We start from the raw sequence: 72089 nt of genomic DNA on the forward strand, positions 1-72089 counted from the left end.
CGTGCACCTTCCGCCGACCACTGGCGACAACATCGATGTACTGTGGAGACCTCACGCCCCACGTGTTGAGCAATTCGGCGGTACGTCCACCCGGCCTCCCGCATGCCCACTATACGCCCTCGCTCAAAGTCCGTCAACTGCACATACGGTTCACGTCCACGCTGTCGCGGCATGCTACCAGTGTTAAAGACTGCGATGGAGCTCCGTATGCCACGGCAAACTGGCTGACACTGACGGCGGCGGTGCACAAATGCTGCGCAGCTAGCGCCATTCGACGGCCAACACCGCGGTTCCTGGTGTGTCCGCTGTGCCGTGCGTGTGATCATTGCTTGTACAGCCCTCTCGCAGTGTCCGGAGCAAGTATGGTGGGTCTGACACACCGGTGTCAATGTGTTCTTTTTTCCATTTCCAGGAGTGTAGATCAGAATATGAAGGCATTGTAATAGGAATGTTCAATTTTAGTATTCCTCATGCAGGATGTAGTGACATCTACGAATAAAGGAAGGATGTCATTCAAAATAAAATCATTCGTTTTAGCACGCTTAAGGACGTAGCTTCTAGTGAGTAGCGGACATAAGGTACTACCGTATTTCATTTTGAATTCTAAAATCACTTGTTTGTCTCAAATCGTGGCGAAGTTTAGGACGCGATATTTAGAAGCATGGAGGGCTCAGACTACGGCACCGTATAGGGAAGAGGGGGGGGGGGGGTGAGTGGGGAAGGAAGGCCAAATATTTCGGTTCCTCGTTTACACAGGCCTTGAGCGACGTATCTTTACAGTGGGTTACCCTCGAATGCAAGATTCTGTTTCCTGGCTCCTGTAGCCACTAAGCCAAAACTATGCTGTTGTGAGGGTCTGGTATTCCGGCAGAATAGAGTTGTGGCCATTTCACGTTTGACCGGCAGCCATCTAAACTGTGCCGTCTGGTATGGATGTACCCACACGTACGCCTGTTTTTGACATTTGCCTGTGTTACCTGACGCGCAATGACTGCACATACAGGACACAATTCATCTGCCATAATCGGAAACGTGCTATTCGTGAAATCAGCATCGGCAGGCAATGTCTGTAGCACTGGCTTTGCTTAGCTTTCGCAGTTGTGTGGTACATACCGTGCGATCAAAACGTCAGTTGTTGTTGTTGTGGTCTTCAGTCCTGAGACTGGTTTGATGCAGCTCTCCATGCTACTCTATCCTGTGCAAGCTGCTTCATCTCCCAGTACCTACTGCAACCTACATCCTTCTGAATCTGCTTAGTGTATTCATCTCTTGGTCTCCCCCTACGATTTTTACCCTCCACGCTGCCCTCCAATACTAAATTGGTGATCCCTTGATGCCTCAGAACATGTCCTACCAACCGATCCCTTCTTCTGGTCAAGTTGTGCCACAAACTCCTCTTCTCCCCAATCCTATTCAGTACCTCCTCATTAGTTATGTGATCTACCCATCTAATCTTCAGCATTCTTCTGTAGCACCACATTTCGAAAGCTTCTATTCTCTTCTTGTCCAAACTATTTATCGTCCATGTTTCACTTCCATACATGGCTACACTCCATACAAATACTTTCAGAAAAGACTTCCTGACACTTAAATCTATACTCGATGTTAACAAATTTCTCTTCTTCAGAAACGCTTTCTTTGCCATTGCCAGTCTACATTTTATATCCTCTCTACTTCGACCATCATCAGTTATTTTGCTCCCCAAATAGCAAAACTCCTTTACTACTTTAAGTGTCTCATTTCCTAATCTAATACCTTCAACATCACCCGACTTAATTCGACTACATTCCATTATCCTCGTTTTGCTTTTGTTGATGTTCATCTTATACCCTCCTTTCAAGACACTGTCCATTCCGTTCAACTGCTCTTCCAAGTCCTTTGCTGTCTCTGACAGAATTACAATGTCATCGGCGAACCTCAAAGTTTTTATTTCTTCCCCATGGATTTTAATACCTACTCCGAATTTTTCTTTTGTTTCCTTTACTGCTTGCTCAATATACAGATTGAATAACATCGGGGAGAGGCTACAACCCTGTCTTACTCCCTTCCCAACCACTGCTTCCCTTTCATGCCCCTCGACTCTTATAACTGCCATCTGGTTTCTGTACAAATTGTAAATAGCCTTTCGCTCCCTGTATTTTACCCCTGCCACCTTTATAATTTGAAAGAGAGTATTCCAGTCAACATTGTCAAAAGCTTTCTCTAAGTCTACAAATGCTAGAAACGTAGGTTTGCCTTTCCTTAATCTTTCTTCTAAGATAAGTCGTAAGGTCAGTATTGCCTCACGTGTTCCAGTATTTCTACGGAATCCAAACTGATCTTCCCCGAGGTCGGCTTCTACTAGTTTTTCCATTCGTCTGTAAAGAATTCGTGTTAGTATTTTGCAGCTGTGGCTTATTAAACTGATTGTCCGGTAATTCTCACATCTGTCAACACTTGCTTTCTTTGGAATTGGAATTATTATATTCTTCTTGAAGTCTGAGGGTATTTCGCCTGTTTCATACATCTTGCTTACCAGATGGTAGAGTTTCGTCAGGGCTGGCTCTCCCAAAGCCGTCAGTAGTTCCAATGGAATGTTGTCTACTCCGGGGGCCTTGTTTCGACTCAGGTCTTTCAGTGCTCTGTCAAATTCTTCACGCAGTATCGTATCTCCCATTTCCTCTTCATCTACATCCTCTTCCATTTCCATAATATTGTCCTCAAGTACATCGCCCTTGTATAGACCCTCTATATACTCCTTCCACCTTTCTGCTTTCCCTTCTTTGCTTAGAACTGGGTTTCCATCTGAGCTCTTGATGTTCATACAAGTGGTTCTCTTATCTCCAAAGGTCTCTTTAATTTTCCTGTAGGCAGTATCTATCTTACCCCTAGTGAGATAAGCCTCTACATCCTTACATTTGTCCTCTAGCCATCCCTGCTTAGCCATTTTGCACTTCCTGTCGATCTCATTTTTGAGACGTCTGTATTCCTTTTTGCCTGCTTCATTTACTGCATTTTTATATTTTCTCCTTTCATCAATTAAATTCAATATTTCTTCTGTTACCCAAGGATTTCTACTAGCCCTCGTCTTTTTACCTACTTGATCCTCTGCTGCCTTCACTACTTCATCCCTCAAAGCTACCCATTCTTCTTCTACTGTATTTCTTTCCCCCATTCCCGTCAATTGTTCCCTTATGCTCTCCCTGAAACTCTGTACAACCTCTGGTTCTTTCAGTTTATCCAGGTCCCATCTCCTTAAATTCCCACCTTTTTGCAGTTTCTTCAGTTTTAATCTACAGGTCATAACCAATAGATTGTGGTCAGAGTCCACATCTGCCCCTGGAAATGTCTTACAATTTAAAACCTGGTTCCTAAATCTCTGTCTTACCATTATATAATCTATCTGATACCTTTTAGTATCTCCAGGGTTCTTCCATGTATACAACCTTCTATCATGATTCTTAAACCAAGTATTAGCTATGATTAAGTTGTGCTCTGTGCAAAATTCTACCAGGCGGCTTCCTCTTTCATTTCTTAGCCCCAATCCATATTCACCTACTACGTTTCCTTCTCTCCCTTTCCCTACACTCAAATTCCAGTCACCCATGACTATTAAATTTTCGTCTCCCTTCACTATCTGAATAATTTCTTTTATTTCATCATACATTTCTTCAATTTCTTCGTCATCTGCAGAGCTAGTTGGCATATAAACTTGTACTACTGTAGTAGGTGTGGGCTTCGTATCTATCTTGGCCACAATAATGCGTTCACTATGCTGTTTGTAGTAGCTTACCCGCGTTCCTATTTTCCTATTCATTATTAAACCTACTCCTGCATTATCCCTATTTGACTTTGTGTTTATAACCCTGTAGTCACCTGACCAGAAGTCTTGTTCCTCCTTCCACCGAACTTCACTAATTCCCACTATATCTAACTTTAACCTATCCATTTCCCTTTTCAAATTTTCTAACCTACCTGCCCGATTAAGGGACCTGACATTCCACGCTCCGATCCGTAGAACGCCAGTTTTCTTTCTCCTGATAACGACATCCTCTTGAGTAGTCCCCGCCCGGAGATCCGAATGGGGGACTATTTTACCTCCGGAATATTTTACCCAAGAGGACGCCATCATCATTTAATCATACAGTAAAGTCAGTATAAATTTGAAAACTTAATAAACCGCGGAATAATGTAGAGAGAGGTACAAATTGACTCACGGGCTTAGAATGACACGGGGTTTTATTAGAAGCAAAAAAAAAAAAAAAAAAAAAAAAAAATTACAAAAGTTCAAAAAATGTCCGACACATGGCGCTTCATCTGATCAGAATACCAATAATTAGCGTAACAAAGGAAGACAAAGCAAAGATGATGATCTTTACAGGAAATGCTCAATATGGCGACCATCATTCCTCAACAATAGCTGTGGTCGAGGAATAATGTTGTGAACAGCACTGTAAAGCATGTCCGGAGTTATGGCGAGGTATTGGCGTCGGATGTTGTCTTTCAGCATCCCTAGAGATGTCGGTCGATCACGATACACTTGCGGGTTCAGGTAACCCCAAAGCCAATAATCGCACGGACTGAGGTCTGGGGACCTGGGAGGCCGAGCATTACACAAGTGGCGGCTGAGCACACGATCAGCACCAAACGACGCGCGCAAGAGATATTCCACGCGTCTAGCAATATGGGGTGGTTCTAATAAAACCCCATGTCATTCCAAGCATGTGTGTGAATTTTCACCTCCCGATCTACATTATTCCGTGGTTTATTAAGTTTTCAAATTTATACTGACTTTTTGATCAGCCGGTATTTAGGTGCTCCTGCAGTCGTGTATATACGTAAATACTGCAGAATTGACGGTAAGTGCTTGTCAGACGGTATAAAGCACCACTTTGCCCATTTCATTAGCGTTACAGTTTCGAATAGCAGGTGGGAAAAATTTAAATGTTTCGAAGAAAGCTTTCATTTCTATTATAATACGACGATAGGTGGGTGTCAACATAATGTTTTCACATTCTGAAGGCCGGGCGGGGTAGCCGTGCGGTCTAAGGCGCCCTGTCACGGTTCGCGCTGCTGCCACCGTCGGAGGTTCGAGTGCTCCCTCGTGTGTGTGTGTGTGTGTGTGTGTGTGTGTGTGTGTGTGTGTGTGTGTGTGTGTGTGTGTGTGTGTGTCTCTGTGTTTTGTCTTTAGTGTAAGTTGCGTTAAGTAGTGTGTAACCTTAGGGACCGATGACCTCAGCAGTTTGGTCCCATAGGACTTACCACAAATTTCCAATTTCCATTCTGAAGAAAACTTCCGCGACTGAAATTCCGTGAAAAGATCTTGCTGCAACGAAAAAAAGCTTTTTGTTTGAATCGTAGCCACGCCAACATGTGTATCAGATCCGTGACACTTTCTCCCTTATTTCGCGACCCTTCGTCAGTCCTATCTCATAAGGACCTCACACGGGGCTCCACAATACTTGCAGGACCGTAAGGACGAGTGTACTGTAGTCTGTCTCTCTAGTGCATTTCTTGCATATGCTGTGAGTGCTGTGAGTGCTGTGAGTCCTGTGTATAAAATGCAGTCACTTGTTTGCCTTCCCTGAAACACTTCCTGCGCGCTGCTCCCAATTTACGTTATTTCTAACTGTAATCCTTAGGTGTATCATTAAACCTATAGCCTTTAAATATGTTTGATTCATCGTATAACTCAAATGTCACAACTTCTTAAGTACTCTCGTAGATGAAGTCACATTTTACTGTCGTTCAAGGTCGGGTCAATTGCCACTTTTCGCACCATGCAAATCACTTATCTGAATTTTGTTAATTCGTTTTTACTTCCAGGCAACTGTACTTGACTAAAAGACAGCATAATCTACAAACAATGGGACCAAGGTGCTCAAATTGTCAGTATGTAGCCATAGTGCCATAGAAGTTAGTCCTGCGATTTTACCTCTTCGACACACTGTTTGTCATTGATTTTCAACACTGTAGAAGTCAAAAACCGATGCATGCCAAGCCAATGCTGAACAACTACAAAACGCTCTGTCTGGTGTAAGTGCTGAAGTTGAAAGTGCACATACTTTGGAAGTTGGCTGAAACACCATCACCCAGCAGAACATAATGGAGCACCTGCTGATACAAACCAAACACAGCAGAACACACCCAGAATACACCCTGAATTGAAACTGGATATACCAGAATGAAAACCTAAACACCAATCATGACAGTAACTTACCAGAGCACAAAACAGATGCGAGCGAAACACACCAGGCGGCATCCCGGACATGGACTGAACATATCAGAATGCAACACTAAGTCATCTGTTTTATTTTCCTGTTCCCCTGCAGCCTACACTGGACAGAATGCTTGTTTTTGGTGTTCACTGCAGTACAAAATTTAGTTTTAGGCTGGTAACTGCTGGACATATATGAAACGGGGCACAACCTCTCAACGCTAAAACGGGGCACAACCTCTCAACACTAAAATGGGGCACAACCTCTCAACACTAAAATGGGGCACAACCTCTCAACACTAAAATGGTTCCACATGCAGGACCACCTAGGGGGGCGAACTGTGGGAGCTAGCTGGATGACTCAGGGTGGGGGGAAACAGTTCTCACCCAGACCACGAGAACGCGCTCGCCTCTCCTCGGACAGTCCGGCTCGTGCCCGCCGTGGAGGTCCAGCTGCAGCTGGCGGCGCCGCTCCTGGTGCTGTTGGTGGTGGTGTTGGTGGTGCTGGTGGTTCTGGGCGCCGTGGCGGCGGCCCGGCGCGCCGGACAGCAGCTGGGACAGCCCCGGCGGCGCCGTGCGGCTTGTCCGCGGCGACTGCCCCGGCCGCTCCCGCGTCGCGGACGGAGTCCTTGCCTGCGCCACTGTGTCCCGAAGATGACGCCCGCGCGCCGCGGCAGAAACGTCACCGCCGCTCACCAATCGTCTCTCTCAGCGAGACACCAGTCAAGCTTAAGCGTCTCTGTTGTAGGCAACGGTGGCACACGGACACACACGATTTCTCTCTTCTCCCACCGCCATAGTTTCTAAGGAAACGTATTACGCTCCTGACACTAAGATGGCCAGTGAATGCTTAGTGAAAGTCAAAACCACTCTTCTTTGGTTCCTAGAATTTTCGGACTGCATCTAGTTCAGCAACAGCTCCCTCAGATATAGCAGACGTGAGATGTGCTGGACATCTGAAGGTGTTAAGAATGAAGGCAGCGAGAATCCAACACGACCTGCACACGGGAACGTTCAGTGGTAGCAACTGTGATAAGCATTTGCAGAACTGAAAGGACATGCACTACTGAAAGGCAAAGGAACTGAAGTAAAACTTGACCCCTGTTCTCATGCGTGTAGCTGTGTTATCAACGCCACACATTGGTCACGCCTCGAAGCTAACTTCATTTTCAGCACTCATCGTGATTTAAAAAGACTAAAAATCTACATTAGCTCGAGGAAATCTTGCAAATACCTGCATACAAAAAAGTCATAGTAATGGAATAACTGCAACGAGTTTTGCAGGGTCAACAAAATAGAAGAGGCGCAGAAAATATTGCACGCAGCACTTCCATCTTCCACTCCCAGGCCAGATGATGTAGGTTCGTTTCCCTAAGCAAACATGCATGAAGTATTTCCTGGGCCAGTTGTATTTGGGCCGCCCTGTATCTCAGTGGTACTCAACCTGGTCCATACCGCCCACTACTGTCCGTTTCACTTTCCATTGTAGACGGCAGGGATTTCAAGAGACAGAGAGAGAGAGAAAGAGAGAGAGAGAGAAAGAGAGAGAGAGAGAGAGAAAGAGAGAGAGAGAGAGAGAGAGAGAGAGAGACAGACAGAGAGAGAGACAGACAGAGAGAGAGAGAGACAGAGAGAGAGAGAGACAGAGAGAGACAGAGAGAGAGAGAGAGACAGAGAGAGAGAGACAGAGAGAGAGAGAGAGAGAGAGAGAGAGAGAGAGAGAGAGACCACACACACACCAAAACACACACACACACACCAAAACACACACACACACACACCAAAACACACACACACACACACACCAAAACACACCAAAACACACACACACCAAAACACACACACACCAAAACACACACACACCAAAACACACACACACCAAAACACACACACACCAAAACACACACACACCAAAACACACACACACCAAAACACACACACACCAAAACACACACACACCAAAACACACACACACCAAAACACACACACACACACACACACACACACACACACACACACACCAAAACACACACCAAAACACACACCAAAACACACAACGGCGTGCGTCCTATCTATACGGCGTCAGCTCTTGCACCGACATGGCCGACTGACTGCTTTGAGCGCCCGCGCCCTTGAAGGACCACGTGTGAATCGGGTCGGAACTAACGGCCTATCTGTCGACGCACTCACCACCACAGCCAGTCTACCGGCAGTGTGTCGCCCTACTCCACATTGTACAGAGTCGTAGGAAACAATACAGACATCGCCAGGGGGGGAGAAGTTGGCGGTGGGGCGTAAGCTAGTTTCACTCTAGGCTTACTGCGAAGCTAGGGCAAAATACATACGCCTGCACACCCCATCTCCTGATTTCTATGAACTATCATGCCTACATCGAGTATTACAGAAAAAATGTGAGTGGACCTTCAAAATTCACGTTATATATATAGACACTCTGTCTCCCGTAACATTCGAAATACTCCACTAATGGTTCGTGCATTCGGAATCCTCCGAGTTGGACAACGTACGCGATATTCGTCAACGGATGCCGTAGCATTACGATCACATTTCCCCATAAATGAACACCACATCGGCGTATTCCTGTATCGTAAATTTGAAAGGCATCCCTATTTCATAATTAATCTACAACCTACAACAATTACGATGTGGTTTCACTTAAATACATTGTTAAGTTCTTTTACTCAAAAAAGCGGAGAACTAACTCGATTCAAGGTTAGGAAACGACTCAAACAACCCGCTAGCGGTTGCCGACAATGACAAACGTTTCTACATTCTTAATGGAAAGTAAACAAATTTACATGTATAATAATCTTTGCTTCTCTGGGTGTTCTGGAAAACTACTGCAGATACACGTCTGGCAAATGTTTTATTGGATTCATCAGACTAGTAACAACAAAATACACGGAAATCGTGCTTTACTTACAGTTTTGCGAAAGCATTCATATTAGCGAAGTTACAAAATTTCAGGCAAAAATCTTATTAGCAGAAGACCGTACCTAATCATTTGCGGGCGTAAGTTTATATGAAATTTTCGTGTAGTTATATTAGTAGAATAACACGTTAAAATATTTTCGTATCTTCGTGAATGTCCTTGTATAAAAGAAAATATTTCAGCAGACCAAGGCGCGAAGCTACTACACACATCCATACTGTTTTGCATCAGCGCATTTCTCAGAACTGAAGATAGACGTTGACTGTGCATATTGTATCACAGACAGAGTCCCTTTGACTGTTCAGAGAGGTCACTAAACCCGTCCAAAGATGTAAACAACCATCCATGAGCAGCGCCTATTACACGGAGGGGGTCCGACAGCCGATCAGTTCCAGTCATTCCACCAGGAAGGAGGTACACGGCCCGTGTTGTGTGGAGTTCAACCACGCCTTTGGGGTGAATATCACGGTTCGATCGCGTCCGCCAGGAAGGGCTCCCAACAAGGGAAGTGTCCAGGCGTCTCGGAGTGAACCAGAGCGATGTTGTTCGGACATTGAGGAGATACAGAGAGACAGGAACTGTCGATGACATGCCTCGCTCAGGCCGCCCGAGGGCTACTACTGCAGTGGATGACCGCTACCTACGGATTGTGGCTCGGAGGAACCCTGACACCAACGCCACCATGTTGAACAATGCTTTTCGTGCAGCCACAGGAAGTCGTGTTACGACTCAAACTGTGCGCAATAGGCTGCACGATGCGCAACTTCACTCCCGACGTCCACGGCGAGGTCCATCTTTGCAAACTCGACACCGTGCAGCGCGGTACAGATGCGCCCAACAACATGCCGAATGGACCGCTCAGGATTGGCATCACGTTCTCTGCACCGACGAGTGTCGCAAATGCCTTCAATCAGACAATCGTCGGAGACGTGTTTGGAGGCAACCCGGTCAGGCTGAACGCCTCAGACATACTGTGCAGCGAGTGCAGCAAGGTGGAGGTTCCCTGCTGTTTTGGAGTGGCATTATGTGGGGCCGACGTAAGCCACTGGTGGTCACGGAAGGCGCCGTAACGGCTGTGCGATACGTGAAGGCCATCCTCCGACCGATAGTGCAACCGTATCGGCAACACATTGAGGAGGCATTCCTCTTCATGGACGGCAATTCGCGCCCCCATCGTGCACATCTTGTGAATGCCTTCCTTCGGGATAACTACACCGCTCGACTAGAGTGGCCAGCATGTTCTCCAGGCATGAACCCTATGGAACATGCCTGGGATGGACTGAAAAGGGCCGTTTACGGACGACGTGACCCACCAACCACTCTGAGGGATCTACACCGTTGAGGAGTGGAACAATCTGGAGCAACAGCGCCTTGATCAACTTGTGGATAGTATGCCACGACGAATGCAGGTATACAATAATGCAAGAGGACGTGCTGCTGGGTGTTAGAGGTACCGGTGTGTAGAGCAATCTGGACCACCACCTCTGAAGGTCTCGCTGTCTGCTGGTGCAACGCGCAATGTATTGTTTTCGTGAGCAACAAAACGGGCGGAAATGTTTATGCTGATATCTATTCCAATTTTCTGTACAGGTTCCAGAACTCTCGGAAGCGACGTGATGCAGAACGTTTTTTGATGTGTCTACACCGACAAACGTCGTTGTTGGTCGTTGTTGCTCCGCATTTGAGGAATGTCCTGTGCGCCGGTGAAGTTTCGAAGCGTTCCGGCAGATCGCAGAGCTGTAGTACAGTGTCAAAATGCCGTCTACATAAGACTCACGTTACAAGCAGCGTGCTGTTATTGAATTCTTTTGTGCAGAGAATGAGACCATGGTGAACATCCGTGTGTGTGTGTGTGTGTGTGTGTGTGTGTGTGTGTGTGTGTGTGTGTGTGTGTGTGTGTGTGTGCAGTGTATGGCGATGCTGCAGTTGATAGTACAGCTGGGCGATGGATGAAGAAAGTTACGCTCAGGAGGTGCAGAAATCGGCCACGTTCGGGACGTCCTGTCACAGCCACTGCTCCAGACGTCTTGAGTCGTGCGGAGGCCATTATTCGCGCCGACCGGCGCATCACATCTCGACAATTGGCTCGATGGTTGTCAGTCAGCATTGGAACTGCGTCTGCAATGTCACTGAATGCAGGTCCGTCTCGACCAGTTTCAGGCAGGAGACTGTGTGAACGGAGGTGGAGGCGGTGGTATCGTGAGTCTGGTAGGTCCCGGAATGCCGTTGCTCAGAGCGGCACACGAAGCTGGAGGCCCTCGGTGGGTCCGACTGCACAGTGACTGACTGTGGGGCGCGCGTGTAGAGTGTGGACGGAGCGGTCGCCATGTTGCCTCTTTTGGGGCCGTCCATGAAGTACGTCATTCGTTAAGGGGGAGGGAGGGGTCAACGAAGTGTCACAGTGTGGCAAGGGGGTGGCAGGGGGGGGGGACGAGACATTAACTTCGTCACGTTACATCAATAAGCTTTTTTTTTTGTCTTACAATTCTGAACTTGAAGTCTAGCGAAAAACTTTACCAATTGTGTAATTACTATTTACTAAGGTGAAAATTTGTTTATATCACTTTTCCGTACTCTGCGGCCACGAGATGTGATTTGTTGACGCCCGCTACGCCCAAGTCGTGTCGCGTCGGCAGCCTTTGACATAGGCCGAAAGATCAATAACGCGATTTTGAGGCTTTGACAGAAACCGCCACCTGTCTTCGTTGAACTGTTTACACCATTCAGTCGAAACTGGACTTTCAAAAATGGTTCAAATGGTTCTGAGTACTATGGGACTCAACTGCTGAGGTCATTAGTCCCCTAGAACTTAGAACTAGTTAAACCTAACTAACCTAAGGACATCACAAACATCCATGCCCGAGGCAGGATTCGAACCTGCAAGTTCCAGACTGCAGCGGCTTTAACCGCACGGCCACATCGGCCGGCTACTGGACTTTCGCTGAGTGGTGAGAGCCGTTATTCTCTGTTGTACTACTTCGCGATTTGCAAATGAATCCAACAAATTTAAAATGAGCAGAGAAGTGATTGAGGTATTCTTTACCGCAAAGTTGTGCTGGTAAAAATAAAACACACTCGACGAAGGAGTCGGAAGTCCTTCGAAATTTAATGATTAAATCTTCTACCGTTCATTTTATTTCTGACGTTTTGTAAATTTTCTAGCACGTCTGATTTAGTCTCTTTTATGAAAACAGATTTTATACTGAAATATAGAAATAAATCAAACACAGCCAACGCCAATATGGAGCCGTCACCAAGTTGCACAGTGCCTTCTTGACAACAATGGCTTCGTGGTGTCTCCGCCACACTGGAGCCTGTAACGGTTCTTTATTTACGTGACCATTACGGCAAATCCAACCCCAGTTCTCGATACCAGTAATATACTAGTTTTCTGCGAAGTAACAGACATTTTTGTGACAATATTCACATTTGGTTTTATTAATGCATAGGTACTCCGATATATCGATATATTACAGTGATATAGTTCTTGTGTGTATTCATTTCTGTGAGACTCTCATGATCTTTGACTTACTTGTAACCGTTTTGGCACGAATGCGCACAGAGCAGTCTTTGTTTCAATTTGCAGAAGTCATGTTATTTCGCTTTGTAAAAGAACTGTCAAGTCTTGTGTTTGGTTAAAGTGGAAATTAATATATGAAGATTGATGCAAAACTTTTCTTGATGATGTGACAATTAAGAAGAAGTATATGTGAATTTACAAGTTTAATAAAAATGTCTATCGTGAACAAGTCAAAAATTATTTCTACCATACCATTGTTGTGATCTGGGATTGCTTGGTCATTAAGAATTTCCTGAAAACATAATTGTTAGGTCTTCAAATATTGCTAAAATACAGATCTGGACCTTCTAGCAGTCAAAGTGGAGCCACCCTAGAATCAACAAGATGAGTCATAACAACTTCGACGAAAGCTACGTGGGAATCCATTCAAGTTAAGTGTCACAATTAATGACTTTTTCTTACAGTGACTTCATTATTTCCATTCTGACGGTACCATCCACAGTCAATAACTTTGTTGTTGCTGTGGTGTCACCGCCAGACACCACACTTGCTAGGTGGTAGCCTTTAAATCGGCCGCGGTCCGTTAGTATACGTCGGACCCGCGTGTCGCCACTGTCAGTGATTGCAGACCGAGCGCCGCCACACGGCAGGTCTAGTCTAGAGACTCCCTAGCACTCGCCCCAGTTGTACAGCCGACTTTGCTAGCGATGCTACACTGACAAATACGCTCTCATTTGCCGAGACGATATTTAGCATAGCCTTCAGCTACGTCATTTGCTAGGACCTAGCAAGGCGCCATTACCAGTTTATATTGAGATTGTAATTAATGTATCATCAAGAGCGATGTTCTCCAATTATGGATTAAAGTTAAGTATTCAAGCAACTACGTTCTTTTCTTATTAGACTCAACTCCTTTAATTGTTCCAGACCTCACGCCAGCCTGCGTGAGCTTAAACGCGTGCATTTCGACCTCCTCTAGCAACACGGTGTTGGCTCTTCTGCCAACACATCAGTTGCCCGATAAAGCGAACATATGCTGCGTGAGCAGCATTATTTATCTGATCCCTAACCTACTTTGCAAGTGGTGGTACTGTTAGAAGCCCCACCATCAGCTCTTAAACCATTGAAATCGGGACTCGTCTGACCAGACCGCGGTTTTCAAGTACTTCATGGTCCAACCTATATGGTCAGGAGCCCAGGCGATCTCGTGCTGTCAGCAAAGACACTCGCATCGGTCCTCTGCTCCCATAGCACCATTAACGCCAAGAATCGCCGCACTGCGCTAACGCACACATTCGTCGTACATCCTGCATTGATCCCTGCTGTTATGGAACGCAGTGTTGCTTGTCTGTCAGCACTGACGACTCCACGCAAACGCCGCTGCTCTCGGTCGTTAACTGAAGGCCGTCGGCCACTTCATTGCCCCAGATTTGGCATTCGCTGCACCCTGTTGACACTGTGGATTTCTGGAATGTTGAATTGGCCGACGATTTTAGAAATGTACTGTACTGTGGGGCCAACGCCCGGTTCCCGTCAGATAAGATCACCGAAGTTAAGCGCTGTCCGGCTTGGCTAGCACTCGGATGGGTGACCGCCCGGTCTGCCGGGCGCTGTCGGCAAGCGGGCTGCACTCAGCCCTTGTGAGGCAAAACTGAGGAGCTACTCGGCTGAGGAGTAGCGGCGGCTCCGGCCTCGTAAAACGGCCAGGAAAGCGGGGTGCTGACCACATGCTCTCCATATCCGTATGCAGTGACGCCTGTAGTTGAGGGTGACACGGCGGCCGGTCGGTCCCGTTGGCGTCTTCTCAGACTTCTTTGGACGGAGTACAGTTGTAGTTAATTAATGGGTGGTTCCTTTTTCTTTAAATAGCCCAGTGTGGCGTTTGACCTGCACCGAATGGAGAGGTCAGTTGGGCAGCTGGCTGTGAACAGCGCGTAGCGTTGCGCAGTTGGAGGTGAGCCGCCAGCAGTGGTGGATGTGGGGGGAGAGATGGCGTTTTGAGAGCGGACGATCTGGATGTGTGTCCATCAGAAAGAGTGAATTTGTAAGACTGGATGTCATGAACTTTATTAAGGTAAATACACTGTTCTCTATCAATCTTTCACTTGGTGACTATGCCTATCAGTAGCTAGCGCCTTCAGTAGTTAGAATCTTGTATTTAGCTGGCAGTATTGGCGCTCGCTGTATTGCAGTAGTTCGACTAACTTTTCAAAATAACAATAATTTAAGGTTGAAATATGAATGAAATTTTGTTCTTTTTTAAGAAGAATATAAAAAGAAAATAAGATAGAGGAGAGATTTTTGTGAGAAGCGATTTATGAAAGGTATAGGTTATTGTTAGTCAGGGCCATTTTTTTGTAGGGATTATTGGAAGTCAGATTGCGTTGCGTTAAAAATATCGTGTGTCAGTTTAGTGGTGATCAGAATAAGTTGCGTTGGGTTGTTTCGGGGAGAAGACCAGACAGCCAGGTAATCGGTCTCATCGGATTAGGAAAAGACGGGGAAGGAAGTCGGCCGTGCCCTTTCCAAGGAACCATTCCAGCATTTGCCTGGAGCGATTTAGGGAAATCACGGGAAACCTAAATCAGGATGGCCGCACGCGGGATTGAACCGCCGTCCTCCCGAATACGAATCCAGTTTTCAGAGTAAGTAAAGAGAGAGAAATGTGTGACTATGTTCAGTTTTGCTCATCTGTTTGAAAAACAAATAACGTGAGAGGTTTATGAGCACAGTAAATCATAAATTTTTCCAAAGGGGACGTTTCATATGTCGACCCTGCCAGCATACCTCACTGGAATCTTCTCATTTTTTTCTTGTAGTTCGTGTAATCAGTGTGGCTTTTGTTTATTGCTAGCGCGTAATTGTGCAGATAATCTTCTTTGTAGTTTTAGTTTCACATTGTTGTACAGTTAAACAGTTGTGGCATGCATGTAGATTTGCACCCGGTATTTCGCAGCTGCGCTTGCAATTAACTAGATATTATTTTCAGTGCTATATTAATGTGTTTTCTTATTTTTGCTCTTCAAATTCTACTGTTCTTGTTATCGTGTGAAACACCGTCAGTCACATTCGGTAATGATAGTAACAAATCTCTGCTCTGTCTTTTTTCTTTTTATATTCTTCTTAAAAAAGATCAAATTTCATTTATATTTCAACTTTAAATTATTGTTATTTTGAGAAGTATCATTCTTTGTAAATGTTGCAGATAAAACAAAACTGTAAAAAGATGAAAAACGAAAATTGTACGTTGTACGACCTGTTTTAACCATCAGGTAACAGGTCTATAATTTGGCAATACATAATTAAAAAAATAAATATCTTGTGAAATACGTGATAATTATGGTGTGTGAAAAACTTAACACTAGGCTCCAAAGTAAACAGAGAAATAATAGTGATGACGAGCGTAGCTTACCAGCACCACTGTGTAATGAATTAACAGACATTCAAAGTAGTAATTTGATAATTGTGCATAGGGAACTTGAGCGGGCAGCAAATAATGGCGTAGACAGTGAAACAATTAGTGAACGGGGAAGCGATCGGTCGGCAACAGCTCGCCTCAGGATTCCGAAATGACAGGACACAACCTTGCAAATACTGTACATTCAGGTGTTAGGTCCTCACCGCTTTCTCAAATAAGTCAAGACACATTTTCTGCTTTTCAGAATGCGAATTTGCCGGTTCAAATGCACTGCCGAATAGCACTGAGGAACATGTTTCAGACACCAGTGCATTGTTATTACAATTGATTCAACAAATGGGACAAATGCTTCAAAAGTGGCAATGGAAGAAAACCACAGACTGCACACAGCACAGTCAGTGATTTTCATACAGCGCGCTACGTGACGTTACCAATATAAAAACCTAAACAGCCTACTTACAAACAGCCGTGGCCACACAGTTGCACGCCCAAGTTGCTGTTTCGACGAAGTGTCTCGCACCGTATCACACGCCTGACACTAAATATTGTTGTTGTGGTCTCCAGTCCTGAGACTGGTTTGATGCAGCTCTCCATGCTACTGTATCCTGTGCAAGCTTCTTCATCTCCCAGTACCTACTGCAACCTACATCCTTCTGAATCTGCTTAGTGTATTCATCTCTTGGTCTCCCCCTACGATTTTTACCCTCCACGCTGCCCTCCAATACTAAATTGGTGATCCCTTGATGCCTCAGAACGTGTCCTACCAACCGATCCCTTCTTCTGGTCAAGTTGTGCCAAAACTTCCTCTCCTCGCCAATTCTAATCAATACCTCCTCATTAGTTATGTGATCTACCCATCTAATCTTCAGCATTCTTCTGTAGCACCACATTTCGAAAGCTTCTATTCTTCTCCACACTGTTTATCGTCCATGTTTCACTTCCATACATGGCTGCACTCCATACAAATACTTTCAGAGAAGACTTCCTGACACTAAAATCCATACTCCATGTTAACAAATGTCTCTTCTTCAGGAACACTTTCCTTGCCATTGCCAGTCTACATTTTATATCCTCTCTACTTCGACCATCAGCAGTTATTTTGCTCCCCGAATAGTAAAACTCCTTTACTACTTTAAGTGTCTCATTTCCTAATCTAATTCCCTCAGCATCACCCGACGTAATTCGACTACATTCCATTATCCTCGTTTTGCTTTTGTTGATGTTCATCTTATGCCCTCCTTTCAAGACACTCTCCGTTCAACTGCTCTTCCAGGTCCTTTGCTGTCTCTGACAGAATTACAATGTCATCGGCGAACCTCAAAGTTTTTATTTCTTCTCCATGGATTTTAATACCTACTCCTACCCGCTAAATAACCCCCGTCTTAATCCCACAGAAGAAGTCGGGGACTGTTGGGAAAATCGAGTCAAACGTACGAGTACAAATGCTCGCAATTTAGCGCCTCCACTGAATCTAGTCGTGAGTGAATGGGCAAGAAGTCGGTATAAGCGCACACACACACACACACACACACACACACACACACACACACACACACTTGTTAGCGTGATGTCGTATGGCAGGGACGAAATTTTCTGTGTGTGGTGCACACTGTTTCAATCAACGTCAACAGATCAAACACATTAACTTTTCATACGTAGGATTCACAGCCATGTAGAACTTTATAAAATACATCCTTACGCCACTGACCGTAACACTTTATTTCACGATTGCAATTTCGGCCTTAGGCAATTATCAAGTGAAGATGTTGTGTCAGGTTGACAAGGCCTAATAGCCGTAACATCTTCACTTGATAATTGCCTAAGGCCGAAATTGCAATCGTGAAATAAAGTGTTACGGTCAGTGGCGTAAGTATGATGTCTTTTATAGAGATCGAACACAGCTGCAACGAAACTGATGGAGAACACTTCTACCTGCTGTCGCAAGTGCCCACATGTACGTGGGAGCCTAATGGCGCTTTGATGACGCTTCTCTTCCGCCTTCCCGCTGCCGCTACCAATTTCTCAGAATACCTGCACACTCACATCACAATCAGACACCAATAACAAGGGCAATCGCTTGAGGACGAAAGTGTCTCCATAGACACACGCTGACAGGAACAATGACGAAAGCGCGCCTGACGTTAACGGACCAACTTTCGACTGGGGCACATTTGGCGCGCATACTCCACCATTATTGGGCATGTTGCTTTAACATTCGAAGATCTCGGGTACAGTAAATATGGGAAAATAATAAGAAAAACATCTTCAGTTGTCAAGATACAGTACGAGTACCTACGGCGTGAGCGTGATGTACCGAACATTCCGGCACAATCGACGTGTTCTTGCCACGTGACCTCAAAACTAGGCCGTTTGTTTACGTTTGTCTGTTACCAAACTCCAACGATGGGTAACTGTAGCTATTGATGATGCAAATGCGAATATGTCAAACCAGTGTGTGCTGCCAATCAATCCGCACGTTTCGAGCGACGTTCACCGACACATGTAATTTACACATGGCAGGACGAGTCGTTACCTCCGCATTTTCTCACAGAACGACAACTGCGATGCATTTTGCAGCTCTTTCGGACATATACTGTACTGGTGATCTGAACTCATTCATACGATTCTTCATTGGAGCACATCCGTGTCACATACAAAGACAGCACGCTCACGTGAAGTGCGCACCGAAACCCTGACGGGGAACCTCCCCATCGCACCCCCCCCCCCCCCCCTCAGATTTAGTTATAAGTTAGCACAGTGGATAGACCTTGAAAAACAGAACACAGATCAATCGAGAAAACAGGAAGAAGTTGTGTGTAACTATGAAAAAAATAAGCAAAATATACAAATTGAGTAGTCCATCCGGAAGATAGGCAACATATAGGGCAATGTGAGCTCAGGAGCGCCGTGGTCCCGTGGTTAGCGTGAGCAGCTGCGGAACGAGAGGTCCTTGGTTCAAGTCTTCCCTCGAGTGAAAAGTTTACTTTCTTTATTTTCGCATAGTTACGATCTGTCCGTTCATTGACGTCTCTGTTCACTGTAATAAGTTTAGTGTCTGTGCTTTGCGACCGCACCGCAAAACCGTGCGATTAGTAGACCAAATGGCGTGCCTCTCCAATGGCAACCGAAAACATTTGATCGCAAGGTCATAGGTCAACCGATTCCTCCACAGGAAAACACGTCTGATATATTCTATACGACATGTGCGTCACAAGACAGGAATATGTCATCGACCCACGTAACTTGTACACTTGGCGAATGGGTAAAAAGATTCTTCTACCTTGCCCGATTTAGGTTTTCTTGTGGATGTGATAATCACTCCCATAAAAGTGATGAAAACATGAGAGTTTGTCACATAAACTGCAACAAATGAATGCAACAGTTTCACAGTCACACAGTTTTCCCTGTGCTCTGTCAAAACATGTGTTTTTAACGTTTTCAAATTTTTCCGTTTAGGTGTAGCGTCCCCATACTACGGCGCAGTTGCCTCGCATCGGACGGACGGACGGACAGATAATTCTCTGAAAATAAAAAAATTAAACTTTTCACTCGAGGGAAGATTTGAACCAAGGACCTCTCGTTCCGCAGCTGCTCACGCTAACCACGGGACCACGGCGCTCCTGAACTTCTACTGTCCTTGATGTTGCCTATCTTGCCCATGGACTACTCAGTTTGTATATTTTGCTGATTTTTTTCATAGTTCCACACAACTTCTTCCTGTTTTCTCGATTCATCTGTGTTCAGTTTTTCAAGGCCTATCCACTGTGGCAACTTACAACTAAATCTGAAGGGGGTGCGATGGGGAGATTCCCTTTTGAGTACAGGCGTAAGCTAGCATCGCTTTGGTTCTACTCTCGAGTGTTTTTTTCTGGGTCTGGGATCGATGATCACTTTCCCGTGGAAGGACCGCTTTTTTAATCCCTCTGTTCTTGCAATTTTTAGAATTGACCTGCCCTTTATGCCTCCCCCACTGTAACCGTATTTGGCTTCCTCGCTTTAAAGTTTGACCCCTCTGACTGGATCCGCCAACTTTTCGCGGACGTCTCTATTTTACGCACGTAACTTTTGAATTGCAGGGCTGATGACGTCGTTGCTTCCCCCCCCCCAACCCCCTCCCCCCCCCCCCCCGCCCACCTCAGTCAGTCAGTCGCGAGTGAGAGCTGGTGAACGCCATGCGACTACCGGCGCCCGCGATTTTCCAACAGCTGTGTGTCGGGATACAGTTGAAAAAGGGCATAGCTTCAAATGAAGCCTTGTGTTCAGAATGACCAATACTAGCACCACTGAAAACACGTACCTATCCTCGTTACTAACCCTGTATTTAGCACATTAACTCTTGTGTGCAGTAAAGTAATCGGACAGTTGATACTGTTTTATACATGCTAGATGGATTCTCTAACGAACTGGGTGCTGGAGGGGAAAAGGGGCGAAGGGACGGTTTATTGGCACATATCTAAAACTGAACATTTTCGCTCATTTCAGAGTACCCGCAGTAAGAAACTTTAGTACCACTATTGCGTTTCAGACGAGTATATGCGATTACCATTTTACGCGAAAAAATCCACTTATTTGCCACTTTGTATCACTGATGGTTTGTCTGCCAGACCATCGGAAAAATAAACCATCACTGAAACGAGTGGGACATAAGTGTGGTGTTTCCATGTGAAAAAAAGTAAGTAACAAGTAAGAACAATCTCGTCCCTAGAAATGTCTGAAGGCGTCATAAATCACTAATTTGCTATACGTAATTACGCCAAGTTTAATGTGTTTTGGAATAATTTCAGGCTTGCTCCCTAAGAAGTCACTTCGCAGTGACACCGCAGCACAATCGATCAAACCATACACTGGAGAACGTGATCAAATGCACAGTAAAGCTTAAAATTGGCGCTGACTATCTCGCTATCTCTGAGAAAAGAGCGACGTATTTGCACCGACGCGTCGCAAACGAGAGAAATAGCCCTGCATTAACTTCTTCGTAACTTAAAGCTCACTTCTGTAAGTTTATTTCGGATATCGGATGGAAATTTTTAAGGTATCTCTGAATGGCGTGTACAAAATCCGCGACTACGGGTCTTAACGGGCAAACCTTGCGTCGTATCATAGCCACATGCCTGTCGCAGCAGGTATGATAGTGAAGAAGATTATGTCACAGAACATCTGAAATCCTTTCCACATTTTGCCTACCCTATGCACTGTGGCGACGCCCGATATACGACAATTCACAGCAGCAATGACACGCACATCGGCTGTTGATTACTAACAACAACCTGTCCCAAAAGACGGCCTTGAAACGAATGAAGTCCAGTCGCAGGTACAGGAAGACACACACGCGTGAGCGCACACACCTCTCCTGTCGCCGGTTGTACACAAGCCGCGTGCAGCACGTGGTCCGCAACTGTCAAAACTCGGCGCCCCGCGCGACACGGGCCCCGACTGCTAACTGCCGCTTCCCTGCCGTCACGACCGGTCCAACACTGCAGTCAGTGCGGATGTAGCCCCCCCACCACCTGCCTGCCGGCGAGTGGCGGAAGGTCGCGGCGTGACGTCACAGCGGGTGGAGGGGGAGGGGGGGGCGGGCTCGGCAGGTGCACGGCAGCGGGTGACGTCACACTGCGGCCGGCGCCACATCTGCCGTGGGGAGACGCACGACCAAGACCATAACAACACACCTTTCGCATACCACCTTGGTCCTGTACTGGAGTGTGGGGTATAAATACAACCCAACCATCTCGTCTTTTACATATGCTGAATATTTTGACAGTGAAAATAGTGGTTTACTGAACTGACAAAACTTTACCATCTGGTGAGCAAGATGTATGAGACAGGTGAAATTCCCTCAGACTTCAAGAAGAATATAATAATTCCAATCCCAAAGAAAGCAGGTGTTGACAGATGTGAAAATTACCGAACTATCAGTTTAATAAGACACAGCTGCAAAATACTAACGCGAATTCTTTACAGACGAATGGAAAAACTGGTAGAAGCGGACCTCGGGGAAGATCAGTTTGGATTCCGTAGAAATATCGGAACACGTGAGGCAATACTGACCCTACGACTTATCTTATAAGCTTGACTAAGAAAAGGCAAACTTACGTTTCTAGCATTTGTGGACTTAGGGAAAGCTTTTGTCAATGTTGACTGGAATACTCTCTTTCAAATTCTGAAGGTGGCAGGGGTAAAATACAGCGAGCGAAAGGCTATTTACAGTTTGTACACAAACCAGATGGCAGTTATACGAGTCGAGGGGTATGAAAGCGAAGCAGTGGTTGGGAAGGGAGTGAGACAAGGTTGTAGTCTCTCTCCGACGTTATTCAATCTGTATATTGAGCAAGCAGTGAAGGAAACAAAAGAAAAATTCTGAGTAGGTATTAAAATCCATGGAGAAGAAATAAAAACTTTGAGGTTCGCCGATGACATTGTAATTCTGTCAGAGAGAGCAAAGGACTTGGAAGAGCAGTTTAACGGTATGGACAATGTCTTGAAAGGACGGCATAAGATGAACACCAACAAAAGCAAAATGAGGATAATGGAATGTAGTCGAATTAAGTCGGGTGATGCTGAGGGAATTAGATTAGGAAATGAGAAAGTAGTAAAGTAGTTTTGCTATTTGGGGAGCAAAATAACTGATGATGGTCGAAGTAGAGAGGATATAAAACGTAGACTGGCAATAGCAAGGAAAGCGTTTCTGAAGAAGAGATATTTGTTAACATCGAGTATAGATTTAAGTGTCAGGAAGTCATTTCTGAAAGTATTTGTATGGAGTGTAGCAATGTATGGAAGTGAAACATGGACGATAAATAGTTTAGACAAGAAGAGAATAGAAGCTTTTGAAATGTGGTGCTACAGAAGAATGCTGAAGATTAGATGGGTAGATCACATAACTAATGATGAAGTACTGAATAGTATTGGGGAGAAGGGAAGTTTGTGGCACAACGTGACTAGAAGAAGGGATCGGTTGGTAGGACATGTTCTGAGGCATCAAGGGATCACCAATTTTGTATTGGAGGTCAGCGTATAGGGTAAAAATCGTAGAGGGAGACCACGAGATGAATACACTAAGCAGATTCAGAAGGATGTAGGCTGCAGTAGGTACTGGGAGATGATGAAGCTTGCACAGGACAGGGTAGCATGGAGAGCTGCATCAAACCAGTCTCAGGACTGAAGACCACAACAGCAACAACAACAACAACAACAACAGAACTATTTTAGTGCTATGGATTAATATTACTTTTAGTCGCAAATATCCCAGAACGGAAGACGCAAACTAAAGGTGGTTCATCTTCCATTCTTCTCGTTATTCTCGTTTTTCTGGTTTTTATTTGCCCATAAGTTTTTCATTTCTTAAAAGACATCATAGTCGCCGTTGATTGTATAAAATGTTTATTATTACGACTGCAATTTCGGCCTTATGGCCATTTTCATGCGGCCTTTTGAGTGTGGGAGTCCCAAGAGATCCGTTGAGTACGACGCTTATTACAACGTAGTATGTAGTTAAATATGTGCTGAACTGTCAATGTTACCATCGTCCTAATAATCTATCACAAATACGAGCTCGGGTGCTGCATTTTGACGACGAGATGTACTCATGTCAGATAGTCTTACACTGACAGAATGTACGTTTTGCAGTGTTACTTGAAAATGGCCACAAGGCCGAAATTGCAGTCGTAATAATACATATTTTATACAATCGACGGCAACTATGACGTCTCAAGAAATATTATGTGACTGTGGATCCCAACCATGGGAAGTTTATCAGTTTTCCATTGTTTGCGAGAATTTAGCTCTTCTTTCTTCGCTCCATTTTGTTCCGGTTCTTCGGGCTCTGGTTTAGCCTCCCATTTTTGTACTTTTATTCAAAAATTGTATCTCACATGTATTTCTCCTTTGGCAATTTTGGCTAATTCCTACTCTTTTCTAACATTTTGGATCCATTCTCATCCATTAGAGAGGGTTTTACTATTCTGTTTGTTAGTCTGTGTTCGGGAAGCCTCATCAAGTGGTCATAGAATTTGAGACGTCTTTTCCTCGTGTCTGTCTCTAAGTTAGAATACTCTTTTTTGGACGTTTTCTCTAGTCTATATCCATTCTCGGTCCATCCTGATGCCAAAATTCAAAGTTTTCCTAATAATTTTTTTCTTCCGATTTTCTACATTAGTTTTCCTGTTTAGTGCCAAGGTTTCGCTGGCATGTAACATTGATGGTTTAATTACTGTTTTGTAATGTCTAATTTTGGCATTTGAAGATAAGCATTTGTTATTATGGAGCTTTCGCACGAATCGTAAACCTTAAAAAGCTTTTAGTATTCTTTCTCGTTGTGCATATTTTTCAGAGGGATTTTCTCCTAGATATTTAAAGTTTAATGCTCTGTTAATTTCTGTATATTTTGTTGTTGTGAACACTTTTCAAATGATATCTTCAGGCCGGTTTCTCTGCGAATTCTTTTAGTCTGTTTTATTAATCTATTTATTAATTATTAATCACCTGACAGTCACAAACATTAAGTCACGCGCTTCCAATTTCTCATGCAACGTGACATATTCACTGGCAGATAAATCTCTTACAGTTACTCATTGAGTGGTGAAGAACATCTCCGATTGCAGTCCATGTTTCTACTTCCTTCCTGGCTTTTAGACTATCTTGGTCATCAACACCTGGGGAGTTCAAAAGTAATCCCAGTCTTTGGAGGGACACAATAGCCGAAAAAATCTTGATCCCAGTTCAGTCAAATGCCGGAAAGTCTTCAAAATACGATTCACCTGCCTTGTAGGTTCCTGCTAAATACAGGACCCCACTGCAATCATTTCTTGGTTCGTTGAACATTTTACTGTGTTTCTCTCTCTCTCTCTCTCTCTCTCTCTCTCTCTCTCTCTCTCTGTCTGTCTGTCTGTCTGTCTGTCTGTAAATGGAACTATTTGTTCAAAATATCAGAAAATTTAAGAGATTGAAACACTCTAAAGGTGTAGCACATTTTTGGCATCACCAACGGTGGCTGGAAGACTGGTACCTTTCGCCCCTGGAATAACATTAGGTCGTGGAAATTCTTTTCTGCATTTGGTTCGTTCCATCTTCTCCGAGATAACTATTATTTACCTCATCTTCACCGCTTTCATGTCCTTCCTGTTCAGATGATGTTTCGTGGTCGTTGATAATACTAACATCCTCATCTCCATCATCGGAATCAACTAGACCCCTTATCAAGTACGTAATCATTCCTCGCATTTTGTCTTCTTCTAGCCCGTAATAATCCATGTATAACAATACTGGATACTAATTATACGATCAAATACCATATCTTACGCAAAATACTCACATACACGCACCCAAAATAGCTACCATGACTGTTTCTGATGGGACGAAAGGAGTCGTTGACGTTTCACAAACCGCAGCATGCTCGAAACTTGTTTAAAGGGCATCTGGCGGTGTCCTATTCTCAGCTGAAGTTCCAAAAATAGCCACTGTACTGACACCTAGTTGAAGGGGCTACATCGAACCACAAACCAGTGCGAGTTGCTATCTAGCAACTAATTATAGAAATTCCTGATAAGTGGTGTACCATACTAAAATGTAAACTTTCACGGCCGGAAATATTATGTCCATTGTAATTATCCGGGCTGTTATGCCGTGGTCGGTTGATGAATTCTGAGGTGATTCCCAACGTTTCGTCTCCGACTGCGGGAGACATCCTCAAGGTGGTCCGTAGTCCCGCAGTCGGAGACGAAACGTTGGGAATCACCTCAGAATTCATCAACCGACCACGGCATAACAGCCCGGATAATTACAATGGACACAAGTGGTGTACCACACCGATACGGATCACTACCGGGTTAAGCCACCCTAACATGCAGAATATTTATTGCGCAATAATATTGTGACATCATATAGCGCGAAAATGCGAGGCCTAGAACGGTACATACTACTGCGCTCTACTTACGCTCAGGACAAACCTTCCATTCGTAGGGAACATGTCGGAGTTCAAGAATGCAAACACTGCATACACAGCGTAGCTATTCAAATCGCTACGTTCTGCGAAAAAAGAAAAGCAAAATGAAACGGCGGTAGACGAAAACGTGGCTCGGAAGGCGTTCTACCCACGGACGTACGAACATGCTAAACGGGGCTGCTCACGTTCAATATATGTTGACAGACCAGTATTGTCTGACCCTCAATATATTGACCTCAAGCCATCAATAATATTGCCAAAAATTGTCGGCTGACAATGCGGTTTTCCAGGTTTAATATGTCGAACAAACAAAAGAAATGGAGTGTTTGGATTATCTGTTGCTCGCAATTAACAGGAAACAACGAAGAGGACGTGGGGCCGAGAATGTTGTGTATGTAATGGGAGGTAATGACAGTGGCACGTAAAGTGCCCTCCGCCACACACCGTCGGGTGGCTTGCGGCGTATAAATGTAGATGTACTCAAAGACGGTAATCAGAGCGACGAACGCGAAAGATTTTTTTTTTTCCGTTCCGAAGAGTTCTGCATCGTACGACAAGTTATTAAGTTTATACGAGATAAGATAGAGAAACTAGACCAGTTACGTTAATGTGAGACGTAGTAGCAGTAGAAACTGAGATTTCTGCCAACAGGCACGTCATTCGTATGATCGAAGATTAGTTCTGCAATATGAGCAAACAGAATTGGTAAAATTCTATGTAGACCTGTGAAGTAGACACGATCAGGAAGTTAACGTGGAACATTGTTTTTACGTCTTGTTATAATGCTTTGAAACTGTCACGCTTTCCCCAAACCTCTCACTAGACGCTGCAGGTGTATGAACGTGTTTCTCAGAGTGGAAGCGCTTTTTAAACTGCTGTGTAATTCAGCTACCTATACGCAGAGTGAGACAATCCTCCGCTGAAAATCCTAAAATGCTTCGTAATACGATTGTCCTCGCGTAGATCTATTAGAATTGGTGTGTGTTAAAATGCTGCTTGAAAAAATAGAATCTGTGGTATGATAGACACCCGAACGTGAACTGAATACATAAACAGTGTACACACCAACGCCCCGTGACTGGTTTGTGAACCGCTATCCGCAACTCAATGGAGAGTATCGTCAAACCGTCAATACTTGACCTCGCGCGTTCATGATGTATCGACAATACTGAGAATATGCTTTGAGGGTCGCCAACACTGCCCGTTAATACTGTCAGTATTTGTGGCATTGACAACAGAACAATAAGGGCCCGTCAGACTGTCAATACATTGACGGTTTGACAATATTACTGAACATGTGAGAGCCGCTTAAGAGAAATTGCAGCACAGTCACGTGACTGTATGAATACTTTAACGATGACCGAGGGCTGTTTCAACGAACCGGCAAACCTCGATATGTCTTACATACACAGAAAAGATAGCGTACATAAACTCGTGTCCCGTATCAAACGTTTCGTCTCAACTTACTACCTCAATATTCTACCTCAAATTTGCTTACAAAAACTACGTAAGCGAGTTTTTCGACATTCTCGCGCTCTCTTCGCACAAACCATTAGTTCTAGAGAAAAAAAATGAATAGGACTGTTTTTGTATGAAATTGAATATAGGTTAATTTTGTACTGCGACACATTTTCGCTTAAGGGTGCGGTTTTCGAGTTAGTCAAGAAAAACGTACAAAGGTGATATTAAATGTGTTCCATCTCGGAAACCATTCGGGCATACGTCCATATGAAGTTTCTTGTTCAGAATCACTACTACCATCACCCCTCAAAGCACGTACCTTTCTTAATGACTCACCCTGTCTATTTGCCCTTAAGATAGTGCTTTAACTTTAATGTTACATGATTATTTAATATTCCCAGTTTTCATGCTTTCTTCTTTGTCTGTTCCCAAAACCTCTTCATTCTTTGTTCGTGTTTCCTTTGTTCTGCCGCATTTTCCCTGTTATCCTCGTTTCTTTTACTTCAAATTTCATGTTCATAATTTTATTTCTGAATTTGTCTCTTTCATCTATCATTTCTTCATTGATTCGTGCTTGTTTTAGATCTTCTTCTACTTCATGACAACAGTTTGCTTTTTTTTTAACATTGATCTGTTGACTACATCAAAAATCCTATTTGTGAGTCTGGTGCTGTTCATTCTGTGTATGTGCCCAAAAACTTTAATCGACGTTTTCCGATTAATTCTGTAAGTATGTCTGTATACTTCTTGGTTGGCCTCTTCATTCATATACCATCCCTATGTACTGCTCCAAAAATTTTTCGAAGGATTTTACGTTCTATCTTTTCTGTGATGCCTGCTGCCCCGTTTGTGGTCGTTTCTGATGCACAGAGGGCTTCTGGTAGCACAATTGTAGTGTAGTGCCCGAGTTTCGCCTGTCTTGAGATTCTCCGTTTACTGTAGTGCGTCCATGTCAGTTTGTACGCTTTCTGAAGTTTTTCCTGTTCGTTCTATATTGAATGCCTTGTTTGATTCTCCTCTTCGTATGTATTGTCCACGGTACTTGAATTTTTCCAGTCTGTTAACCAATCGTATTTTGTGTGCATGACTTGGGTATTGTTGCTTTTTCTTCCCATATACAGTTTTCTCGTATGATATCTGTAATACCGTTTTAGCAGAGACTCCATGTAAATATTCCAGGGTTCTTGTTGTTGTTGTTCAGTATTACCACGTGATCTGCAAATGCTAGGCATTCTATGATTGTCTTGTTTGTACTTGTTCTTCCTAACTGAATTCCTTTTACTTTTTCTTCCCACTGCTTGGTAATTTTGTCTAGTCCTATGTTGAATAGAAGTGGTGAGAGACCATCTCCCTGTCTGAACTCTGTGTGCCTCTCAAATGGCTCCGAGATTTCTCCCATAAATTTTATTTCGGATGTGGTGTCTGGGAGCGTGTGTTCTATCAATACTCTGGTTTTTGTGTCTATTCCTTATTCTACTAGTGTGTCAAAGAGGGAGTGACTGTGAATGAAGTCTTAGGCCTCCTGTTAAGTCCACAAATGTAACTACAGTTTTGTTCGCCTGTATGACGTTCAATAGTCTGTAGTTCTAATGGAATGCTGTCTACAATTCGAATTTTTAAATTCTGCCAGAAACGGTATGACACAGCCAAAATTAACTTTATCGTGCACAATGAAAGCTACGAGTGTAGCTTGTACTTGGATGTGGGTTCATGACTGCTTACTGATACGAATTATCGACATGTGTCATCGCCTAGAAAACTGAGATCAACAACGCATTCCCGGTGGCGATCCTTACCGGTATGCTTTCATTTCCTCTCCATGAACAGCACGAACTGTAAAGGGAACCATCAAAGAAGGTAACCTCATATGCTCATTTTCCGCTTTAAGTGAATTGAAAATTACCGACGCTTAGCTCACGGGGGAAAGGCCCGGGCACACTTAGCGTCAGGAAATGGGGCGTACACGCTACAATGGCGGAGTCTCCGCGCATACTAGAAAGCGGAATGGCGAAAGAGTGTAGAAATTACTTCCGGGATGTCAGAAGGTGGAATTAGGACCTGCACCGTTTTCTGGCGGTAACAAGAGCGACAAACCAATGAAAATATTCCATATGATCGATACATATATCTTACATCTCAAAGTGTTCGTAGCTGAAGTGAACAACTCCTCCGTAACCACTCACCGCCAGTTACTGGTTTCTGTATCTGGTGCAACCCTTGGCTGCCCAGTTGTGCAGTATACGATCCAGTGATGGTTACTGTTGTGGTTGTGGAGATGTGAGCGAGCGGACCGGTCGCCACCCCATCGAGGTTGTGACCAGGACATCTCTGTATTTCGTATTAACTGAATCGTACTTAACACACAGAATGCATCCATTTGTGCCCAGTAATTCAAACAATGTTGGAAGGTTAGAAAATGGGGGGGAGGGGGATCAGACGGAGTCCCACAGGATCCAATTTTGGGTCCACTCCTATTGATTATACAGGGTCATTCACGAAGATACGGAAATGTTTTTATATTTTTTTCTTAAGAAAAGAGTGCATATAAACATAAGCCCGCAAATTTTTAGTTACGGAGTTACAGCTAATAACAGATTTTGCCTGAAATATAGCAACTTCGCTGATACGCAGCTACCGCAAAACTGTACGCGGTTAAAGTAAAGCACGACTTCCATTTATTTTGTTGTTACTGGTCTGGCGAATCTAATAAAACATGTCCCAGATTTGTATCTGCAGTAGTTATCCAGAACATCCAGAGAAGTAAACATTATTATACAAGTAAATTTGTTTACTTTCCATTAAGAATTTAGAAATGTTTATATCATTGCTCGCAATCGTTAGTGAGTTGTTTCAGTCGTTTACTAACCTTGAAACGAGTTAGTTTTCTGTATTGTTCAGTGAAACATGAATGAACGTCAACAAACCCGAGACGAGGATAATGGAATGTCGTCGAATTAAATCTGGCGATGCTCCGGGAATTAGATCAGGAAATGACATGCTTAAAGTAGTAAATGAGTTTTGCTATTTGGGGAGCAATATAGCCGATGATGGTCGAAGTAGAGAGGATATAAAATGTAGACTGGCAATGGCAAGGAAAGCGTTTCTGAAGAAAAGAAATTTGTTGATATCGAGTATAGATTTAAGTGTCAGGAAATCGTTTCTGAAAGTATTTGTATGGAGTGTAGCCATGTACGGAAGTAAAACGTGGACGATAAATAGTTTAGACAAGAAGAGAATAGAAGATTTCGAAATGTGGTGCTACAGAAGAATGCTGAAGATTAGATGGGTATATAACTAATGAGGAAGTATTGAATAGGATTGGGGAGAAGAGGATTTTGTGGCACAACGTGACTAGAAGAAGGGATCGGTTGGTAGGACATGTTATGAGGCATGAAGGGATCACCAATTTACTATTGGAGGGCAGGGTGTTGGGTAAAAATCGTAGAGGGAGACCAAGAGATGAATACACTAAGCAGATTCAGAAGGATGTAGGCTGCAGTAGGTACTGGGAGATGAAGAAGCTTGCACAGGATAGGGTAGCAGGGAGAGCTGCATCAAACCAGTCTCAGGACTGAAGACCACAACAGCAACAACTGCGTGACTAAACATCTGCGGACCTGTATTTATATGTAGTTCCCTCTTTAGTTTTAGAATAATATGAAAAAATATTTGCATATCTTAGTGAATCACCATGTATATGTGAAGCACCTTTCACGTAACATTCAGAAAGCCGAATAGGTACTTCTTGCTGGGGATACTAGAGTTATAATGGATTCCATCAGGGAGAAATCACCAGAAGATACTGTTAATGCTGTTTTTCACAGGATTATTAAGTGATTGTCTGAAAATGGACAATCCCTCCAATTTGAGAGAACACACTATACTGAGTTCCGTACAACAAATGGAGTCACACCGGCAGCCTATGAGCAGGAGTCGGTAAACGAGAGAGAATGCTCCTCACTTCTGGGTGTACCTATCGACGAAAACTTGAAGTGGAAGAAGAAAAAGAACGCTACTGACATTCTCGAACAGCTAAGTTCAGCTAATTTTGTTCTTTGTGGAACTCCTAAACTTAGACGAATCAGTCTCCTGACATATTTCGCATCTTTCCACGCAATAATGTCTTATGGAATAGTTTTCTCGGGTAAATCATCACATTGAAGTATTCACTGCATGAAAGCCGACACCAACACCAATACTAATAACAACATGTTGTGCAGCTACCTGTTTAAGGGGTATTTACAGGGCGACAGTCGAAAATCCAGATTCTTTCATTACGGAATACGAATGCACACACATTGAAGAACTATTCCCCAAAATATTATGCGCTAACTCCGAAAAGTAACGATTCTGTGAGCCTTTGAAGCCGACCGTGCACGGCACGCCTCCGCCTTGGAGAACCGGCTGCCACAAATCGTTATCTATTATTTATAGCTACCGAGTAAACCTGATTAGCTGGAGCGTGGTCTGGGCGGTTTTACTCAAAATGTGAACGAAACTTTCGGAAGTCTCATTTTGAGATACGCGTCAAAAGTAGCACCCATCCCAAGTGAAACTGTCGACATTGCTTCAAACGTGGCCGTACCTCTATTCAATGTAGGGCGTACTGCATTAACGCACGTGGCAAATGCCCTCAAAATCAAAATCGGCGACGGAATTCGCAGATTCTGTTACGGCAGAGACGGCAGCGGCGATGCACTGAGCGACGAAAAGGGCTTTTTGAGAGCGAAAATAAGGGCCGATCAGGTCGAAGTAGCAGAAAGCGGCCACCCACTAGCCGGGGCGATGGTTATTGTGGACCAGGCATCCCTGATGATCCGTTAGTTTCAGGCTTCGTCCCTTTTCTTTGTGACAAATACACACCGATGACGTCAGCAATTTGGTCCCTTAGAATTCACACACATTTGAACATTTTTCCATCTGTCTAACTTCAAACGGGTTTTCCTCCCGTTAGCTTTTTTAATGTGGTAAATACTTCTCAAACTTTAAACGCCTCTTTTTCATAACCATGTTTCTCGTCATCGTTGTCGTCGCTCACGTACAATTTTCATCAAATTTTAACAATTTCTGGTCTTCTTGAAGGAAATTGAATTTCTTCAGTTCATCGTAGCCGATATTTATGCTGAATTTAGTATTTGTATTCGGCTAAAAAAGGAAGGGTCCCAAAAGTGGCAATTTTTTCAAATATCTATAATTTCACCTTTTTTTTTTTTGCAAATCCCCAATATGAACTAAAATTACATCTGTAAGGATCGGATTGATGTGTTAATTTCATGTTTCAAGTAACCACAACCGGAATTACACCGACAACCATCGATCTACTTCCTTTCGGAGCTTCCTCGGGAAAATCCCAGTTACACAGTGAAGACAATATTGTTGAATAAGGACACCATAAAGATAATTTTTCCATAGCGCCATCCCAACAAATTTATAACACTTAAGACGCTTGATAATGGTACTTTGAAGCCGAAATCATGATTGTCTAAATTAACTGTAACACTGTAAATAAACAACATTCTAATGGCGGTACTGACTTTAGGGAAACAGCAATCAGAACTTTAATGTACGCTTTATGCATTGCAACGAACCCCCATTTGTCTACTACATTCCAGTATGGACGAAAAAAAATCGTGAATTTCTGTCCTCTGTGTTCCTCCTGAAGGAGCTAGCCATTTTAACTGCTCCGTTACGAAACGTATATTGGGGAATGCAATTTGTCATAAGTAATCCATCACAGTTTGTGAAGAGCAGTTTTGTCCAAACCCCCAACACTAGAGGGGGGACAATGACCTTTATTATCCATTACTAATGCTGTCAGTAGGTCAGAAAGGAGTTCAATACGCCCAATAACAAAGTTTGACACATAGAAAAGCAAGTTCTAAATCTAGTTTAAAATCATTTCCCCTCGAGAACTATTTTTCATTCCATTCAGGTATTTCTATTTACAATCTGATAACCTGTAAAATAAGACTAGGTTTTGAGTGTAGCTGCACGCGTGGGACTAAAAATAATGATTTTACTGTAGTTAGCACTAAACGTCCATCCATGTCCTGTGAACTTATTCGATGCACACATTATTTCGGTAAAAGGGTCGTTGAAATTACGTGTTACGGAACATGTAACTAACGTATTTTTTGCAGGAACAAAATTCTGTATCGCTCCAAAACGTTCTCTAGCTTTTAAGGGTGTTATCGAATGCTGACGAATGGGCCCAAATCTCGTGGAATACTGTCCCCAATAGACTGGAATACCATGCAAACACAGCACGTATCACACAGCTCCGAACCGACCAGTTCCGAAAGGTGAGAGAGAGAGAGAGAGAGAGAGAGAGAGAGAGAGAGAGAGAGAGAGAGAGATGGAAAACTCACGAAAAAAAGTGTATCCGCTTGTGCCGACAAACTGCGTAACCAAGTAATGGCTGTGTGAGAGAAGAATTGTACAAACAAAAAGTAAATTCAATGAAGAGATGAACAAATGTAGAATATATCAGGGGGGAAAAAAACCTAAACAGAAGCGTGAACAGTTCCTGAAGTCGTTCACAGCCCCGGGTACGTGTTGGAAGAGAAAAAGGAAAAAAATTTTAAACATCACAGAGGCGCAATTATTCAGGAAAGACAAAAGGCACGTCAGAATTCGTATCACGCATTCCGTTTATTTCCACTAACTTACCATTAAACTTTCAAAGACTCGAATTATCCATAAGATTAGTGTAAAGTAAGACTATAAATGAAACAACTGCAAATGCAGTGTAAAAGAACATATTTTGAGTATTTTGGATGTTATGCAACAGATAATTTGCAAGAACGTCGCAACAGTACTTCAAGGCATGACAGGACGAAACCAGACGCTTCTTGACAGGTGACAGATTTGCTTCGAGAGACCCTCAGTAAAGACAGCATCATCTCTGGACAGTGTAGTCATCCAGATCCGCCACCTACAAAACCATGTGACTTCTGGTTGTGGGGATACCTGAAATACCGTGTCTATCGGCGATGTATTTAGACTCCTCATGACCTGAAGGACAGCATACGGCGACATATCGCTCCGATTACACCGGATATGCAGCGAGCAACGGTCCACCATACTGAACGCATATTCTGACATGTGAACATATCGAAATAAACGTGCCAGGACGAGCCTTATCGCGCGTTTTAACGTCCCCCCCCCCCCTCTGTTCCTGCAACCACACTGCATTCTGACTGCTTGCAGCGCCATATTTTCACCTGGTGGCAGAAAGCGGGACTGCTATTTTTTTCAGCATACTCTGCGAGCGCACAGATTAATGAACGAACGTGCGATGTTTCTGCGACCTGCTATGTATACAACCCGCACTGCAGAACTCTAACACCGCCAGTTTAATTATCGGTACATTGAACGATGCTGACAGGTTTATATTACGGAATGAGGCAGGAAATGCAGTAGATGAATATTTCTACTTGTAGATGAAACTAAGCGACGACGGCTGAAGTGGACAGGATGTACAATCTATACTGTCTACAGCAAGAATCGCTTTTTTTGAATAACACCAGTTTACTAGCAGTGAATATAAATCTTCTTCTGTTCTTGTTGTTGTGGTTTTCAGTCCTGAGACTGGTTTGATGCAGCTCTCCATGCTACTCTATCCTGTGCAAGCTTCTTCATCTCCCAGTACCTACTGCAAACTACATCCTTCTGAATCTGCTTAGTGTATTCATCTCTCGGTCTCCCTCTACGATTTTTACCCCCCACGCTGCCCTCCAATACTAAATTTGTGATCCCTTGATGCCTTAGAACATGTCCTACCAACCGATCCCTTCTTCTAGTCAAGCTGTGCCACAAATTTCTCTTCTCCCCAATCCTATTCAATACCTCCTCATTATTTATGTGATCTACCCATCTAATCTTCAGCATTATTCTGTAGCACCACATTTCGAAAGCTTCTATTCTCTTCTTGGCCAAACTATTTATTGCCCACGTTTCACTTCCATACATGGCTACACTCCATACAAATACTTTCAGAAACGACTTCCTGACACTTAAATCTATACTAGATGTTAACAAATTTCTCTTCTTCAGAAACGCTTTCCTTGCCATTGCCAGGCTACATTTTATATCCTCCCTACTTCGACCATCATCAGTTCTTTGCTCCCCAAATAGCAAAACTCCTTTACTACTATAAATCTAACTGTTGGGAAGTCTTTCCTGAACGTATTTCTAGATAAGAGGAGAATAGACGCTTTTGAAAGTGTTGCTACAGAAGAGTGCTTAAGATCGGTACATCACGTAACTAACCAGGAGGAAGTAAGAAGTGTTATCCATAAACATCACGGATGCTACCCCTTAGAAGTTAAGCGTTAGACGCGCTGCTAGCACCTCATATGAGCACTGATTTCTTACTAGCCGTACAAGGTCTATAGAAGTTTCACTATCCTCTGCTGTCATAGGTTTTAGCAGTTTCGGCTATTTGGAGCAGTGCTCTCACGGTCTGTAAGTATCATGAGGTATGGTAGAAATATCACACAGAAGTGAAGGGAACATCGCACGTTTAACATTGTCAGTATCTCAATATAGCAATCATCTCATGGTTAGTATTGTATTGGATCGTGGACACGAGCAATATCGACGAATTGTGGTAATGTGGACCAAAATATCCTCTCAGTATTACCAATATTCATTTAACTTTAGCGCATATTCGCCTGGTGCGTAAATACGTAACGTTTCTCCCTAAGTTTAAAAAACGGAACAGATACACGTAAGAGACTTTAATTATCAATAGTACACTCTCCTTCAATATTTACAACAGTCTGACAACGTTGGCGTAACTTCTCGATACCGCGACTGTAAATACCAGTATAACGTGCTTTTGAGGCGACGAATTCGTCGATCGATGCTCTGAGGGCATTTTCATCCGGAAACGAAGTTCTTTGAAGGTTCTCCGGCGGAGAAGAGAAAACACGAAAAATCTGAGAACGCAAGGTCAAGTAAGTAACTTATTTTCTCAAGTCCGTCTTGATCACACACATTTCTTTACACTTTATGACCGGTTTCGACTTATCGCCATCTTCAGATCGTTAGAATATTCTGATATAAATCATCGCCAAGTTGAACACGTGCGTCAAGTGAGTAAGACGGATGTGGAATGACTTTGCGACAGTGTTTTTTTTTTTTTGTCAGCCTAGCAGAATCCGGGCGGGCGCCATCGTGGAGTACCACCAGCTCAGGAGGTCTTCCTGCGGGCTGTTGTTCGACTGCGTATGCAAGACTTTGCAGTTGTTGGCAGTAAATAGCAGCAGTCATAGTTACACGTGAGGGGAAGACAATTCGAAGTACACCACATCGTCCCTGTTCCACCTGATGGAGAACATTATCTTTTGTGCCCAGAATGAGATTTTCACTCTGCAGCGGAGTGTGCGCTGATATGAAACTTCCTGGCAGATTAAAACCGTGTGTCCGACCGAGACTCGAACTCGGGACCCCTGCCTTTCGCGGGCAAGTGCTCTACCAACTGAGCTACCCAAGCACGACTCACGCCACCACTCATTCTGGAAACATCCCCCAGGCTGTGGCAAAGCCATGTCTCCGCAATATCCTTTCTTTCAGGACTGCTAGTTCTGCAAGGTTCGCAGGAGAGGTTCTGTAAGTTTGGAACGTAGGAGTCGAGGTACTGGCGGAATTAAAGGTGTGAGGACGGGGCGTGAGTCGTGCTTGGGTAGCTCAGTTGTTAAGGCACTTGCCCGCGAAAGGCAAAGGTCCCGAGTTCGAGTCTCGCTCCGGCACACAGTTTTAATCTGCCAAGAAGTTTCATTATCTTTTGTGGATGGAGGATTGTCTTTGTACAGGGATTTTCTGCTTTGTTTTGGCTCACCCGTTCCTTTCTTTTCCTTATGTTAGCACAAAGACAGCATTTCTCGCCACCAGTAACGGTACATGGATAGTAATGTTTGCTGTTGTTCACGAACTAATTGATCACGATCTAGCGGAGATGAACATATATGGCCACACGGCGACATCCGCGATTTTGGCTTCTAGCAGACCAGATTTTTGAAGCTCCCCATTACATTCAAACGTTGGAATGACCACAGCTTCTCCCATTTGAAACTTGTCCGGCACACTGACGTGGATATTTGTCGATTAATACACTACTGACCATTAAAATTGCTACACCACGAAGATGACGTGCTACAGACGCTAAATGTAACCGACAGTAAGAAGATGCTGTGATATGCAAATGATTAGCTTCCAAGTTTGCAAACGATTTCTCAGACACAAACAGCAGTTGACCGGCGTTGCCTGGTGAAACGTTGTTGTGATGCCTCGTGTAAGGAGGAGAAATGCGTACCATCACGTTACCGACTTTGATGAAGGTCGCATTGTAGCCTATCGCGATTGCGGTTTATCGTATCGCGACATTGCTGCTCGCGTTGGTCGAGATCCAATGACTGTCAGCAGAATACGGAATCGGTGGGTTCAGGAGGGTAATACGGAACGCCGTGCTGGATCCCAACGGCCTCGTATCACTAACAGTCGAGATGACAGGCATCTTATCCGCACGGCTGTAACGGATCGTGCAGTCACGTCTCGATCACCAAGAGATGGGGACGTTCGCAAGACAACACCCGTCTGCACGAACAGTTCGACGACCGTGGCTGCGGTTACCCTTGACGCTGCATCACAGACAGGAGCGCCTGCGATGGTGTACTCTACGACGAACCTCGGTGCACGAATGTCAAAACGACATTTTTTCGGATGAATCCAGGTTCTGTTTACACCATCACGATGGTCGGATCCGCGTTTGGCGACATCGCCGTGAACGCACATTGGAAGCGTGTATTCGTCATCCCCATACTGGCGTATCACCCGGCGTGATGGTATGGGGTGCCATTGGTTACACGTCTCGCTCACCTCTTGTTCGCATTGAGGGCACTTTGAACAGTGGAAGTTCCATTTCAGATGTGTTACGACCCGTGGCTCTACCCTTCATTCGATCCCTGCGAAACCCTACATTTCATCAGGATAATGCACGACCGCATGTTGCAGGTCCTGTACGGGCCTTTCTCGATACAGAAAATGTTCGACTGCTGCCCTGGCCAGCACAATCTCCAGATCTCTCACCAGTTGAAAACCTCTGCTCAACGGCGGCCGAGCAACTGCCTCGTCGCAATACGCCAGTCACTACTCTTGATGAACTGTGGTGTCGTGTTGAAGCTGCACGGGCAGCTGTACCTGTACACGCCATCCGAGCTCCGTTTGACTCAATGCCCAGGCGTATCGACGTCGTTATTACGGCCAGAGGTGGTTCTTCTGGGTACTGATTTCTCAGGATGTATGCACCCACATTGCGTAAAAATGTTATGTCAGTTCTAGTATAATATATCTGTCCAATGAATACCCGTTTATTATCTGCTTTTCTTCTTCGTGCAGCAATTTTAATGGCCAGTAGTGTATGTTGAAACAGTCATCAAACCCCGAAGGTCAGAAATGTTACCGAGCGAGGTGGCGCAGTGGCCAGCACACTGGACTCTCATTCGGGAGGACGACGGTTCAATCCCGCATCCGGCCATCCTGATTTAGGTTTTCCGTGATTTCCCTAAATCGCTCCAGGCAAATGCCGGGATGGTTCCTCTGAAAGGGCACGGCCGACTCCCTCTCCCTGTTCTTCCCTAATCCGATGACACCGATGATCTAGCAGTTTGGTCTCTTCACCCAAAAAAACTCAACCCAACTCAGAAATGTTCCGATTTCTCCACTTGGCTGGCCATTTTCTACCGACCACAGCTCCACTTACTATCTCCAAATGGGAATACGTAAACTGAAACACAGCAGAGAATAAAGAAAAAAGGAACACTCGACAAATAAACCCATAGCAACTGGAATACAAACAAGCAAAACAAAAGTGCTACGACCTTACGCTCCAGCCTCATAATTCATTCCCAAGGGAACCTTACCAGCCTGGATTGACGGAAGGTACATACAGGATCCAAACAAGAGCTGCGCGTTCCGTCACGGGATCGCTCAGAGGCGTCGACAGCGTTACGCCGTTGACTGATGAACTGCAGTCGAGGGCGCCACGCGACAGGCGTGTTGCAGTGAAATGTTTATATTAATCTCTTTGCTGTGTACTGTATGCCTTCGGTTGGTGTCACGAAATAAAATACATGTCTCTTGTGACAGCAACTACGTCGTGTGCATGCTTTATGTTGTGCCCTTCAGCTGTTTCTTGAAGTTAATGCAGTAACGCATTACGGCCCACGCAGATCTTTACTGCTCAAATGTCGAAAGCTCAATTTCCAAGTCGAGTGTGAAGACATGTTACTACCTGCCACACAGGTGACGCCGAATCACCACGACGAGAAAATCGGAACTAGGACGGATCTTCACCGAGGGCGTCTCTTACAAGGCGGCATCCGTGAGTGGAACGACAGAGAACGGCACAAGTACCCTCCGCCAAATACCTCGTAATGTGGCTTGCAAAGCACAGATGCACAAACTGCAACAGGAACCACTCCACACCTTACAGAAGCAACACAAGATGGATTCTCACACGCAGGAATATACGGAGTCACGTTTAAAACTTGCTCAAGGTACTTGAACGGGAGCAAAACCACATTAGGAGGTTCAAGAAATGCGATTTCTTTTAATTACGTAAGTCATTAGCTTAACTATCCGAGAAGACGCTGTAAAAGTTTCAATGCGAAATTTGCATTCGTTTAGATTTTTATGAATGTAGAACCCAGTGCACATCGGGTACAGATGTATGAAGACTTATGAACAGATGAGTTACTGGAGAGATTCTTGGGTGACCACACACAAAATGCGAATGAAAGTTTTAATCCAACTCTTTGCTGGTTAACTCCGAAACACTTGCACTCCGGATTGGAAGTCGTTGATTTGGCGCCGCACTTCGCAGCGGGCTTATTCAATGAAGTTCACTGGAATCGAAGGAATGTCTGAAAGCTCTGCTGCGAGTGCAAAGCCGGCCGCGGTGGTCTCGCGGTTCTGGCGCTGCAGTCCGGAACCGCGAGACCGCTACGGTCGCAGGTTCGAATTCTGCCTCGGGCATGGGTGTGTGTGATGTCCTTAGGTTAGTTAGGTTTAACTAGTTCTAAGTTCTAGGGGACTTATGACCTAAGATGTTGAGTCCCATAGTGCTCAGAGCCATTTGAACCATTTTGCGAGTGCAAAACGAAGCCGGTGAAGAAGACGGATTACTATACGGTGCTGGAATTGCAGATTAATCGGTAAGCATTTTACATTGCTGTTGACTTCCCCGAATTTCTACTTTCCGAGAATTTATTTTTCAAACGCGCTGATCTCGACAAGACTTTTTTCATAATTGCGTGCAGTCTAAGTCAAAAACATAGAACTAATCATTATGAAAATTGATAGTTTTATTCTTATGTTTTGGCTGAAATTATTCAAAAAATTCACAATAGTTCGAAATATGATTAAATAATATCAAAATTTGATTACATTCTAATTATTTCTTCCCACCCTACCAAGAATCCCAAAAAAATCACCAACAGCATCCTAATGTGGTTTCCCCCTTAAGACCAGTAAAATCTGTAACAAATAACACAAACTGCTGTCTCTACGTCACTCAGCGATGTCATGTCTTACAGGTAAACAGGAATAAATTCCTCGAAAGCGGCGTCGTACAGCTTGCAACTACGCACGAAAAAAAAAAAAAAAAAAAAAAAAAAAAAAAAAAAAAAAAAACGTGCCTTGTGCAGTGTTTTATTGTTTAAATCACTATACGTACACAACAAAGTTTGCAAAACGTCTGTCAACTTCGGACGAATCGTTTTAAACTTACTTACACTGGACGTAATTTGGGAAGCCAGCTCAAAAACATTGAATTAATTTACGGAAATATTTTCTCTGCTCTATGATTACTACCGTCTGTAGCTATACCAAAATACCCCATCTTTGAAATATGGAAGCGTATTCGACAGCGTCGCAAACTAACACTGATTTGACAATCGCTGTTGATTTTGCTGCTGTTGCCCAACTGTTTCTTTTTTTTATGCCTCAGAAAAAAAAATGCAACGTAACCTAGAAATACAGTCAGGTGAGTTCAATCACGAACGATGTTTAACAGTGCGGTAGCACGTCGCTAATTCCGCTGCCATTACAAATTTGCCCTTTTTTTAAATGAATTTAAAACAAAGTAACTGTTTGCAGAACATACATTTGATTTATGCTTTACGCTATTTATATATCCTCCATCTGCTCTATCCCTATGAGCAGTGGAAAAAATGTTTTCAGTCGTGTGACTCGTTTGATGCAGCTCTCCATGCTACTCTATCCTGTGCAAGCTTCTTCATCTCCCAGTACCTACTGCAACCTACATCCTTCTGAATCTGCTTAGTGTATTCATCTCTTGGTCGCCCTGTATGATTTTTACCCTCCACGCTGCCCACCAATACTAAATTGGTGATCCCTCGATGTCTCACAACATGTCCTACCAACCGATCCCTTCTTCTAGTCAAGTTGTGCCACAAACTTCTCTTCTCCCCAGTTCTGTTCAGTACCTCCTCATTAGTTACGTGATCTACCCATCTAATCTCCAGAATTCTTCTGTAGCCCCACATTTCGGAACCTTCTATTCTCTTCTTGTCTAAACTATTAATCGTGCATGTTTCACATCTTACATGCATACACTCCATACAACTAGTTTCAGAAAAGAGTTCCTGACACTTCAATCTATACTCGTTCTTAACAGCCGGCCGGAGTGGCCGAGCTGTTCTAGGCGCTACAGTCTGCAGCTGCGCGACCGCTACGGTCGCAGGGTCGAATCCTGCCTCGGGCATGGATGTGTCTGATGTACTTAGGTTAGTTAGGTTTAAATAGTTCTAAGATCTAGGGGACTTATGACCACAGCAGTTGAGTCCCATACTGGTCAGAGCCATTTGAACCATTTTCTTGTTAACAAGTTTTTGTTCTTTAGAAACGCTTTCCTTGCCATTGCCAGTCTACATTTTATATCCTCTCTACTTCGACCATCATCAGTTATTTTACTCCCTAAATAGCAAACCTCCTTTACTAGTTTAAGTGTCTCATTTCCTAATCTAATTCCCTCAGCATCACACGACTTAATTCGACTACATTCCATTATCCTCGTTTTGCTTTTGTTGATGTTCATCTTATGTCCTCCTTTCAAGACACTGTCCATTCCGTTCAACTGCTCTTCCAAGTCCTTTGCTGTCTCCGACAGAATTACAATGTCATCGGCGAACCTCAAAGTTTTTACTTCTTCTCCATGAATTTTAATACCTACTCCGAATTTTTCTTTTGTTTCCTTTACTGCTTGCTCAATATACAGATTGAATAACATCGGGGAGAGGCTACAACCCTGTCTCACTCCTTTCCCAACCACTGCTTCCCTTTCATGTCCCTCGACTCTTATAACTGCCATCTGGTTTCTGTACAAATTGTAAATAGCCTTTCGCTCCCTGTATTTTACTCCTGCCACCTTCAGAATTTGAAAGAGAGTATTCCAGTCAACATTGTCAAAAGCTTTCTCTAAGTCTACAAATGCTAGAAACGTAGGTTTGCCTTTCCTTAGTCTCTCTTCTAAGATAAGTGGTAGGGTCAGTATTGCCTCACGTGTTCCAACATTTCTACGGAATGCAAACCGATCTTCCCCGAGGTCGGCTTCTACTAGTTTTTCCATTCGCCTGTAAAGAATCCGCGTTAGTATTTTACACCCGTGACTTATTAAACTAATAGTTCGGTAATTTTCACATCTGTCGACACCTGCTTTCTTTGGGATTGGAATTATTACATTCTTCTTGAAGTCTGAGGGTATTTCGCCTGTCTCATACATTTTGTTCACCAGATGGTAGAGTTTTGTCAGGACTGGCTATCCCAAGGCCGTCAGTAGTTCTAACGGAATGTTGTCCACTCCCAGGGCCGGAAACTTAACACAAATACACATTGTACATAGTTATTACTGAAGAACCATTGTTCTTAATGTTTTTCACGGAATGAACACGTCCCTGTATGGTATTTTGAGTTCACTTGGAACACTGACACTTTACTAACAAAGTAACGCCGATGGAAACTCATGCAGGGAAACGGAGTACGACTTCGCTGCAAAACCTTAAACTGAACCGATATGCGAGAGAATAATAGAAAATTCAGCAGCATTACAATGATTTCTTTAATCTGAAAGCCGGAGTGTAGCGGAAAAAACACGTGTCTGGCAACCCTGTACAAAAACCGTGTGTGATGGACGACGGAGACATTTCCAGCTGTCGCGCCGCGAAGAGAGAGAAAACAGGGGCGCCCGGGACGCCAGGTTATAAATATAGACAGACAGATCAATCGGACCGCGGGGGGTTGAGCCGGCGTTGCAGCGTAATGCCTATGGAGAGAGGGGAAAAGCACACACAGGGGTGTATTGATCCGGGGCAGCGGCGCCGCGGAACTGCGCATGCGCAGCGCGCTGCAACAGACCTCCGCTCCGCGCATGCGCACTCTGCCGCTTTCGACCCGTCCCGTACTGACCTCACTCACTGGCTAACTCCGCATCAATGGTTCCAGTCCAGCGGTGTTCGGCCAGAGGGTTTAGCTACCCTCTGTAATAAAAAAAAACCTGAGTAAATGGATCAACGGTACAACCTGAACGAGTGTCATCGGACGTCCGCCACGAACAAACTCAACGCACAATATAGAACAAAATGAGATTAAAAGAAAAAAAGTGGTCAGCGCGGCAGAATGTCTGTCCTAAGGGCCCGGGTTCGATTCCCGGCTGGGTCGGAGATTTTCTGGTGTCGCACTAAACAACACTGCCGACAACACACACGCAACACACTTACTTACACGAACTCGGCTGCCCGTTCTTAAGGTACATCTACATGATTACTCTGCACTTCACATTTAAGTGCTTGGCAGAGGGTTCATCGAACCACAATCATACTATCTCTGTGCCATTCCACTCCCGAACAGCGCGTGGGAAAAACGAACACCTAAACCTTTCTGTTCGAGCTCTGATTTATTTTACTTTGATGATCATTCCTACCTATGTAGGTTGCGCTCGACGAAATATTTTCGCATTCGGAAGAGAAAGTTGGCGACTGAAATTTCGTAAATAGATCTCGCCGCGACGAAAAACGTCTTTGCTTTAATGACTTCCATCCCAGCTCGCGTATCATATCTGCCACACTCTCTCCCCTATTACGTGATAATACAAAACGAGCTGCCCTTTTTTTGCCCCCTTTCGACGTCCTCCGTCAATCCCACCCGGTAAGGATCCCACACCGCGCAGCAATATTCTAACACAGGACGAACGAGTGTAGTGTAAGCTGTCTCTTTAGTGGACTTCTTGCATCTTCCAAGTGTCTTGGCAATGAAACGCAACCTTTGGCTCGCCTTCCCCACAATATTATCTATGTAGTCTTTCCAGCTGAAGTTGTTCGTAATTTTAACACCTAGGCACTTAGTTGAATTGACAGCCTTGAGAATTGTACTATTTATCGAGCAATCGAATTCCAACGGATTTCTTTTGGAACTCGTGTGGATCACCTCACACTTTTCGTTATTTAGCGTCAACCGCTGCCTGCCACACCGTACAGCAATCTTTTCTAAATCGCTTTGCGACTGATACTGGTCTTTGGATGACCTTACTAGACGGTAAATTACAGCATCATCTGCGAATAACCTAAGAGAACTGCTCAGATTGTCACCCAGGTCATTTATATAGATCAGGAACAGCAGAGGTCCCAGCACGCTTCCCTGGGGAACACCTCATATCACTTCAGTTTTACTCGACGATTTGCCGTCTATTACTACGAACTGCGACCTTCCTGACAGGAGATCACGAATCCAGTCGCACAACTGAGACGATACCCCATAGGCCCGCAGCTAGATTTGAAGTCGCTTGTGAGGAACGGTGTCAAATGCTTTCCGGAAATCCAGAAATACGGAATCAACTTGAGATCCCCTGTCGATAGCGGCCATTACTTCGTGCGAATAAAGAGCTAGCTGCGTTGCACAAGAACGATGTTTTCTGAAACCGTGCTGACTGCGTATCAATAGATCGCTCCCTTCGACGTGATTCATAATGTTTGAATACAGTATATGCTCCAAAACCCTACTGCAAAACTTCACACTGAAAACCAACTCCAACCAACTCGGTTGACAATTGTGTTCAACTCCAAGTTTGACTTAGTTTTCAATTGTTGTCAACAGTTGTTTGAAGTCGCGAGTCTGAACAACCAGTTGAGGCACGTTTTGTCTCGAATTCGTAGTTTATGGTCAGAGAGCATAAACAGGGCACAGTTTTGTGACTTGCGCATGCGCATTTGCTGTGCTTCTTTCGACAGTGGCAACTCACGAGTCGCCAACAATTCAATTCACTTTTTGTTAGAAACGGAAACGAGGAAACCTCTGAAGGATCCTTCTGGTTCTGCATATGAAGACAGATATGAAGGGAAAGATTTGTCGAAAGAAGTTACGGATAAAATTACACGGTGTACCGCTTGTGGAGTATGAAACAAAATGGACAAATATCAGGACACAGTACGAAGAGCGTTTTGTCAAATGGTCAAAACTAGAAGTGGATCCGGGACAACTGGGATCTATGTTCCGAAATGGATATTTTACGAGCATATTAAGTATTTGGAAGGCGTGAACAAGCCAGGGGGGGAAAAAACATTTACAATTCTAAGGAAAATGTCATGGCTCTGAGCACTATGAGACTTAACATCTCAGGTCATCAGTCGCCTAGAACTTAGAACTACTCAAACCTAACTAACCTAAGGACGTCACACACATCCATGTCCGAGGTAGGATTCGAACCTGGAATCATAGCGGTCGCACGGTTCCAGACTGCAGCGCCTAGAACCGTTCGGCCACTTCGGCCGACAAAATGTCATTCATTAGCGTAACTGAAGCTGTAAGACTTCCGGTGGGAAATTTTGTAATTACAGCTCTATTTTCACCGGAAATTTATCTCTTGTCATATCGTTTTGTCAAAATCTAATAAAAAGTACTTTGCAAATTAATGGCTTACATTGTAAATAAGTAGAGCTACAAGGGTTTTGTTGGGAAGTTTTGTAATTACATTTATCTTTTCACCAGATGTTTGTTTCTTCATATTCCTCTAGCCATTTCACTTTACCAACACACGATACGAAGTAGGTTGCAAGCAAAGTCATCACATTCTTTGTGGTTCTTCCTGGGTTGCCTCCCTTTTACTGAAGGCATTTACTTTGCGAAGACTTCCTCTAACTCCCACCCGAAACCCTGCCGGTTTCTGGATCTTCCACATCAAAACTGCCAGGTGGTAAGTAAACTGTGGCACTTTACTTCTGGGAAGAAAACTGTGCAAACAAACAGTTGCACAAGTCACTAATGTGGCTTTTTCAGGACTTAGGTGTATAGTTGTTCTAAGACACCGAAAGACTGCTTACAATATTAAGATAAAACTGTCAACAATTCATGTCACGTGAGATATTCGGTAATTAAGCATTCTTTCCCAGTTGCCTTTCTCTTGCCGTCTGGCGTATAGTTTCATCATGTACTTTGAAAGAGCGAAATCATCATCTCCCACCATCACAAATAACACGTCTTCACAGACAGAATCCATTTGCTTTTCTGTAGCAGAAAATAAAAACGCCGAAAATGTGTTCACAAGAGTTTGAAACTGTTGTCAACATTTTTCATCAGCTGTGAAAAGTTGCAAGCTTGCCAAACTCACTACAGTTGCAAGTTTTTGTTTGTCAGAGTTGGTTTTCGGTGTGAAGGTACCTTTAGCCGTGCTGTGGTCAAAAATTTCGAAAATACTTTTTCCGAAAGACTTATTTATTGATATACATCACTGTCATGTCCTTCAAAATAGACCCTATTAGAGAATGAAATTTTCACTTTGCAGCGCTATGTGCGCTGATGTGAAACTTGCTGGCAGACTAAAACTGTGCGCCAGACCGAGACTCGAACTCGGGCCCTTCGCCTTTCGCGGTCAAGTGCTCACACGACTCATAAGCGGTCCTCCTCACACACAGCGTGACTTCCGCCAGTACGTCGTCTCCTACCTTCCAAACTTCACACACCTTCTCCAGCGTAACATGGTGGACTAGCCCTTCAGGAGAAAAGGATGTACACACATTCCGTTGCGAACTGAAAACCTAGTTCTCGGAACGTGTTCTAGGGTGTCGGTTAGCCATGTCTCGGCACTATTGTCACGCTAGTCCTACAAGGTTCGCCGGACGGCTTTTGTCAGGTTTGGGAGGTAGGAGACGAGGAACTTTCAGACCACGTTTGGTATTATAAACTTCCAACGGCGATTTTATGCCAGCACTGAAACGTTTCCGAAGTATCTTCGGACTACCTTTTAGCTTTCTCAGCGATGCATTTTTAACATCGTCTACGCCTGAATATCGATGGCCCTGTATGATTTTCTTTACTTTCGGTAGTAGGGAAGTGTCTCACGGAAGCGATGCACTATGTGATCAAAAATATCCGCACACCTGGCTGAAAATGTCTTCCAAGTTCGTGGCGCCCTCCATTGGTAATGCTTGGAATTCAGTACGGTGTTTGCCCACCCTTGGCCTTGATGACAGCTTCCACTCTCGCAGTCCGGTGCTGGGACATTTCTTGGGGAATGGCAGCCCATTCTTCACGGAGTGCTGCACCGAGGAGAGGTATCGATGTTGGTCAGTGAGGCCTGGCACGAAGTCTGCGTTCCAAAACATCCCGAAGGTTTTCTGTAGGATTCAGGTCAGGACTCTGTGCAGCCCAGTCCATTACAGGGATGTTACTGTCGTGTAACCACTCCGCCACAGGCCGTGCTTTATGAACAGGTGCTCGATCGTATTGAAAGATGCAATCGCCATTCTCAAATTGCTCTTCAACCGTGTGAAGCAAGAATGTGCTTAAAACATCAATGTAGGCCTGTGCTGTGATAGTTCCATGCAAAACAACAAGGGTTGTAAGCCCTCTCCATGAAAAACACGGCCACACCGTAACACCACCGCCTCCGAATTTTACTGTCGGCGCAACACAGGCTGACAGATGACGTACACCGGGCATTCGCCATACCCACACCCTGCCATCTGATCGCCGCATTGTGTACCGTGATTCCTCACTCCACATAACTTCTTTCCACTGTTCAGTCGTCCAGTGTTTACGGTCCTTACACCGAGCGAGGCGTCGTTTGTCATTTACCGGCGTGATGTGTGGCTTATGAGCAGCCGCTCGACCGTGAAATCCAAGTTTTCTCACCTCCCACCTAACTGTCGTAGTACTTGCAGTGGATCCTGATGCAGTTTGGAATTCCTGTGTGACGGTTTAGGTACATGTCTTCCTATTACACATTACGACCCTCTTCAACTGTCGGCCGTCTGTGTCAGTCAACAGACGAGGTCGGCCTTTACGCTTTTGTGCTGTACGTGTCCCTTCACTTTTCCACTTCACTGTCACATCGGAAACAGTGGACCTAGGGATGTTCAGGAGTATGGAAATCTCGCGTACAGACGTATGACACAAGAGACATCCAATCACCTGACCACGTTCGAAGTCCGCGAGTTTCGCGGAGCGCCCCATTCTGCTCTCTCACGATGTCTGATGACTACTGAGGCCGCTGATATGGAGTACCTGGCAGTAGGTGGCAGCACAATTCACCTAGTATGAAAAAGTCTGTTTTGGGGGGTGTCCGGATACTTCTGAACACACCGTGTATCTGACAAATGCAGAGGCTGTGTGGGGTCGTAGCTGCACTCATTTTTGCTAAGTGAAGGGCGAGTAGGTGGATTGTCGTGGGGTAAAAACGATTAATCGTTTCCGATGTCATTTTCGGCATTGACTGATGCAAACGGCGTTGAACCCTTAATCAGCACCGCTTATTGATCGTTCGTCGTTCAGGTAAGAACTTCTGGTGAACTATAAAAGGCGATTCCACGCTGGAACTTTTTTTTTTCTCTCTCTCTCTCTCACAAAGAAAATTTAGTTGCTGTTTCAGATCTTTGGAGTGTTCTCTCTCAGATCCCCAAACGATTTGCTAGATTCGAATTAACATGTACGTCTAAGAAATGTTTGAAATACGGACAGCATGAGTAGCTAATGACAGCTGTCAAAATGGTGTCCAGATAGTACATGTCTGTGAGAGACCTGCATCTTACGCACTGGTGGCAAAGATGGACTGATGGAAAGGGACAAAATGCAAATGAGAGTCTTTCATAGTTGCATCTGGTCCAAGTGTCCCAAAGTAAAAAAAAAGAAAAAAAAGAAAAAAAAGAAAAAAAAGCACATTTTTGGGACTGGTAGAAGCTGTTTCTAAACTCAGTGTGGGATGTTTGAAGACTGAAGAAGGCCGGAATCCCCGCCAGTCCTTTGTCACCCCCCCCCCCCCCAAGGAGGGAGGGAGGACATGAACGACGGATCACGCAGTTCCCAAGACGCTGTCTGGAGAAGGGAAAGTGGAAGTGCAAGTGCATCCTGGTCTTGAAATTACAAGAGGAAGCCTTACAAGATCAGAAAGGGGAAACGTATGGCGCTCATACATTGTAATAGGTATGTTTCATGTACTACCATTCACTTCTTAATAAAATATTCAAGTCCATTTCCGCGTACATTTGTTTTTCTGAGTTCAGTAGCAACTTCTTTTATCCCAAATAGCACCCAATCTCAATGAAATTTTTGCAGCAACTGGTCTTGAGGTATCTGCATGTTTTAAAACAAACTGGTAGCCGAGAGCGCGGGAATTCTTTTTATTCCATGTTTACCAGTTTCGGCGAAACTAAAGCCGCCATCATCGGATCTAGGAACACATACAGGTAGTACCTGGCTTGCGACTGTATGTGATGGAGACACTTAGGCATCCAAGAGAGAGGACAATATAAACGTTATGTGCTACTTACGACAATTTTGTAAGGCCTGCGAGTTATAGGCAATTATTAGTATCACCATTGTTTGCCTTGATGTTGTAACCTGTATGTGCCCTATGACCTGATGATGGCGGCTTTAGTTTAGCCGAAACGGGTAAACATGGAATAAAAGGAATTCCTGCTATCTTGGATACCAGTTTATTGTTTTACAACCACCTAGATCGCTCCCACATGAGCACAATTTGCTCCCTCGAAAGTATCGGCATATTTTTATGCATGAATGTTGTCCAGAGTTTACTGTGTACGTTGTACCACACTGATGTACGAGGGTGGTTTGGAAAGTTCTCGGAATCACCGTCGGAGGTCAGCGCTAGCGCAACGAGTCGTTCACGTGATATTGACTGGACTGTTGGCTGTAAACGCGTGTCACGTCGGTGCTCTTGGAAGGGAGCTGTAGCGGTGACGTGGCTCTGCTGCTGTTCCCGCATAGTGATTTGCGAAGATGAAAAAAAGAAAAAAAATACCGAGATTCGAGCAGTGATTAAGTACTTCGTAACGAAAGCAATGAAAGCCAAGGACGTTCATGTCAATTATCGGATTACACTGCGGGACTCCGCTCCTTCATATTCAGCTGTTGCCAAGTGGACAAGTGAATTTAAATTTGCCCGGGAGAGCTGAAATGACGATCCACGCAGTGGTCGGCCAAGATGTGTCACTGCTCCAGAAGGCCGGCCGCGGTGGCCGTGCGGTTCTAGGCGCTGCAGTCCGGAACCACGGGACTGCTACGGTCGCGGGTTCGAATCCTGCCTCGGGCATGGATGTGTGTGATGTCCTTAGGTTAGTTAGGTTTAAGTACTTCTAAGTTCTAGGGGACTTATGACCACATATGTTAAGTCCCATAGTGCTCAGAGCCATTTTTCTGAACTGCTCCAGAAGTCACTCCAAAAGGGCACAAAATGGTCACGCAGGATCGCCGATTGAAAGTGGGTGAAACTGCTCACGCTTCCGACACATTATCTGAAAGGGTGTATCACATTATCTGAAAGGGTGTATCACATTTTAACTGAAGAATTAGAAACGAAAAAAAAAAAAATTTATCTGCAAGATGGGTGCCGCGACTCTCGACTTTGGATCAAAAACGCACGAGAATGGACATATCGGAACAATGTTTGGCCCGTTTTAGGGGAAACGGGCAAGATTTTTTGCGCCGGTTTGTGACCACGGATGAAACTTGGGTGCACTACTATAACCCAGAGACGAAAGCAGTGGAAACCAGCTGATTCTCCGCCACCAAAGAAAGCAAAGACAATTCCTTCGGCGGGAAAGATCACGGCATCAGTGTTCTGGGATGTGAGGGGGATTCTGTTTGTAGATCATCTCCCCACTGGGCAAACAATTACTGGAGAATACTATGCTAACATCCTCGACGAATTGCAGCAAAGGATACGAGAAAAAAGGCCAGGTTTAGCATGGAAGCAAGTTATTTTCCATCAAGACAATGCGCCCGCGCTAATGTGCCGTCGCCATGGCAAAATTACACTAACTAAGGTATAAACTGTGGCCCCCAACCGCCTCCGTTAGACTTTCATCTCATCAAAAAAATGAACATTTTCCTTGGTGGACGAAGATTCACTTCAAACCAAGAACTGGTACCGGAAGTTGAGAAGTATTTTGCAGGCCTGGAAGAAACTCATTTTCGAGATGAGATGAAGGCAACGGAACATCGTTGGACCAAGTGCATTGATCTAAAGAGAGACTACATTGAAAAATGAAAAGTTTCATTGATTTAAGTACTTTTTCCTCTGTTCCATTCCGAGAACTTTTGAAACCACCCTGGTTCCGATAATTAAAGAAAATTTTGCTACGAAACTTGAAAAAAATTTCTGAAAGTAAGAATTTCTCATAAAATGAGTGAATAAAACTGTTGAAGTATCTGTTCTGAATGTACGTAAAAAGCTAGAATATAGACACTTACGTCTGAGCACAAAGAGTTAGTTTTCCAGAAACCACTAATAATCATATTAAAAATTTAAAAACGAATGACGTCCTAGTGTTCGAAGTTTGTGTATAGGTTAATCTGTATGTGGTAGATATGATTTTGAAATTGGGCTTCAATGGACACTGCTGAAGAACAGTTAAATTTGTGGGTCGATTGTGACCTTACTTTGGAAGAACGGAGCCCATGACGTTCACATGACCAACACTTATCGATGTTTTTTTACGGTCTTTGAGATCCAGAATGCTTCCATTGGAACGCCTAAATTTTACTTTCGCCGTCACACGTTTCATACGCGAAACTAGCGAAAAATTCCACGGCTTGCACCAGCTGATGCGGCAGTACCGTCACAGACTTCCGTGACGGATTCGGCGATCGCTGACGGCCGTTTTCTTCAGCTATGGCATCGGCTGGCAGCATGCTGTGGTGCGCACGCCATTCGTCGTCTTCACTGCCTGCTCAGTAACGCTAACAGCACTCGTAAACCCTAGTTTTGTGCATAGCAGACTCACCAAAAGCAGTAGTCGACATGTATAATATTTTCTGTACTAATACACTTCTTACGGCGCAATTCAGTACAAATAACATACGTTTTCACACGAAATTTCACATTCTGTTCAGCCACAAATCGTAGTTCCGCACTATGGCAATATGGCGGCGACACGGAGCGAGGTGTGAATGTTGATGTGGTTTCGGAAGCAGACGGCGGAGTTGGTGTACGCTTCGTGGTGTGGAGAACGCTCAGGTATGATGGCTTCAGCTCACGGCCGATAGAGGCTGACCAACTCTCGACGGCATGTCCTGTTTTACCTCTCGTGCGACAGTATCGCGGTGTCGTTTTCCAACACGACAACGCTCCCCCACATACGGTGCGCGCCTGTTAAGAACAGACTGCGTGGTGCTGGGGTACGCCCGTGGCTAGCGAGATTCCCAGATCCGTACCCAACAGCACATCCATGGCACCGACTGGGATAACAACTCGGTCCCAAGTCCCGTTATCCAGAATATGAGGGATCACCTACAACGGTTACGGCAGCTAACATCAGAGGCTAACCAACCGAATCGGTGTATGTACGCTGGCCAGTGGCCAGAGGAAGTGCAACGTCATACTAGCATACGAACTGGTGCTGCCTGGTTGTCTGTAGGTGAGACTTAGATTGGATTTAGTTTTCGTTCCATAGATCCCAAATATAAGATGGTTTTCGTGGGTGTGGAACATGTCACAAGGTCTACCCATGTAATCTTCAGCGTCACTCAGTAGCACCACATTTCGAAAGCTTCTATTCTCTTCCTATCTGAACTATTTATCGTCCATATTTCACTTCCGTACATGGCTACACTCCATACAAATAGTTCCAGAAAAGACTTCCGGACAAATCTACATTCTACGTTGAATTTCTCTTCTTCAGAAACGCTTTCCTTGCCATTGCCAATCTACATTTTATATCCTCTCTACTTCGACCATTATCAGTTATTTTGCTTCCCAAATAGCAAAACTCCTTTCCTACTTTAAGTGTCTCATTTCGTGATCTAATTCCCTCGGCATCACCCGACTTAATTCGACTACATTCCATTATCCTCGTTTTGCTTTTGTTCATGTTCATCTTATATCCTCCTTTCAAGACACTGTCCATTCCCTTCAACTGCTCTTCCGAGTCCTTTGCTGTCTCTGATAGAATTACAATATCATCGGCGAACCTCGAAGTTTTAATTTCTTCTCCATCGATTTAAATACCTACTCCAAATTTTTCTTTTGTTTCCTTTACTGCTTGCTCAATATACAGATTGAATAACATTGGGGAGAGGCTACAACCCTGTCTCACTCCCTTCCCAACCACTGCTTCCCTTTCGTGTCCCTCAACTGCCATCTGGTTTCTGTACAAATTGTAAATAGCCTTTCGCTCCCTGTATTTTACCCCTGCCACCTTTAGAATTTGAAAGAGTATTCCAGCCAACATTGTCAAAAGCTTTCTCTAAGTCTACAAATGCTAGAAACGTAGGTTTGCCTTTCATTAATCTAGCTTCTAAGATACGTCGTACGGTCAGTATTGCCTCACGTGTTCCAGTATTTCTACGGAATCCAAACTGATCTTCCCCAAGGTCGGCTTTTACCAGTTTTTCCACTCGTCTGTAAATAATTCGCGTTAGTATTTTGCAGCTGTGATTTATTAAAATGACAGTTCGGTAACTTTCACATCTGTCAACAGCTGCTTTTCTTTGGAATTGGAATTATTATATTATTCTTGAAGTCTGAGGGTATTTCGTTTGTGTCCTACATCTTGCTCACCGGATGGTAGAGTATTATCATGGCTCAGGTACTTAAGCCAGAAACTTGGCTTGAGCACAGATCTGCTGCTCAGAAAGTCCATGGACAAATAGCATATCATGGGAACGATAGCCGATGTTTTCGGTGGACGAAGCCGTTCAGAAGAAGAAGAAGAAGAAGAAGAAGAAGAAGAAGAAGTATAAGTAGAAGAAGGAGAAGAAGAAGGAGGAGGAGGAGGAGGAGGAGGAGAGGAAGAAAGTGTAGACTGGCATTAAGGGATTCTCTTGCTTGTGATCATTCTCCTCCTGGCTTTGCTGGAGTTCGAGCACATGGTGCCAGAAATCGTTTTACGACGCGTGTGGTGAAATGTACCTTAATGGAAGAGTGCCTCGATTCCACTTCGATGCTAGATCAATCTGACTGATCAACCGATGAGAGTACCGAAGTCCGAGAAAGCACTCCGTCTTCAGGACACAAGTGGCGCATCGGGACCATCCGACCGCCGTGTCATCCTTACCTGAGGATGCGGTTAGGAGGGACATGTTGCTTGCACACCGCCCTCCCGGTTTTGTTTAACCGGAGCCGCTACTATTCGGTCGAGTATCTTCTCAACTGGCATCACGAGGCTAAGTGTACTTCCAGAAAATAGCACCCAGATTAGTTAGGTAACGTCACTAGATAATCGCTACGTTAAAAGCGTTCCCTTATTCTCCCCGTTTTCCAGTATGGTCGTTAACTACAGAAAATCGCCAGGGAAAACGCGCCAGGTTGCTGCGAGAAACCGCTTAGTAGTACACAAACGATCCGCGAGATGGCAGCGCAGCACGCGGTCGCCCGTGCGTACCAGTTGCGCGAGCTATCCGACAGATGTCAGCCGCTGCGCTTCCCGGCCTTCGCAGTGAAACAGCTGTGCTCGTGTCTTTTTTTGCGATGGTCAGTGTGGATTCCAGAGCCAACGGGCAAACATCGCGCCGCAACAGATAAGGCACCACCGGCCAGAATGGCAGATAAAAAATAAAAAAGGGGATTAGTCACGAGAGCGGGGAAATTCTGTTCCGCTGGCATCGGCGTCTGGAATAAAACAGACCAGAGTCCTGTTTAAATATATGCTTCAGGGATACACACAGGTTCAGTGTCCGCCGCTGTTACACACACCTACACCGAGCATCCCAAAATTTCTTCTTCTGTCTTCTTCCACTTTCTCCTCTAGTTTATCTGTCTTATAGCTTATTTCAACTGCAGGCTCTCTATCGTGTGCTGTTCTGGGCATCTTCCTTCGTCTGTTCGTCCATTTATAACATCGTCTATGTTTCAATTCTCTTCCTACCTCTTCCTCACATTCCTTTAACTTCCCATTATATATTCTTTGTTGGAAACAATTCCAATGCAATATATATCTCCAAGATATTTTCCACTCTTTGTGATCACTTCCAACTATCATCTTTCTCTCCCTGTTTTCTTTACTACTTTCTTCTTCAGCCTGGCAGTCCACTTCACCTTAACATTCTTCTCCATAGCCGCACGTCAACATTTTCTGAATATCTTTCTGCTTTTTCCGCTACACCCTGGACATAACATTTAGCAAATCTTTTTCTCAGCTCCATTGGAATTCTTCTAGATGTTCGTAACTGCTTCTCTTTTTCCAATGTTCTCTTTCCCATAGCTATGCTGCCTCATATCTTCTTTGCATCTTCCACTACATCTCAAACTTTCAAGTTACAAAATGGATTTAACTGCATATTTGCTTCTTCTCGTCACTTCTGTCTTTCCCATATTTATCTGCATCGCATACTCCTCGCCCCCTTCTTTCAATTCGCTTTAACATCTGCTGCAGCTCGTCTCTTAATTGCACCAGCACTGTTTTATTACGTATTATACCGTCTCATTCGTAGTACTCCAGTTGCATACCCATTAGTCGTTCAGTACGTACTTTCAGCAGCTTCAGTGACAGCGAGCATTCTTGCTTTCCACAACTTCCACTGCTGATCTCTTTCGTCTCCTCATTCCCTGCTCTCTTGCATTTTGCTTTGTTCACACCACCTCCATTAACCTATCTTTCCAGAGTGAGATTTTCACTCTGTAGCGGAGTGTGCACCGATATGAAACATCCTGGAAGATTAAAACTGTGTGCCGGACCGAGGCTCGAACTCGGGACCTTTGCTTTTCGCGGGCAAGTGCTCTACCATCTGAGCTACTCAAGCACGAATCACGCCACATCCTCATAGCAGGTAGAGCACTTGCCCGCGAAGGGCAAAGGTCCCGAGTTCGAGTCTCGGTCCGGCACACAGTTTTAATCTGCCAGGAAGTTTCAACTGATCTTTCTGTTGCATACGACAATCATTTAAATCTATTTGGCCACAATTACTTGTCCTGAAATAAAAATACTCAGCAAGCAAAGGTATTAGCATCTAGCCCCATCAACACTCCGCACGTAATTTTATTGTGTGTGGCGAAGGGTACTTCTGCTATTCTCTCACTCCCCCCCCCCCCCCCCTTTACACACACAGTCGATATGATCTCCGATTTATCAGAGTTTCTTGTGGTGGTCACTTCAGGAGACTTACGTGCGAGTAAGTAATACGCTGTTAGACTCTCTGTGGGAAGTACATTCTCGACACTTTAACAGTAAACATATCTGTGACTCACGATGCCTCTCTTGTCTAGCACTGGCGTTCGTTGAGCAATCCTGTGGTGTTCTCGCGCAAACTACACCATCCCGTGTCGAAAGGCGCCTTTGTTCGATCTTCTCTATCCCTTATCGGTTCTACACGGTGCATGTCCTTGACTGATAGACAGTAGTCAAGAATCGGTCCGTCAAGTCAACTTTCTTTGTCGACGAGTTACATCCCCTTAAGATTCTTCTTACGCATCTCAGCCTGGCGCCTGCTTTTCCTGCTATTTGTTTTGTGTGGTCATTCCACTTACGGTTGCTCTGGGCAGTTACTCCTAGGTATTAGTAGATACTGTTTCCAGCAATTTTACTATCAACATAGTAGTAGTACAGTAGTGGATTTTCTTTTGCTATGTCCTCACAGTTCAGGGCAAACTGCCAGAGCCTGCAGCATTCATCAATGTTGTACAGGTCAGTGTGCAAATCTACACTGTCTTCTGGCGTTGCCACCTCCTCGCAGACAGCCGCGCTATCTACTAATAGCCTCACGGAGCTTCCGACAACTACCAGCTACATTAATGGAGGGTCTCCAGCGAAGAGGTCCCTCTTTTCCAAACTAAACATTTCGAAAAGTAAGGTCGATATACGAGTGCAACAAAAGGTACGTTTACTGTGAAAGCTATAATGATTTTATGAAGACTTTTTAGAGATAATTCGAAAAGTGGCCAACTGATCGTGTTGTACACTACACAGCTCTTACAGTACCCAACGTGCGTAAGTGAACTGTAAAATATATTCGCAGATTTATTTATTTATTTATTTATTTATTTACACGTCAAGTTCCGTAGGACCAAATTGAGGAGCAAGTCTCCAAGTTCATGGAACGTTTCAGTACATGAAATTACAACGTAGAAGTAATAACAGATAAAAATAGTGTTTATAGACCCGAAAACAGTCAAGCCACTAGTTCAAGTAAACGCAATGAACAATACAACAAGAATCAGCTTAATTTTTCAAGGAAATCCTCGACAAAATAGAAGGAGTGACGCACGAGGAAACTTCAGTTTAGATCTGAAAACACGTGGATTTCGGATAAGACGTCTGAATTCTTGCGGAAGCGCACCTTTCTGCACAAGGGTGCAGAGTATTAACTGAGCGAAAGCTGCTAATTCTTGGGAATAAGCGGATACTGTTTACAAGGAACGACAGTACGGAATGTATGTATATATTCAGAGGCCAGGGTCAAAATAGCCAAACTAGTGAACAGGGGTGGACAAGAGGTTCACGTATTTGCACGACTCATTGCTTGAACTGCCCGTTTGTGAGCCAAAAATATGCTTTCAGTTACCCCAAAATAAAATACCATACGACAGAATCGATGAAAATAAGCAAAGTAGACCAATTTTCGTGTCTAACGGTCACTTACTTCAGATACCGTTCGGATAGTAAAAATGGCAGCAGGAAGTCTTTGAACAAGACCCTGAACGTGGGAATACATAGCAATTTAAACTGTTCAGGTTCACTAATCATAGGCCCATTCGGTGAAATTAAAACCTCGGGTTTTGTTGAATTGTATGTTAAAAGCTGTAAAAACGGGCTCTTAGTGTGATTTAGCATTAGTTTATTTTCTACAAGCCACTATTTGGACTGAGCCAATGTTGCACACAACATCCTTTACTACCAAACTAGTTTCATCAGCAACCAGAAAAATTTTAGACTCACCACCTAATACTAGAGGGCATATGATTTACGTAAATAAGGAACAGGAGCGGCCCCAACACTGATCCCTGGGGCACCTCCCACTCAGATCCCACATCACAGCCATTCTCCACATGTGAATAACTACCTTTTGTTCCCTATAGTTAAAGAGGTGAACCAATTGTGAGCTACTCCCCGTATTCTGCAATGGTCCAACTTCTGGAGCAATATTTTGTGATCAACACACTCAAATGCCTTAGTTTAATCCAGAAACATGTCTAGCGTTCGAAACCTTTTGTTTAGCCCATCCAGTACCTCACAGAGAAAAGAGAATATAGCATTTTCAGTTGTTAAACGACTTCCAAAGGCGAACTGTACATTTGATAGCAAATCGTGTGATACAAAATGATCAATTAGCCTTACATACACAGCTTTTTTAATGACTTTAGCAAATACTGATGGCATAGAAGTAGGTCTAAAACTGTCTACGTTATCCCTTTCTGTCTCTTTATAAAGCGGATTTACTACTGAGTTCTTTAATCGTTCAGGAAACTGACCGATCTTAGAGAAAAAATTACAAATATGGCCAAGTGCAGGGCTAACATGTGCAGCACAGAACTTTAATATTCCGCTAGACACTCCATCATATCCATGAGAGTCCTTCAATGATTTAGTTATTGACTCAATCTCTTGTCTGAACCACTGAGCAGTATTTAAGACATCAATCTCGGAAAGGCATTAGCCAAGAAAGTCATACGATTGCCTGTAGAAACCAAAATTTTTGTTAATCTACCAGCAGTGCTCAGAAAATGATAGTTAAATACTGTTTACGTATCTGACTTATCAGTAACAGCAACATTTTTACTACGAACTGACTTTATATCGTCGACCTTGCGCTGCTGACCAGACACTTCCTTCACAACTGACCACATGGTTTTAATTTTATCCTGTGAATTATCTATCCTACTTCCATACCACATACTCTTTGTCTTGCAAGTGACATTTTTAAGGTGGTTACAGTACTGTTTCTAATGCAGTTCTGTTGCTTGGTTGTGACTACTAACATTTTCATGTAATTACCGCTTTGTTCTACATCATGTCCTTATACCACTGGTCAGCCACCAAGGCTGCCTTTTACATCTAGTACCCGCTTAGAACGTTCTAATGGAAAGGAAGTCTCAAAGAGCACGAAAAATGTGTTAAGGGAATCATATTTATCATCTGTGTTATCAGCACTATAAACATCCTCCCGCTCTTGTTCCTTGATGAGATTTAAAAAACTGTATTGCTGTTGGATTAACTTTCCTACATAGTTTGTAATTATATGTCAGTTTGTTAGAGTACAAAAGCCTGTTAGTGTAAAAATTTGAGCATCATGGTCTGAAAGGCCATTCACCCTTTTACTAACAGAATGACCATCTAGTAATGTAGAATGAATAAAAATATTTTCTATGGCTGTGCTACTGGTCCCCCTGCACCTTGGTTGGAAGAAACACATTCTGCATCAGATCATATGAATTTAGGACATCTACCAACATCCTTCTTTTTTTTTTTTTTTTTTTTTGTGCAAGAAAATGTTCAAATGTGTGTGAAATCTTATGGGACCCAACTACTAAGGTCATCAGTCGCTAAGCTTACACACTACTTAACCTAAATTATCCTAAGGACAAACACACACCCACACCCATGCCTGAGGGAGGACTCTAACCTCCGCCGGGACCAGCCGCACAGTCCATGACTGCAGCGCCTGAGACCGCTCGGCTAATGCCGCGCGGCTTTCTTGCACCATCATAAACATTGACGTCACCATATGTATAACTAATTTCTGGTAGTTCCTACAAAGTGAGTCAAGAACCCTCTCTAGCTTGAGCAGAAATGCTATGAAGTCGGAGGTAGGGGGTGTATAAACAACAATAGTTAGAAGTTTGACTAAATTCAACTGCCCCTGCACAACATTCAAATATCTGTTCAGTGCACTGCCGTGATAACGTCTACGGTCGCAACTGGAGTAATGTCTTTTTACATGGCCACTCCACCACCCCACCACCCCACAAGGAACTCCTTGAAAAACAGCCACCTAATCTGTATCCTGGTAAAGGAAGCCTGCGAACTGTCAAATTATTGCCGCCCGGGGTGATCGAGCGGTTCTAGGCGCTACAGTCTGGAACGGCGCGACCGCTACGATCGCAGGTTCGAATCCTGCATCGGGCATGGACGTGTGTCATGTCCTTAGGTTAGTTAGGTTTACGTAGTTCTAAGTTCTAGGGGACTGATGACCTCAGAAGTTAAGCCCCATAGTGCTCAGAGCCATTTGAAGCATTTGTCAAATTATTTGTGCTCCGACATATCAGTAATGACAGAGTCAACATCTACAAGCAGTTCATTAACCTTATCTCTCATACCTCTTATATTTTGATGAAATATGCTAATTCCTTCTGTACTTGGAAACATGGCGTCCACTGAAGGTGAGCCCTTAGTTACTTTCTTTAAGCAGGTACGAGGGTCAGTCAATTGAGAACCTTAAATATTTTTTAAATATTTATTGTGCAGAAGTGGTACAAAGCTGTTTCAGTTTTCAAGATAATCTCCCCCACGCTCAATGCAAGTCCTCCAGCGCTTACAAAGTGCATAAATTCCTTTAGAAAATCTTTTTTTTTTTGGTAGTCCGCGCAACCACTTATCCACCGCGTGGCGTACCTCTTCATCAGAACCGAACTTCTTTCCTCCCATTGCGTCATTGAGTGGTACAAACATGGAAATCACTTGGGGGCACGTTCTGGTGAGTATGGTGGATGAGGAAGACACTCAAAATGCAGGTCCGAGATTGTTGCGCCGGCCGTGGTGGTCTAGCGGTTCTAGGCGCTCAGTCCGGAACCGCGCGACCGCTACGGTCGCAGGTTTGAATCCTGCCTCGGGCATGGATGTGTGTGATGTCCTTAGGTTAGTTAGGCTGAAGTAGTTCTAAGTTCTAGGGGACTGATGACCACAGCAGTTAAGTCCCATAGTGCTCAGAGCCATTTTGTGATTGTTGCAACTGTTGTACGGGCAGTGTGGGGCCTTGCCTCTTGTCATGTTGCAAGAGGACACCTGGTGACAGCAATCCACGCCGCTTTGATTTGACTGCAGGCCGCAGATGACTTTTTCGGAGATCTGTGTATCATGCACTGGTGACAGTGGTCCCTCTACGCATGTAATGCTCGAAAATTACTCCTTTTTCATCCCTAAAGAGAGTCAGCATAACCTTCCCTGCTGATGGTTCTGTTTGAAACTTCTTTGGTTTTGGTGATGAGGAATGGCCCAATTCCTTGCTCGCTCTCTGCTGGAAGTGAACCCAGGTTTCGTTGCCATTAACGATTCTTGCAAGGAAGCCACCACCTTCTCGTTCAAAGCGCCGAAGAAGTTCTTCACGAGCATCGACGCGTCGTTCTCTCATTTCAGGAGTCGGCTGCCGTGGCACCCATTTGCAGACACTTGGTGAAACTGGAGCACATCGAGCACAATGTGGTGTGCTGACCCATGACTGATCTGTAAACGTGCTGCAGTGTCATTCAGTGTTACTCGGCGGTTTTCCTTCACTATGGCTTGTGGAGAACAATGTTCTGTGGAGTCACAACTCGTTGTGCCTGACCTAGACGAGGAGCATTTTTCACTGAAGTCACGCCATTTGCGAACTTCCTACTCCATTCGTAGACTTGCTGCTGTGACAAACACGCATCACCGTACTGAACCGTCGTTCGTCGATGAATTTCAATAGGTTTCACTAGGCAAAAACCGAATAAGAGAACGCTGTTCTTCCCTGGTGCAAGCCGCAAGTGGGGCGGCCATCTTTATACTGATACTGTGACGGTTTGTGTGCATCTGCACTATGCTGCCACCTACAGGCGATTCTGCACGCCGTTTGTAGCACGCTTACCAACTTACAGGATAACGGCGCGAAATTTCGATTTCTTATTACAAATTAAAGGTTTTCGTTTGACTCACGCTCGTAGTTAGGCTATGCACGGCTTCGTCTTAAAAAGAACAGCTCGACGTAGTCAAGGGGTCGGTCTGCGCACGTCTGCTTTTATGCCCCGCACCGCCTTTCGGAAAACAACAAACACTGCCTCTACATCCCACGCACGAACAGCGACCTGTATTTCGCAAGATCCAGGCGACCCTGGTTCGAGACCCGTCCATGCTATTTTGTTTTCTTCTTTTCAAATGTCCGTCTGAATTTATGATTAATCAAAAAATTGCGCGAGAAATTGATTCAAAAGAATTACAAGCCTCTATAAATCAAAATTACACATTCAATGTCAAATTTTGTTTTAATCTTTTGCTTTTTTTATTGTAAAGGACACTTAATAGTAAGCTTAGGAACCTAACTTTGACCTGCTCAAAATCAGTCGAATTTCATCGTAGTGGTTTTCGAATACTTTTTTCAAAAATGTGTTCTTCCTTACGAGGGATAAGAAACATTTGTTAACACTGCTAATTCGTGGGGACGGCCGACTCATCTGACACTTGACAATGCAATCTTCACAGATGAAGCAAGAAGCACGCATCTGCGCTGCGATGTTTCTTGTTTTTTCTTCCTACAGACACACAGGCATCTCTTTGCTTAAAGCTTTGCTTAAAGCGCTACTCACGGCACGGCAGAGAAGTCACTGAGTGGCCAACACAGCAGGGCAGTCGCACTGACTCACCTGAAACACACGGGAGACACAAAGTAGAGGCGGACTTCGTGCAGCAACGGATGCGCGCACTCATACAACGACCAGCTTTGGGCGAAATTTATTCAAAAACTGCGTAGCCAAAAAACACAAAAAATTATTGATCCATTTTGGACGAATAATAAAGGCGGGACAGACGGCAGACTCATCTGACACTTGACAATCCAATATCCATAGACGAAGCAAGAAGCACGGATCTGCTTAAATTTTTTGACATTACAATGAAAAAAGAAAATGGCAGACATACATTTAACATCTTTAGAAAACGAACAGCCACAGACACAATAATGCATTCCACATCCAACCACCCCCACAGCCAGAAATTTGCAGCACTAAGACACGTGTTAGAATCCCACTCAGCAAGAGAAACTATGAACAAGAAATGAGTACAATCATACGAATAGCTAGGAACAACGGGTATGACACACATGCTCAATCAAAAAATAAAAACACAAATACGAAACAAACACAACATTTCCAGAATACAAAGAAACTCACAAGCTGAAAACTTACAAACACCCACAATGACAACACCACACAGAAAAGAACCAGATGGTACAGCATGACCTACACACATAAACTAACACACAGAGTTGCAAACATCCTAAAGAGGCAGGGCTTCAAAATAGCGTATAAGCCTGGGAAAACCCTCCAGTCATACCTAAGCCAGCCAGCTACCAACAGGGACAAATTCCAACAACCAGGAATATATAAACTTTAATGTCAAAATTGTGATGCAGGTAGGAGGGACAAATATCAGGTGGATCTCATTGCCTGGGAGAGGGAGTTGGTGTAAGTTGCTCTGGGGTAGGATGTGGAGTGTGTGTAATCGTAACGATGTAAGGGGGTGTGTGTGTGTGTGGGGGGGGACTGTGGGAATGTGATGAGATGTAGAGAATCCATGAGGGGGGGGGCAGAAGTAAAGGGGCGTGGAGAGAGAGAGAGAGAGAGAGAGAGAGAGAGAGAGAGAGAGAGAGAGAGAGGCCTTCCAAGATTTGGAGGCACTTTCACATTATACAATCCTGGTGCAGCGAACATCCATGCACTATTGGCGCAGCAGAGGACTGGGCGCCTCAGGGTTTTGTAGGCGTGCTCAATGGTGGAGGGGTGTAACCGCCAAATTTGACCTGTCAGTTGTCCACTCCATCAAAAAGTTTACGTTTATATAATTTTGAGGGTGCAGGGCTTGTGCTTCTAAACAAGCATTATGGTACGGGGTTGACAGTCACTGAATTTGTTTGAGGCTTTTAGCTAGGCGCAGCAAAGTATACGGTAAATAAAAAGTACCTACGACACTGGTTCAAATCGTTCAAATGGCTCTGAGCACTATGGGACTAACATCATTGGTCATCAGTCCCCTAGAACTTAGAACTACGTTAACCTAACTAACCTAAGGACAGCACACAACACCCAGCCATCACGAGGCAGAGAAAATCCCTGACCCCGCCGGGAATCGAACCCGGGAACCCGGGCGTGGGTAGCGAGAACGCTACCGCACGACCACGAGATGCGGGCCCTACGACACTCGTAAATTCGCAAACGGATAGAATTAGTCTGGTGCTGCCGTCTTTTAGTATAGCATTGACTTACGTAGTTAGTGCCGTCTGAACGTGACACCATGTTGTTGTTGTTGTTGTTGTTGTTGTTGTTGTGGTGTTCACTCCTGGGACTGGTTTGATGCAGCTCTCCATACTACTCTATCCTGTGCAAGCTTCTTCATCTCCCAGTACCTACTGCAACCTACATCCTTCTGAATCTGCTTAGTGTATTCATCTCTTGGTCTCCCTCTACGATTTTTACCCTCCACGCTGCCCTCCAATGCTACATTGGTGATCCCTTGGTGCCTCAGAACATGTCCTACCAACCGGTCCCTTCTTCTTGTCAAGTTGTGCCACAACCCTTCTCCCCAATTCTGTTCACTACCATAGCAGAGCCATTAAGCCGTCTGCACACGGACCGTGCATCCGATCGTCGAGCGAGCCGAGTTTCTGACGTCACACCGTGGAAGAGCACGTTCGGGGGTCCTTCCGAACGTGCAGAGCAGTATCTGGCAAGTCAGATATTCTGAGCGTCGACCAATGAGATGGCACAACGCCGCCTACGTCACACGCACGCCGTCTTCCTGCAGTACAGAGTTGTCAGCCGCCATATCGGCATTCACTTCACGCCTATACGTATATATATACCGTTTCTGAACACCATCAAATTGAGAATAACTGGAAAACCCGTTGTTAACTGTGTTATTCGTTCCAATAAAATAATGAGAAACATCCTATTTGTGGCAAAAGAATTATTGTAACTTGCGTATTACGAGAGTAGGCTATTTGAAGGCACCGAAGATCCACCCAAACCGCTTTGTTCTTGGTACAATTTGTTATAATTAAATTTCAATTAGTAACATATCTACGATTAAGGTTTTCAGCAACGGTAACGTAACTATGATTAGATTCAAAATGTGTGTTGTTGGTTCAGCGTAATGAGAGCTATACCCCACCTGGAAGAACAGCGCCGTCAACTGGCTGAATGGACACTCGGTATTTTACCTGCTCTCCAGTAAAGAAAGGAGCGAAGGAGATTTTTGGACGTTCATTTCCGACCAGCATCACGAGCTACTATGCATGAATAATTGCTACGATACATACGCCAACTTCCTCAGAAGAACAGTCACGTGAACTCCATTTTCGATGATGCGATTCAGAACATGGGAAAACGAGAGACAATTTGATCTTTGAAAAACAAATACCATCAATTGACGAACATCGCTATCTGGTTTAGACTGATTCTTTCTAAAATGCCAAGGAACCTCTAATTTTAGTTTGTTTTATTACTTTTAAATGTCAGTTGAAAATTATGTGCTACTGTGGAACGTTATGACTAATAAATTGGAAAATAAATAGTAGCGTAACTGCCCTGACATGACCTGTTTGTTGGGGGCGGTGGTTCGCGTCTTGACACTTCCGAATTTTTTTTTCGCTACATTTGCGTTTTTATTAGGTTCTGACACTGTATTATTAGTTTCATGTAAGTATATACTATAATATTTTACTTTCTGTAAATGTAAGTTACCTTTTTTGAGGGGGTGACTGTTCGATTGGCTTAATCTAAACGACAGCTTGCGCTACTTGTATAAATATGTTTTGCTCCTTTTTCTTTTACGCTTCGTAATCCACATGTTGCAAAGTTTCTGCTACTGGGTAGCAACAGTGATCAAGTAAGACTGACCTTGGAGTTTTGCTAAAATGTGGGAATTAGCCGAGCAGTCAGGGGCGCTGCAGTCACGGACTGTGCGGCTGGTCCCGGCGGAGGTTCGAGTCCTCCCTCGGGAATTGGTGTGTGTGTGTGTTAGTCGTAAGGATGATTTAGGTTAAGTAGTGTGTAAGCTTAGGGACTGACGACCTTAAGCATTCAAGTCCCGTAGGATTTGAACATTTGAACATTTTGAATGATGAAATAATGTTTATCTTATGCGGACAAGTGTTCCAGATTCGTACCGCACTGTTTGTAATCAATCTTATGTAAGCCTGTGTCCTTATTGATTGGACATGGTGCTTTCCTTTTCGTGGACGATGCAGGAAAATGTGCGTTTTAATGGAGCTAACGTGGGAATGTTACGCGCGGCCGTTTAGTAAACAGTGTGATTTACGAACTGGAAACATCCCTCAACTGCCGCCGGAGTGCGTTGCGATCGCGTATACCACGTTGGAGCCCACGTACCGTGTGCACGAGTTCCATCGTTCCTGAGCGTTTTGAACTTGGCACGCTCATCGTTGACGTTCGACAGCACGGCCCGTGTGCCGACGGCTTTACGCAAAGCTGAATAACGTTCAAACGCACGTTCAGAGTATCTGCTTCCCTACATAGTAACCTGCACGTTCGGGAAGGCTCCCCAGTCTGCTCTGTGTACAGATAGGCAAACTCCTTGGGAACTAGTTGACTGCTGATCGTTCTTTTTTGGGAACCGTTCATTTTTACTCGTTCACCGTTCATTTGTGCTTTGTTGTTGTTGTTGTTGTTGTTGTTGTTGTCTTCAGTCCTGAGACTGGTTTGATGCAGCTCTCCATGCTACTCTATCCTGTGCAAGCTTCTTCATCTCCCAGTACCTACTGCAACCTACATCCTTCTGAATCTGCTTAGTGTATTCATCTCTTGGTCTCCCTCTACGATTTTTACCCTCCACGCTGCCCTCCAATGCTAAATTTGTGATCCCTTGATGCCTCAGAACATGTCCTACCAACTGATCCCTTCTTCTGGTCAAGTTGTGCCACAAACTTCTCTTCTCCCCAATCCTATTCAATACCTCCTCATTAGTTACGTGATCTACCCACCTTATCTTCAGCATTCTTCTGTAGCACCACATTTCGAAAGCTTCTATTCTCTTCTTGTCCAAACTGGTTATCGTCCATGTTTCACTTCCATACATGCCTACACTCCATACAAATACTTTCAGAAACGACTTCCTGACACTTAAATCTATACTCGATGTTAACAAATTTCTCTTCTTCAGAAACGCTTTCCTTGCCATTGCCAGTCTACATTTTATATCCTCCCTACTTCGAACATCATCAGTTATTTTGCTCCCCAAGTAGCAAAACTCCTTTACTACTTAAAGTGTCTCATTTCCTAATCTAATCCCCTCAGCATCACCTGATTTAATTTGACTACATTCCATTATCCTCGTTTTGCTTTTCTTGATGTTCATCTTATATCCTCCTTTCAAGACACTGTCCATTCCGTTCAACTGCTCTTCCAAGTCCTTTCCTGTCTCTGACAGAATTACAATGTCATCGGCGAACCTCAAATTTTTTATTTCTTCTCCATGGATTGTAATGCCTACTCCAAATTTTTCTTTTGTTTCCTTTACTGCTTGCTCAATATACAGATTGAATAACAGCGGGGAGAGGCTACAACCCTGTCTCACCCCCTTCCCAACCACTGCTTCCCTTTCATGTCCCTCGACTCTTATAACTGCCATCTGGTTTCTGTACAATTTGTAAATAGCCTTTCGCTCCCTGTATTTTATACCTGCCACCTTCAGAATTTGAAAGAGAGTATTCCAGTTAACATTGTCAAAAGCTTTCTCTAAGTCTACAAATGCTAGAAACGTAGGTTTGCCTTTTCTTAATCTTCCTTCTAAGGTAAGTCGTAAGGTCAGTATTGCCTCACGTGTTCCAGTATTTCTACGGAATCCAAACTGATCTTCCCCGAGGTCGGCTTCTACTAGTTTTTCCATTCGTCTGTAAAGAATATGTGTTAGTATTTTGCAGCTGTGGCTTATTAAACTGATAGTTGGGTAATTTTCACATCTGTCAACACCTGCTTTCTTTGGGATTGGAATTATTATATTATTCTTGAAGTCTGAGGGTATTTCGCCTGTCTCATACATCTTGCTCACCAGATGGTAGAGTTTTGTCATGACTGGCTCTCCCAAGGCCATCAGTAGTTCTAATGGAATGTTGTCTACTCCCGGGGCCATGTTTCGACTCAGGTCTTTCAGTGCTCTGTCAAACTCTTCACGCAGTATCATATCTCACATTTCATCTTCATCTACATCCTCTTCCATTTCCATAATATTGTCCTCAAGTACATAGCCCTTGTATAAACCCTCTATATACTCCTTCCACCTTTCTGCCTTCCCTTCTTTGCTTAGAACTGGGTTGCCATCTCAGCTCTTGATATTCATACAAGTGGTTCTCTTTTCTCCAAAGGTCTCTTTAATTTTCCTGTAGGCAGTATCTACCTTACCCCTAGTGAGATAAGCCTCTACATCGTTACATTTGTCCTCTATCCATCCCAGCTTAGCCATTTTGCACTTCCTATCGATCTCATTTTTGAGACGTTTGTACTCCTTTTTGCCTGATTCATTTACTGCATTTTTGTATTTTCTCCTTTCATCAATTAAATTCAATATTTCTTCTGTTACCCAAGGATTTCTACTAGCCCTTATCTTTTTACCTACTTGATCCTCTGATGGCTTCACCATTTCATCCCTCAGAGCTGTTGCTTGGTATATGGTTCTTTTGAAAAACTGAAAACTAGTAGTGTAGGTGGCTGAAGGACGGAGGGCACCAAGAGGGCACTTGCCTCCCCCCTGGAGTACAGAGGTTTTATTCATTACAGAATTCTTACACAATTTTAGAAGTAATTTCTGTGATTCTGCAGAACCTCTAGTTTAGCCAACCGTAGCCTCGTGTGGCTGATCGCAGGGAGATAATATAGGGTGGCGCACGGAAAACCGGCCCCGAGTACAGACTGCTCGCCAATTACGGACGATGTGTTGGCCGTTACGAGCAGATACAACAGACAAACACGCAATGATTAGGCAGTGAAGAAGTAACAAGCTAATGCAAGCAACAACTGCGAAACAATCGATGACGATGTGTAGAGAGCTGGAGAAGAGAACATGAAAATCTGACGCGACGCGCATGGGCTATAGCACATGTAGACTTTTAAACCTGTTGGTGGCTGTTTCCCATCTTAATAGACCACAAGGGTCTTGTATAAAATTCTTCGTTTCGACTTCCACTACATAGCTATGCTACGTTGCAAACAATAATCGTTTACACCCTATGTATATATCACGTTGTGTCTGAGTTCGAAGGCGGAGACTTTATGGAAGCATAAAATAAAATGTGGTTTTCTGGTACTTGCGTCACACGCTTAGTAAAAATTAGGTTTTTATGTTGCATTATTAAAGTTAATACAGCAATAATAATAGTAGTTGACTTCACAGTAATAACGTTTTTGGTTTGAAAGCTGCTCCTGAACGAATATTTGAGATAATAAGTAAATACGATTTAATGGCAATCTGTGTCTTTTCAAATCGAGAGGCACCGCTTTTGCTACTGAGACAAAATGACGCACAACGCACTTTTTTTTCCAAAGAAACCGAAGTAGCAGGTAATGCAAATTGGAAACAACCAAACTTAAAAATAATTAGAGCCTTCCTAAATGTAATGTTTTGTGTATAAAAGATACACGAAAATCGTTTTATATGAATTTCCTTACACTAAAAATTAAGCAAATTATTGAAAGTTAGCCGGTAAATCAAGTCGATGAAACCAAAAAATATATGAATAACAAAAAACCTTGCCTTGTTATAAGTATATCTTCTGCTGTTCATCGATATAATTAAGTGAGCTCATATGCCCTTCTGTTACGTGAAAAGACGTACCTATTACATACAACGTAATTTTTATGCAATTTACGTAACTATAAAATACTTTTTGATTGCCGTTCGTGGACGCTGAATAGCCAGACCCAATTGCAAGAACAGTTTGGAACACACGTAAAATGTGCGAGCGCAGTGAACGAAACGAGCAACTGGATGCTGGACTGACTAGGAGCAGTCGGCAGTGGAACTGAGACAGGCGGTCATGCGAAGAACGACGGGGGAGGCCGAGGGAGACCGAGACAGAGACTGAGGCGAGCACGCGGCCGAGGCTGGAGCGAGAACTGCCCAAGTGACCGCAGCGACCCAAGTGAACTAGGGACCGATCGTTCCATGGAATTCGTTCCTCGTTCATCTTGGTGAACCGATCCTTTGGACCCGTTCGTTCGCGAACTACCCGTCTCTAGCTCTGTGTACGCTGTGACGTCACGAACTCGTCCACGCTCAACGTTCGACGGCACGGTCCGTGTGGCGCCGCGTTCACAGCCGTGCCCCCCGCGCCCCCCTCTTTTCGAAATGACGCGCCCGCTGTGCGCTGTTGCGAGATACGACCCGGGGCAGAGAGAGAGGCCCGGCCGGCGCTTACATACAACCTCTCATTTGCAGCCATTAAACCCGCCACCAACGACACCGACCGGTTCCACGAACTACCGAGTCCCGTCCGCTCTTCGTCCTCTCCACCGGACTGACTCCACACCTACCTTGCTCTGCCGGATACTTTCAAGAATCAAACCCTGTAAGGGGTCCGTAGGCCCTTACTATAACTTTGCACTCGGCACAGGTCGATAGGGCGAACAATCGATTGTGATGAGTTGCAAGAGCGAGTGTCGAGATGCGCCAGAGTGGTGTGTGTGCGTGTGAGTGTGTAAGAGAGAGTGGTGTGTGTGCGTGTGAGTGTGTAAGAGAGAGTGGTGTGTGTGCGTGTGAGTGAGTGTGTCAGAGAGAGTGGTGTGTGTGCGTGTGAGTGTGTAAGAGAGAGTGGTGTGTGTGCATGTGAGTGTGTGTAAGAGAGAGTGAGTGAGTGCGTGCGTGCGTGTGAGTGTGTGTAAGAGAGAGTGAGTGAGTGCGTGCGTGTGAGTGTGTGTAAGAGAGAGTGAGTGAGTGAGTGCGTGCGTGTGAGTGTGTGTAAGAGAGAGTGAGTGAGTGCGTGCGTGTGAGTGTGTGTAAGAGAGAGTGAGTGAGTGCGTGCGTGTGAGTGTGTGTAAGAGAGAGTGAGTGAGTGCGTGCGTGCGTGTGAGTGTGTGTAAGAGAGAGTGAGTGAGTGCGCGCGTGTGTGTGTGTGTGTGTGTGTGTGAGAGAGAGAGAGAGAGAGTGTGTGTGAGAGAGAGAGAGAGAGTGTGTGTGAGAG

This window comes from Schistocerca nitens, chromosome 11 (genome assembly GCF_023898315.1).
Source record: "Schistocerca nitens isolate TAMUIC-IGC-003100 chromosome 11, iqSchNite1.1, whole genome shotgun sequence".
In the NCBI taxonomy this organism is placed as follows: domain Eukaryota; kingdom Metazoa; phylum Arthropoda; class Insecta; order Orthoptera; family Acrididae; genus Schistocerca; species Schistocerca nitens.